The sequence below is a fragment of the Dipteris shenzhenensis genome, chromosome 4, assembly GCF_047967505.1.
Source record: "Dipteris shenzhenensis isolate YYH24624 ecotype China chromosome 4, Dip_SZ_1.0, whole genome shotgun sequence".
Classification (NCBI taxonomy): Eukaryota; Viridiplantae; Streptophyta; class Polypodiopsida; order Gleicheniales; family Dipteridaceae; genus Dipteris; species Dipteris shenzhenensis.
In genome coordinates, this window is record NC_141599.1 from 39,753,658 (window position 1) to 39,815,389 (window position 61,732).

At 44.6% G+C, this 61,732-nt stretch overlaps 1 protein-coding gene across 1 annotated transcript; it reads left to right on the top strand.

Moving 5' to 3' along the window:
- The first annotated feature begins 14,842 nt into the window (after positions 1 to 14,842).
- LOC147902846 (uncharacterized) lies at positions 14,843 to 59,864 on the top strand. Its single transcript, XM_087373359.1, has 3 exons — positions 14,843 to 16,116; positions 45,729 to 45,819; positions 59,150 to 59,864. Exons 1-3 carry the CDS (start codon positions 14,995 to 14,997, stop codon positions 59,401 to 59,403), a joined length of 1,467 nt encoding a protein of 488 aa, XP_087229485.1. The 5' UTR covers positions 14,843 to 14,994; the 3' UTR covers positions 59,404 to 59,864.
- Positions 59,865 to 61,732: the final 1,868 nt, after the last annotated feature.

Below are 61,732 nucleotides of genomic sequence, written 5' to 3' on the forward strand. Positions count from 1 at the left end.
TCCACCAATGTGTCAAACATTCAATGCAACTATTGTCACAAGTTTGGACACTATGAAAGAGATTGCCGCAAGAAGCAGTATGACCAAGGCGGTCAATCCAACAGTAATAGAGGGAATTCCCGAGGAAGAGGAAATCATCGTGGTGGAGCATGACCGGTTTCATTGCTATTGCGGAAACTCTGGTTGATCTGGTTTCTCAAGGTGAGAATCCTGGATGTGTTCTTGGACTCGTAGAGAGCTGCGAACATATCCCATGCTTCTTTTGATGTCTTGACTGTGTTGAGCTGTCCTAGCATGACATCTTGCACATTCTGCTTGATCAGGTGATAGGCATACTTGTCTTTCTTATCCCATTCTGCTTGAGCTCGGGCAATGGCAGGATCTGCTACTGGTGCGGAAACTGTTTGTGTAGATGTAGATCCCGATGTAGATCCCGTTGCTGGTGCTGTGACAACAGATGGAGTAGAGCTACTCGTGGCTGGATCGGCCAATGGTCTAGGTATGGAACCATCAACATACTCCCATTTGTCTTGAAGCACAAGAATGGTCTCCATTCGGTATTTCCATGTACCGTAATTTGAGTTGTCTAACTTAGCAGATGCCTCCAGATTGAGGTTGCTAGTCGACATGGTGCAAACAATGTACTCAAAAGTGTCCTGAAAAAACTCTGTATGAATCAACTGCAAATACACTGAAGATGCCAAGTGAAATCTCTGTACCGTCGGTGAAGATAGAACTGCAGTAAATAAGATCTGACCTGTGTTACAAGGCTTGTGGCAATGATGCCGGGAATAGCCAAGAGGCTTTACAAGGCTGAAAAATGATGTGCACTATGCCGTGAGATAGCCAAATAGGCTTTACAATGGTGGCATGTGTGTGTGAAATCAAGTGCTATCTGCCCACTGAATCAATCTGCAATGCCTCTGAACTCTGAAGTCTACTCACTGAACTGATGAACGTAAGATTTCAGGTAATGTAATGATGTGAAATCGGATGTGAGCGTATGGACTGACTCCGAGTAGGTACTAGTCGGGAATTTCGGGCATGGCTTAGATTGGCAACTTGGGGAATTCAAAGCGTCCCCTCTATGGCGATCTAGTCTACTCTGATCTAGATCTAAACCAACCGTCGATCGATGAAAGAGCAGCAAATAATTCCTTTTCCTTTGTTCTTTTTAAGTGCTGGGTCAGATGCGTCGATGTAGAGGCAAATGTGCATGAAGGAAGTGGTTTTGTCGGCGAGGCTCAAATGTGAGTGTAACTTGCGCCGAAATGTGTGCGTGATGTAACGAGCGCGTAGAGCACAAAAAATCGAGCGACTTTCCTTTTTGGAGCACCCTCAAATTCTTCCTGGATCAAGAGATATGACTTGATCTAGGTGGAGGGGCAAAAGGAGTGCAAATGGTGCTCAATGATGATGTGTCACTGTGAGTCACATGCAGTGATGATGTGGCATTGTGCTTAGCAAGAGGTGTGCCAGTGAAGCTCTGTGCTGAGGTGGCAGTGCTGAGGTGTCACTGATGACGTGGCACTGATGACGTGGCACAAGTGACGTGGCACAGATGACGTGGTAGGTGACGTGGCACAGATGACGTGTCACAGATGACGTGGCAAGTGACGTGGCTGATGACATGGCCAGATGACGTGGCTGATGACGTGTCACTGATGACGTGGCCAGATGACGTGGCTGATGATGTGTCACTGATGACATGGCCAGATGACGTGGCAGGTGACGTGTCACTGATGACGTGGCCAGATGACGTGGCTGATGACGTGTCACTGATGACGTGGCTAGATGACGTGGCAGGTGATGTGGCCTGATGATGTGTCACTGGATAAGATGATGACGTGGCAGATGCTGGAGCCTGCTGACGTGGCCAGATAAGATTGCCACGTGGCTAAATTTTAACCAAAGACCAAACCCAAGGTTAACGATTAACCTAACATGGGTCAAGTTCTATCTGCCACGTGTTGCATGGAGAGCCACCGGAATCTTTTGGAGATTCCGTCGAAGATGCCGATTCCGTCGCGGCGTCTGTTGGAAATCCAGGCGGCTGGCCGCTCTGTGTTTGGAGCTTTGGGCTCTCGTCAGTCGAGGTCGTCTAGAGAGAGACTGTCTTGCAGGAGTCGGTTAGTGGCACGTTGGCAAGAGAGGTCTGTGTCAGCCCATGAGCCTGTCGTTCGTGGAGCGGGAGCCATCAATGGGCGTTGAGCTTGGAGTCAGCGCTGAGGTCATTGAGGGAGCTTTGTTGGAAAGATATGGAGCAGTCGTGCGTGAGCCCGTCGTTCGTAGTTGATGGAGCGCAGGCCAGCGATGGAGCTTGGAGCTGTGGGAAGAAGTCAACGGACGTTGCTGGGGCTTGTAGAAGGGAGCCGCTCGGGGCTACAGAGGAGCCGTGGTGCCTTGTAGAAGGTTGATGCAGGAGGGCTGTCGGTTGTGGGAGCGGAAGGCTTGATACTATGCAGAGGCTATTTGGCCGTAAGTTGGAGCGCCACTTTGATGGAGAAGGCCGTTGGAAGATTCGGCTGAGGTGCCTCTGCTGTGAGATGAAGCATGGGCGTCGATGGAGCTCGGCTAATCCTTCCCGGGTCGTAGGAGCCAGTTGTGTAGCCACCTTTTTGTTAGAGCGGTCTTTGCAGGAGGTCGTCCTTTGTCATTGGGGAGTTGCTGCTCTCTAGAGTGACTTTGTTGATGAAGGCACTTGAAGTACGTTTCTTTCGATGGAAGGCTAGGGAGCTTGGAGTGACTGGCTGACCATGCTATTGAGGCGTATCCGCAATCGTGCAGTCTGTCTGTAGAGAGTCGTAGGTGCTGCTTCAGATTTGCTGCTCATGCAGCTCGTGGCGTCGCTCCCTATAGATCTCTCTCTCTTAAACCTTTCAAATCTCTCCTCACATGGATCCTCACAAAGAAACTACTCAAGGGACTCTCTTACGCTCAATGAATCTTTCATGAAATGGATCTCTCTTACTCTCTCAATGACGGAAATCTCTCAAGAACAAATGACGGAAATCTTCTTCCGATGGACGGAATTTTCTCTCAACGGAAGAGAATGGAACACTCAATCTCACAATCTCTCTCACACTCTCACAAGAAGGATGGCGCCTCAACGGAAGGCAGAACCATGCTCTGATACCATGACAAAATATGAAGAGGGGAGAGGAGAAGAGTGGAGATGAGGAGAGAGGGCACAGCTAGAGAGCACACCACAAATGACTAACTGTACACTAGAATTAGTTGAAAAAATAGAATATATACAAACCCTTTTAGGGTTAGGGTTAGGGAAGCTAACCCTTTCCTTTATAGCACTCTATAAGGTTAGTGCTATGCACATATGATCACGTGATGGTGCTATGCACACATGATCACATGATGTTGAGCATGAACTCTCAACAGGCCCTTGTGAAATGTTAAGTACCAAAGAGCTTGAATTAGACTTAACCGATAGAGAACGGGGCGGATGCATTACCCTCGCCCTAGGGAGGGTATACTATGTAGACTTTGTTAAAACATCGAATATCAAAGATTGCAGAAAGATTATGAATCTATAGCAGAAATACCCACAACTACGGAGGAATATCTGATTTCACCTTAGTTTTCGATCCTTCCACTAGGGTTGAACTATATTTGTTCCAACTAGTATATCAAAGTATAAGGAATATTGCAAGGACCTAATGAACAAAAGGCAAGTCGACTACCTCTCCTTGGCTACGATCAGGCTAGGAAGCTCGATGCGATAGATGGACAAGTTAATCCTCGGCCTTGGTGAAAATGCGGATGACCTGATAATGGTAAACTGTTATTGTGAATTATTAAATTTTGAATGAAATGTGTAACGTCAATTACAAAAAACCTTTTGCTATTAGAGTAAGAAATTATTACTTGTGCTACCATTGCAACTGACATTCTGGAACAACTGCTACTCGAACTATGTAAAGATCATGGACAAGTTTAAGGCGGTTGGCTTCTATCAGCTTGTTTTGAGAAATGTAGGAGCAAAGAAGAACAACCAACTGATTGCATCAAATATGATAGACCTAACTATCTTGGTTCCTGCTCTAGCTCCATCGATCTCATTAAAACTTGCAAGAGTGTTTCAACAACATATCCAACAAATTAAGTATGGGAACCAGGTAACTTTTAGTGCTTATGAAATATTACAATTAATTTTAAAACATAATACACTTTATTGATAGTTAATAGTCGCTTCATGTTAATAATAGATAAATGTTGTTTTTACTATTACGGGGCTAATCTCAACCTTGTACGAGCATGTGTGCTCTTTTTGCAAAGAGGGGAAGATTTCGAAGGAGAACATTGTAGCCCGTTGTCTAACATACAATTGAATCACCATTCTAGAGAAGATTTCTAAACTCAAGGGACTTATCACAACTTTAGATGGCATAAGTATAGAGGTTGTATTGAAGAATACATGCATGGATAAGGTCTTAGATTTACCTCACCCATTCATAGAACTGCTCGAAGACAACACACGTTCCTGATATCATAATTATTCGACCAGAGGATCAAAGGGATGCATGGTCTAGTGGCAAGCTTCATTCCTTTATGCTTTGTACTTTAAAGATACTAACAACAGTTTGCTCTTTCATGAGCATGTCTTCCTTAGATTAAGGAAACAAATATGTGTTTTGTATGAAACAAACCCTTAGCTTACTTGTTCATAAGTGATTATTTGCAACACATAATGTCTTTCGTTCATCCAAAGAATTTTGATTATCTATTGCTATTTGTTGTGAGTTCATTAATCGCATAACTTTGTTAATTTCAAACTTTGAAGTGAGACTAGTTCACATACTTGTAAGACGGTAATGAAGCTTCATTCTTACATTATTAATGCAAGTCTTAAATGGTAGTTGCAACTGTCATTAGCTACATATTGTAAGATCTTAAGTACTTCATCCAAACGAATCTCTTAGGCTCACAACTCCTTCATTCCTACGAATCCTAAAAGACGAAGATGACGCATGTTAATAAAAGAACTTTCATAGCACCCCCTAGCTCCTATTAATATCATATACGACATAGTATCGTTTGCACTATGTTAGGTTAGAGAAGAGCTAGATCCTCCAAGACCACATACACATACATACTTCTTTGTCTCACCACATTGAGCCAAAGCTACTAGGCTAACAACTTCATTTACACGAATCTTGAAATATGAAGATGGCGGATGTTCGTAACAGAACTTTCATAGCACCCTCCCCTAGCTTTTGAGGTGCACTTTATGTGCCTATATTTATAAATACATTTATCGTTGAAGTAGTTGAAGTGTGATAGCTTTACCACTGTTACCATCGTCATTAGCTACATACCCTAAGATATTCAATACTTGGTACATCCAACCAAACTTGCTACACTTACAATTACTTCATTCTTATAGTCGACGACTACTTGTATTAACAAAAGAACTTTCATAGCCCCCTCACTAGCTCTTAGGGTGCAATTTTGGTACATATATTTGTAAGCACATTTATTGTAAAAGTAGTGGAAGCGTGAGTCCATAACTACTGGACGGGGGTTCCAGCATTGCTCAAACACTTCTCCTATTAATATCATGTATGACACATTACTGTTTGCACTATGTAAGGCTATAGGAGACTTAGATCCTAGTTCCTTTGTCTTGCTCGAACACGCATCAACATCTATTAACCAGTGTGTTATGTAGTTGTACACTATTTGCCATAAGCAGCTAATGTTTCCACAACATGTTCGACCAACACATCGAAGACCGCGTACACATACATACTTCACCACCTCACTACATCCAACCAAACCTACTAGGCTTACAATGTCTCAAATCCTAAAATACAAAGTTCATAAAAGAACTTCCATAGCATGCTCCCCTAACTCTTGAGGTGCACTGTAGGTACCTACATTTGTAAATACATTTGCTATAGGAGTAGTTCAAGTGAGAATTCATAATTACTGGACGGAATTTCCGGCATCATTCACATACTTATCCTCCTATTAATATCATGTACTATACATCACTAAAATTGCAATAGACAATGGCTAAACATTAGTGGATGGGTTGAGAAAACAAGGGTTCCTTTGTTGTTGGTCAAAGTTGACCAGGTTAGTGGAACTGGTAGGGTTAGTGGAGGCTCGATTGAGAGGCTAGGTTGTGGATATGGGGTTATGTTGCACTATTGTCCATGTTTTTTCTCTGCCTCCCTTCCCCTTCTGTGCCTCCCTTACTCCTCTTGGCTCTCTTACCCCTCTCTGGATCCCTTACTCCTCTTTACCTTCCTACCCCCTCTTATTCCTCTTGGCCTTCTTGAAACCGAAACCCTGTCCCAGGCTCCCTTAATCCTTCTGTACGATTGTAAAGAATCCATGGATGTGGGTGGCAAGGAGGTTGGTTGTTGTGTGGTTCTTCTGGGCATATGCTTGCTGAGACTACATGATCGGTGTGATGAAGTCATCTTGGGTGTATTCTCTCGGTGGCATCCCCGTGATACCTAGTTTCACATCCCCGTGATACCTAGCCATGCAAGATACTATTGTTGTATGTTGGAGTTGAGGGGAAAAGCAAGAGGGCTTGCAATGTATGTTGTCATGCATTCTGTGGTTCTCTGTGCTGTGCTGTGCATCGTGTGGTAAAGTGTGGTATCTGCTTTTTTACATGGAGGGGGGGGTGGGAGTCCGTTCCAGAATTGTATGGAAGAATGCTCATGCTGGTGCTTTTTCCTTGTCTTCCATTAGAAGAATGCCCTTAGAGGAAGAAGGATGTTCATATGTCATACCTTGTTGCTTAGGGCTAGAACAAAAGGGGGCTTTCCATTATGGCCTGTGCTATGTATGGTAAGTTGGTTGCATGTCGAGACATGCAACATCTATAGAAGAGTCTCAAAGTGGTTACAAATTTCTTGCTGGTGCATTGTCCTTGTCTTTCATTAAAAGCATGCCCTTGGAGGAAACGTGATGGTCGCATACCATATCTTACTGCTCAAGGCTACAAGAAAAGGGGACTTTCTATTTTGGTTCATGCTTGGTAAGGCAAGTCAGTTGCATGTTGGCACAGGTAGCAACTCTATAAGAGTTTCAAAGTTATGGTGCGTAGTGGCTTTGAGTGATTGTGCAAAGATAGTACAGGGCCCAAGCTATGTGGAGGACTTGTGGATGATTTGCATTGTCTGGATGTGCTATAAAATGGTATGCGAGAGTAGGTTGTATAATGTCTGGCTTGATCTATGTTGATGTTTGGATCGTTCAATTTTGTGTGAGAACAAGCATTGTTGATATACAAATGTCAGAGATAGAAATTTTTCCCTTGGTCTTACCTTATTGTGGTTCGAGGCCATTGTAAATACGGATCATGCTTCTCGTGAGTTAAGTAATTCATTGTTATATTTGTGGAAACCCCCAACAGTTATTTGATATGTTCTGTGTTCTATTACATGTGGATTATTATGGTAAGTTCAATATAAACATTGTTGGTAGGTGTTTGGGAGATGGTCATTAGTTTTGGGTAAATGTATTAATTGTCTGTTCTCAATGGAAGCAAGCATCGTAAGGTTGCTGAAGGTACAGTTGTGGCATGCACATGATCATTTTAATCTTCTTGCTTTGCGACTACAACTGAGATGAATGTTCACTTAGCCTGAGAACGACCAAGATGGGAGATTTAAGCATCCTGCACATTCAAAAGGTCTTGGAGGAGAGCCACAACTTGTTCAGCTGGAACATAGAAGATGAACCCAAGTTTGTTCACTACTATGTTAGGCTAACTGTTATAGTATAGTTTGCCATTACAAACCAAAAACTTAACCTCCCTCAAGGGAAATGCTAGACACACTCATTCGTCTTTATGAACAATTACAACTAATCGTGTTTAATGAGATTTCATCAGTGGGAAGACGAACTTTAGATTTTGCAAACCTTGTTATGAGAACCTTTTAAAAAAAATCATGCAGACTACTTTGGAAATGTTGATGTCATTTGCTGTGGAGATTTATATCAGGCCAAACCACTGAAAGAAAGTTGTCAAACTAGAGAAAAACTCATTGCATACAGTAGCAAACACATATTGGCTCACAAAACCATGATGTTATGAGCTCCAAAAAATAATGCAACAAAACAACAACCAATTCATACAAGCCCTAAACTCTTTCAGAGAGTGTATGCATAGTGCCAAACAAATACAATACATCAAACAACATTGCTTTTGTGACCCACTCCAATGCCGTACTTTCCCCCATCTTTACTATACCAACCTTGAAACAAACAAACATAACGCCAAAGTTTTCCACACGTTGTCAGGTAAGGAATACAATATCAAAGCTATGGACACACTCACTAGCAATAGTCATATTTCATCTAAATTATTAGAAAATCCTAAAGCAACTGACAGACTACCAATAATGATATAAATTAAAAGAGAAATGTAAGTTAACTATGTGCAAGAAAAATTAACAAACAAGTTGGATTAGTAGACGGTGCAAATGGTGTTTTCATAGGCATGTCCACACATGAGAATAATGACATTATATGGATTCATTTTTAGAACCCACGAATAGGAAATGAAACCAAACAAAACAACTTTCATGCATACACAATAACCATTAATCGCAAATGTATACCAATATTCCGAGTTGTAAGGGAGGTACAAATTGGCCCTTCTAAAGCAAACATCCTCACTCAATAATAATTTCCAATTCAAGAAGTAGTTGCAGAATGATCCATAGAGCATAGGATCTAACAATGGAGAAATTGGATTTCTCACCAACAAGAATTCGAACACAGGGCCTTGCATACACAACACTTTTACATGTAAAAGACACTGAAAACATTTACTTACTTCAACTACTATAACAACAACATTTCCTTGTGGATAGAGACATTTGATGAAATGGAAAGACTGGCAACTCAATCAACATGGGACAACTTTGGCACATGAAAAACAATACAAAATGGGGGCCACCCTTTTTAAAACTAAAACATGAATGGGGGCCACCCTTTTTAAAACTAAAACATGAATGCTTTACAGTGCAAACTGTACATATACACAAACAAATCATAACGCTAAAAAGAGTTCCCAATAGATAATCTTAGGAAAAAACACAGACTTAAACATTCACTCATATGTAAAGCTTACTATCCTCAAGTCAACATTACTTTTAAAAAATCATTAACCAAGTATGCATGAACAATAAATACCTAAACAATTTTGCACTTACCAAATTCAGTGAGCTATTTCCAATAACTTGTACAAGAGAAATGATACATATAAATTCGAAGAAAACCAAAAGAGAAAAAACAAGTGAAGATGGAGCAAAATGGAGAAAAGTACATGAATGAAAGAAAGAAATGGACAGAGGTGCACAAACCATTAATTTTTATATAAAAAGCGTGCCCACTTTGGCAAAATCAATTCAAAATTTATGTTATGCTCTGAACCAGTTCTTAATTTGTTTAGTGTTCCTCATTGTAGTTAATTTTCATGGTAGCTACTTGGTCAAGTGCAACTCCTTTTGCCTACTACTGAACAACCAATCGTTCCTTTCGAATGTTGACCGCCATGCCTTTATCCATACACTTGACACCAACTCGTCCATTCCCCCATACACTCAACCACATAGGTGTGTGAGCATGGTTTTTTCCTAGTGAGTAGAAGCAACGATCTTGCTTCATGCCTCCTTAACATGTGGATCTCACATTGGCAAAGACAAAGCCTTTTTCTCAAACACAAAATTCAAAAGCATTAACTCACAAACAAAGAGCAAGCATATTTTCAACTCTCAAACGAACGAACTACAAAGCTATGAGCCTGATTTATAACTCGCTAAATGAGTATTTCCAATGGGTTAATACCCATTCCACTTCCACCCTAAAACATAACAATGTTGCCTTTGAAAAAACAACAAAATTTGTGTTTATTGAAACTACAAATACCTCAACTCATGTACAGGCAAATCAAAAAATATATGCAATTCCTAACATATACTAGCCACCGTCCATCCACATAGAACAAAACCCACATGGGAACTGTACATATATACAAACAAATCATAACGCTAAAAAATAATTCCCAATAGATAATCCCGAAAAAACACATGAACTTAAACATTCACTTTTATGCAAATCATACAATCCTCACATCAACACTACTTTAAAAAGTCATTAACCAAATACTCATGACCAATAAAGACCTAAAAAATTCTGCACTTTTATTAAATTCAATGAGCTATTTATAATAACTTGTACAAGAGAAACGATACATACAAATTTGAAGGAAAGGGAAAGAGAAAAAACATGTGAAAGTGAATAAAAATGGAGAAAACTACATGAATGAAAGAGGAAAAAGAACCAAGGTGCATGACCATTGATTTTTTAAAAAAGTGCCCACTTTGACAAAATTAGCACTGAATTTATGTCATACAAAAATAGAGAAGCCTCCATTTCGAGAGACAAATGCCTATCAATATATAGAGCAAGTACATTTTCAACTTCCACAAACAAAAAGAGACCTTTAACCCTCACCCCATTAAATTGAACAAACTAACAAACTCCAAAGCTATGAGCCTGATTAGTGACTCACTAACCAAGTCTTTCCAATGGGTTCGTAACCATTCTACTTCTACCCTAAAACATAATAACATTGCCGTTGTAAAAACAATGAAAATTATATATTATGGAATTGATAATACCTAAACTCATGTACAAGCAACTCAAAAAACATATGCAATTCCTAACATATATTAGCCATCATCCACCTAGACAAAACAAGGGTACATGTATGCACGAAAGCATTGGCTTTGGCTTGTGGGTTTTATGGGTCTCTAAACATTGTTAGTTGTCTAGCAAGAAACAATAAAAAAGAAACACCTAGACCTCGCAAGATTTATTAGGCTTTGCAATTCCAAGGTTCTATAGTTATTTGAATGCGCTTATAGTGTAAAAAGCAAATCGACTAGAGGATGGAAAAGTCAGTTTTTTGTTTAATGGCTAGTAAAATTGGGGCTTTAAAAAAAATTTAACAAATAAAATACGAAAGGCAAGTGGATGCTACTTTGCTCTGAATATTGGCAACTGTGCTGGGAGTTGGTATGCAATGTAGACATGGTCATGATCAATCCAATATGCATGTGTTATTCCAAAGAAGCTGCTGTTAAACAAACTTTGGAGGTAGCATGCTTTGGTACGGTATATTGCCAGTATAAACATTGCTTGCCTTGGATTCAGTTGGAAGTATGCCATGACCATTTCGAGGCTGGTGATTGTACATGCTCGGCGTGAAAACAAACAAAGACTCTTTAAATTTTTTAAAAGCTTTCAACAGGTCACCTTTACAATTTTAAATGGATCACTTTGCTGCCCTTCTAAAAGCCCTATATGGTTTAGAAAAAATAAAAGGAAATAACTAAAACAATGAAGGTTTTATGAATGGTACCTTCTAGGCCAATAGTTCCATGCAAAATTTTGATAGCCACTTTCTGCTTTTTTTAAACTTTTTTTTTAATAAATCTAGTAAATGAAAATCTTTTCACCAGCAAGCATAAAGCCCGTTCAGCAGGAAAACAACAACTTTCAGCCAAAAAAAAAACAAATTTTTTTCCTTTGGCGAAAAAGGAATAGCCACTTGAAAAACAACTTTGTTTTTAAAAGGCGAATCGGCTTTTCTAGCAAATGGCTTTTTTTTCTAGGTGAACCGGCTTTTCTGGAAAATGTCTTTTTTTTCAGGTGAACTGGCTTTTCTGGCAAACAATAATCTTTTCACTGGCAGGCATAAAGTCCATATGGCAAGCATAAAGTCTCTTTGGCAGACATAAAGCCTGTTTGGCTGGCATAAAGCCCTTTCAATAGGCAAACATCAATTTTGAGGCGAATTGGCTTTTCTAGTAAATGGTTTTTGGGATAGCATTTTTTTTTAAGGCAATGGCTTCATAGTAGAAGATGAAAAATGCATACACTTTCTTGCGTGTAGGAGTACTTTCAAAATCGATTGAAAGAAAATCAAGACCATCATGACTTAGAAGTATTTAAAAGTGCACTCCAGCATACATGTACAATAATGCTTAAATCCCATGTGCCATTTGAGAAAACCCTTTTGGGAATACACCAAAATAGATAGGACTAGCATGCACTCATGAAACATTTAATGAAAAAGAATGGACACATTCATTGACCAACTTTCATGAATCCCACATGCCATTTGAGCAAACCCTTACATGGATACTCAAAGTAAATGGGATGCATAGCAGTAGGCTACAATGAAAACATTCCACAATGTTCTCATAGAAGAAATTGAGGATTTAAAATTTTTTCATATTTAAACAATAAACAAGGCATGCAAACAAAACACACTGGCACACGCAAATTAAAAACAATCACCCCAAACAATCCAAAATTTGCAAACCACTTTGGAAAGAGTGTAAATAATTTTCACTTAGCTTGTCGGGTGCATCCCCTCTAGCATCAATAGGGCCGCATAACATTGTAAAAAGTTGTACTAGTAATAGATGAGGGGAGGGGATCGATCAATATGCCGTGATTACGGTTAATTCTACGTCGATGTTTTGCCATGTGTCCTTGTTCCAGATTGTTCTACACTACCTTGCACACGGTATAAGGAGGGCGAGCTAGTAATCAGAATGGGGAGGTGGATGCAGAGGTCATGGAGAGAGAGAAGGGACTCCAAGGCTGCTAGGTGAGGGAAGGAGGAGAGGGACAGGGAAGGGAGAGAGGGGAGAGAGAAAGAGAGGGGAGGTAGAGGTTGCAGCAGCAATCGAGGGCCTGAGGGTAAGGTGATGGGAAGGAGCGTGGAGGTCCCTTTGCCTCTCTCGCCTCCCTTTGTCAACCTCCCAATCTAAGCCTATAAGAATTTTCTCTAAAAAATTAGGACGATGCAATTGATCTGACATGAAGATTCTGCTTAGTTCGTTCTGTATAGATTTTTGAATTTTGGAGGGTATAGGGTCATTAGGTTCATTGCATCTATTTTACGTGGAATTGATCACTGCAGAAAAGACAAATAAAGTTGTCAATATAGTGTACCAAAAACACATAAATAAGTATTTATATTATGAGTTAGCAAATCAAATCAAGGAATTTGTTTTTTTAGATTAAAGCATTTGTTGTCAACAAAAATCCTCTTTGGATCTAGTAAATTTATACTTGAAAATAAAAAACAGATTGCACTTGAATTTATCTTCTTACTATTCGAAACCTCTCTCTCTATTTATAGCTCTAAGAGCACTTGATACAGTGTATAGAAATGGAGGTGCTGAAAAGGGACGTGAAAAGCTCTCTTTTTTTTAAAATGTGGTTCTACGTCACCTTCTTTCAATTTCGCTCGACATAGAAGCAGACAACAATCTCCTAAATACCTTTGGTAGTTCGAATGAGACGTAGCTTGAAATCCCTGTAAAGCTAAAATTTTATGCCATTAATATATTGGCTTTGCTCGAAACGGCGGGAGGGATAAAAGTCCAGGGACTGAAAAATGTTATCGTGAGTGAACAAAAGATGGGTGAATGATTCTACAAAATCCACTTGTACGCAAAACTCTACCTTGGGATGATGCCACAAAATTACAGCACTCGCGCTAGGTGGGTTGGATGTAACTTGGATCGGCATCGATCATCACTGTGATGTCATAATGCTAGACGCGTGCATTCGCCAGACATCATTGACGTAGCCATGGAGCTCTGCATGGACGCCTGAATAGTTGCCACAACAATCTTCCTTGCTAGGGCTTCTCTGTGTCCTCAGATGCGTTCGTTAACCTTGAGTGTGACCTTCCACATGCCAGTGCTAATAATAACCCCCTCCCATGTGCTAAAAGGAGGAGTTTGGAAATTTCAAAGAATTCCCAAAAAAAAACCGAATAATCACAATACTTCGGCCCTACTGAATCCTTAAGTACTGTCTCTAGGAGAGCGAGTGCTAACAAATTGTTCTTTGAACTTTCAACGACCACCCACATAGAACAAGAGTGCATGTTTGCACAAAAGCACTGGCCTCAGCTTATGAATGTAGTTGAAAAAAAGCAAGGTTACGTCTGCACTTCTACTAGCCCATAAGGAGCCAATAAAGTAAAAATCCAACGGTTTAGAACTTTGAAGCTAGACCTTTGAAGCACGGATGAATAAATGAATGCCATGTGTCAACTTTTAAAAGGGGAATTCACCCATCCAAAAGTAGAGCTTAGGAATTTTAAAAATTCTCTCAAATAGTTGAATAATTACAAAAATTCCCTCAACTTGATTCTTAAGCACTGTCTCTAGTAGCCAATGCCCATGAGACCAAAAATGCGCATTTAGTGCAAGAATGGAGCTTCAAATGAGTTTTTATGCGTGAACAACTGGGGAAACTCTTAAATGCATACTGCCTACCTGTAGAGAGCTGCACTCTTGCACACCTGACTACCCTCTAGGGAGCTGCAGTGTTTTTATTGGCTGGGCAGAGGCTCTGAGAGGCTCTGGAGTCTGGACTGTTGGAGGAGCATTAAAGACAATGCTGAGAGCCAAATGGCAATCCTCCATTGGTTGGACGTGAAATGGAGCACCGATGCCCAAATCTGCATCCTCCAAAATGGAGCTGTCAATTCTAGCATCAGTGGGGCTCCATCCCCGCTTCGATATGCGAGCAAGCGTCTATTGGTGGCACATTCCCACTAAGCCTAGGAGAGCTAAGGAGTGTCTCTAGGAGAGCCAAGTGGCAACACTATCATGTAATTTCAAAACAAAGCAGGGCATGAGCAGATTCTTCACCTTGTTTTGAAGAACCATTTTGAGATTTGAGATAATGCAAGCTCTCGAGTTCATCATGTACTCTCTCGTTCGTGTATCCTCTTGAAGCAATCAAGTACGCCCATGATCGTTTGCACTCTTGTTGTTGCTCAATCGGAATATTTCGTTGCAAGCATTTGAGTCCATCTTTCGAACTAGCAACGCTCGGCAGAAACTTTACCGTTTCTATGCTCAGCTTATCAGCCCCTCAATTCAGAAGTCCTCACCTGACGCACCACATATGAGGGATAGTTGCCTTCGAGCAAACGGAAGACCAATGAATCACGTTCCTTTCTCCGGAACAAGAACAACGAAGGCAGAGGTTCTCTTTGGAACGATAGAAGCGAGCGAGGAAGGAGCGCATATTTGGAGGAATGTTAAAAGCCTTTGGTTCGGTGGGAGGATCGCAAAGGCGAGGGGATTTCATTATAAGGGACTATCTGTCAAAAAAAAGGAATCTAGCAGAGGCTTGGAAGATGGGAACCGCTTTGACAATAACGTAGCGTTTTGTGCTTATAAAAGTGGACAATCTTCGACGTGCAGCTCATTTCATAAGGAAATGGTAGGTTTTGTGAGGATCAGAGATCACAGGACAGCATTTTTCCGAGTGATGAGCAACGCAAAATCAAGAGGAGATCCTACAGATGGAAGGACTTCGGCGGGAGAAGCAAGGCAAAACATTTTTGACGAAAGACTGACCATGAGAGAATATGGGGCGGATAATCCGAGAGCAAACACAGACGGTTATGATGAAGAAGGTTCTCGAACAGAGGGAAATTCAACCTCATTTTCTAGCTTGCAAATGGGTGAGAATGCACGAAATTTGCCTCAGCCGAGACAAGAATTAGATGCTCAACAATCAGATGAGTTTGAAAGATTAATGGATGAGGGTGGGGCTTTGTTGAAGGAAGGACAAGAGGGCTTGGATGGTAAAGTGGAAGTGGGAGTCGCAGAACGCATGCTTAACGAGGCTGCTGATTTGTTTGCCGCGGCCAATGCTATAGACCCCTTAGATTTAGCAGCAGTTGAAGGTTGGGGAAATACTCTACTTGTGCATGGACAATTAAAGCTAAAGTTAAGCAAGCAATTGCGGGCAATGCTTTCAGAGGCAAATGCACAATTGTCCTATAGTAAAAGTAAAAGGAGCACTAGGATGAACGCTCAAGATCAGCAAGGATGGGAACCAGCCAGAATAGACCGGATGATTCAATCAGTATGTGAAGAATGTGAGGAGCTGTTGGTCGAGGCTGGTCGAAAGTACCGGATGGCTCTTTCCCTAGATAAAAATGATGTTCGTGCCTTATACAACTGGGGTTTAGCCCTTTGTTATCGAGCTCAGCTGATAGCAGCCGAAGGCGATGAGGTCAATCTAATCGTGTTAACATATTTCCTTTCCTTTCATTTGGAATTCGCTAGAACTCATTACTTTTGGCAATAATTGTTTGTTTTCTTCGGGATGGAAAATTCAGTAAATCTAGATATCCGCTTAAAGGGCTGTTAGTCATTGATGTATATCATTTATTGGTATGGACAGGCTTTAGCATATATGCTTTTCTGATGCACAATAAGGTGTTGAATATCACAATGGCTTGTTTGCTCTGCCGTTATCCTGTAAGTTTTTCCAGCTTTGTCTCTTTGAGATGGTTGGATTCTGCTCATGCAGTGCAATGCGGTGTTAGTGCTGTTGTCAAGCTGAGCAATCACATCATTGTTTTTCATCCTCAAGGGTGAGAACAAAGAAGCTAGGAAGATTCACTCTGTATAGATAGTTGTTCCATATTTTAGTAAAGTCTTATGTGCCCTGACCAGGAGGAGATGGAACTCGAGTTTTCCATTAGTAAAGATGGTGAGGTTGTTGACCCTTGGAACCAACGTATGGGGGACTCAACTTCGGCCAAGGGAAAGCTCTCAGATTGAAGGATGAAGCGGATAGACGGAGATCCCGCACAAAGGATGAATGGATCTGCCAACCGAAGGACTTGGCAAAGGGGGGAGTAGCTTGAACCTGCCCGTCAACATCCTATGGAGAATGCCTAGTCCTAGGCGCCACTAGGCGATAAGTCAAGTGACGTTACATGATAACAGCAAGGCGGCGAAGGACCCTGACTAATAGAGATTAGGCGAAGCAGGCGAGGTGAAAGGACCTGACAAGTGAGTCAATCTGCATGATCAATGACACCGTTCGAAGGCTGTGCACGAAGGATTCGTTTGAGCAAAGTTTGTCAGCCCGGACAGATACAAAGTAAAGGCACCTACCCTTTTGACAAGGGAGGTGTGAACTATTGTAAATGTGGTGGAAGCTTGTATATAAGGTTTCAGAGTCCTAGAAGCTAGGATCGTTCCTGCAACATAGGCAACTCGTGTGTGTGGAGTGCATGAAGGATTGTTTGGGCAAAGTTTGTCAGCGCGGACATATATGAAGTAAAGGCACCTACCCTTTTGATAAGGGAGGTGTGAACTGTTGTTAGTGTGGTGGATAGCACCCACCGTGAATGTCAGTCTTGTATATAGGGTTTTAGAGTCCTAGAAGTTAGGATCGTTCCTGCAACATAGGCAACTTGTGTGTGGAATGCAGTCCAGAGTGTTTGTAATTGAAGACCACTTCAACTTTCAATGATTGCAATCTTTCCTTCTATACTATTCGCTTCGCTTTGAGTTCATTCCCCCTTGCCTCCACGCTGTGCATACGCTTACACCAATTCGCAAGGGGGACACCCCTTTGGCCATCTGGAAAAGGCAATTGTCCAATTGACGAACCAGTGCCACCATCACCACAATTCGGTGTTAACTTTTGGCAATCCTGCTGGGAGTGCAAAAGTTTGCACTCTGAGAAGTTAGTGGAGTGTAAGTCAATTGATGTGCGGTTCATGATGGAGCTGACGGACGCAAGAACAAGAGACAGACTGAACTATCAACAGCAAAGAGAGGAGTGGATTGCTGGACTTGAAGCTGAGACAAGGATGCTTGAGATGATTATTGAAGACAACGAATCCATGATCAAGGAAAGTGAGCAGGCCGATGAGTCCGCCAACGTCTTCGCCGAACGAAGGGAGAAAAAAGAAGTAATGAAGAGAGTTAGTGAACCCCACCTCTAGCGAATTTGGGGAGTTTTAGCAAGGATAAAGGAGCTGATTCTCACCACCATCACAAGGAAGAAGACCGAATGAAGAAGAGCAAGCAGAGATGGATAGATATCTAGGCAACAGAGACTTCGTAGATGACAAAAACAAAGACACCTTGCTAGTAAGGCCACTAGTGAGCGCACACTGAGGAGCTGATGGAGCAAAAGGATCGAATATACGGATGAAGTTCAATGGGACTTGGTCTCATGTTCATAATTGCCTAGGAGCTGCAATCCAGCAAGTCACTTGTGAGGAAGAGTACTTGATGTATTTTACCATTACTTTTGCCAACAAAGCCATTGGATGGTACAAGTAGTACCCCTATGCATACTTTGCCATGTGGGACGAGTTGAAAGCTGTGTTCTTGAAAAGGTTCCAATACGAATTTTGCAAGGAAGACGTATTGTTGAAGCTGAACCGCCTCAATCAAATGAAGGGTGAATTAATGTACGACTTTGTAGTATGAATGAGGGTGTTGACCAAGCAGCTCAACAACGCACAAGACAAAATTGCGTTGTGGTATTGTTTGATGAGAGGTCTCACTCTATGAGCGGAGTTGTGCAACATGGAGATTACATATCTAATGAGGACATATAATTGGTTGGTGAGTGGTCTCACACTAGGAGCAGAACTACATAACATGGAAATTACGTACTTAAAGAAGATGTACGACGAATTGCTCAACAGAGTGATTGTGCTAGAAAAGGGGAACAACATAGCCTCGAAAGAAAGAGTTCAAGAGGCAGATAGCGATGAACGCAAAGAAGAAGTGGTGTTAAAAAAGGAAACCAAAATCGAACAGGAGGAGCTCAAGAAACTTATGAAGAGATGGGCATTGGAGGCAACCCCGAAAAGGGAAAGACCTGGACCTACAAGTGCAAGACCAATGGTCACACAACGAATAAGTGTTGATTGGGAAGGTATTGCGAGACAAACGAACAGTGGATGTCCACCAAGGGGAGCAAGACTAATGAAGGCCTACTAGGGGAAAGAGTTTAGAGCAATAGCATGGTATGCTCCTTCTGTGGGAAAGAAGAGCACTGAAAGAGCGATACTTGGATGTGGAAAAAACCAACTTGATACGCTAAAAAAGGCATGCGACCAATGATCGTGCCATGTGACCAATGATTGTGCACCCCGAGCAAGCATGGTGATAATAGATGTAGATTAAGTGGCGGTCACAAGGACCAGCCCAAACTTAGCCGAAGAAGCCAAGAGAGCAGCCATTTCGCTAGAAGAAAGAAAAGATGGCAACGAAGATCAGCTATGAGCTGAAACAAAAAGAACTAGACATCAAAGTGGGAGAATCATCGGGTTGACAAGCAAAGGAGGATCAACTGATGAAGCACAATGAAGGAACGAATGAGGGCAATGAACCCGAGAATGAAGATGAAGCCTTCAGATGGCGGATCAGAGATTGGTGATGCCTGTGGGCATGTTGAAAGACGACTGCATCAAAATGAGTGGAGCACACTCCGCGATCACGTTCATTGTGGTGACGATGGAGAGCAAAGGAGGGTACCAGATGCTGTTGGGTCTACCACCCAAGAGGGCAAAGACGTGTGAATATCGATGGGTAAGAGCACGATCAAGAAGACTGCAAGGCTATGCCTCAGCTATGGAGGAGAAGATGCTTGCACTTAACATCGTGCCGGTTGCAATGATCGATGCACTGCCGGTAGCCACTGAAATGATGTCGAAAGTCGAAGAGCTACACATGGCTTTTTGCAAGTGCTTCATCGACGACGATAAACTACAAAGGGAAGTGGCGAAAAAGCCACCAAGTCGAATCAGGCAACTGAGTTGCAGTGGACAAATCACTCAATGCCAGCCAATCAATGAAGTCAACGTGGGATCACGTGTGAAGAATGGAAGGTGATCCCGATCAGGTGAAGAATGCCCCGACAAGTTCCTCAATGAAGCCGAAGTACTTTGCCGAGTGTACAAGCCTAGGAATGCACAGACTTGAAGGGGGTTCCCACCAAACTTAATCCAACACCAAATCCCTCTCATTCTGGATGCTGAGCTCATTTGGCAGTAGTGATACCGGATGAACACCAACTATCCAAATTGGTGAAGGGGGAGATTGGTCAGCTGCTCAAGGTAACGTTCATCTACCAAGTCGACTGAAGCGATTGGTTGTTTCCCATCGTATCATGTTGAAGAAACATGGCGAGTTGCGAGTCTACATTGATTCCTAGATGCTGAACGAGCAAACCATCAAAGACCCAATTCCGCTACCATTCACAAACACCATGTGGGACTGGATAGTTGGCCATGTGATGGATTTGTTCATGCATGGATAGAGTGGGTACAATCAAATCTCACTAGCCGAAGAGGACCAGGAGAGGATGACCTTCATCACCAAATGGGGATCATACTCATGCAAAGTGATGTCATTCGGGTTGAAGACACCGATGATGTTTCAATGCTTCATGGTAGAGACTTTCCAAGAGTAGACCCGAATTTTTCTAGTGTGTGTTCTGTGTGTTCTTGGGCATATTGCTGGGGTACATGATCTCTGGTGAAGGCATCGTAACCGAAAAATCTAGGATAGAGACCATAAAGAAAGATGAACGAGCCAAGCAACATCAAGCAAGTGCGTTTGTTCATGGGATTCCTCAGTTTCTTTTGACGATTTATCAAGAAGTTTGCAAGAGTCGCCTAACCACTTCATCGTTGACAAGTAGAAATGAAGTATAATGAAGCAAGAAACAAAGCGAAGCATCCTAGATCCTGCAAGCGATGGTGATCAAGGAACTGATCCTCCAAAAGTCCGACTGGATTTATGTGCATGTTTATGCATTGGGGATGTCGATTGGGTCCATTGTGTCAAAGACTCTATGCTCGTATTACCGCAAGTGCTTTGTTGGAGAGATGAAGCAAAACCTACAAGATCGGTCATGGGTAGAGCTATCTATAGAGAAACGATAGGGTTTGCAGTGGAGCGATCAGAAAATAGACAATACTCAGACACAACTGAAGAACGGAACTCAGAAAACATAGTGCCTGTCGGTAATATGAAAAACTGAATACAAGAACCTCAAGCTGTCGTGTCTCAAGGACCGTGGCTGAGGTGAATCAGAAAGATGATTCCATGTAGAGAAACAATAGAAAAGATAGCAGCAGAGGGAGCGTAACGTAGTCCTCCGTGTAGCTTGATGATGACGAAGATGATGAAGGGCTGGAGCTGCCCTAGGAAATGGCTGAAAACCAGCATGCTCTGAGGAAGGAACCTTCAGGCTATTTGGAATAGCAACATGATGAAGAAAAGGAGCAGATCTGGAGTAGGAGGGGACAGATCTAGAGCAAAGGAGCAGAAGAGACAGATTTGGAGTAGGATGGGACAGATCTGGAGCAGAAGGAACAGAGCTGAAGTAGAGGAGCAGATCTGGAGCAGAGGAGCAGAAGTTGGGACAGATCTGGAGGAGAGGATGGAGCAGCCAGGAGGCAGGAAGGAGAGGCAGAGAGAAGGCAGCAGCCAGGAGGCAGGAAGGAGAGGCAGAGAGAAGGCAGCAGCCAGGAGGCAGAGAGGAGCAGAACTGAAGAGGAGAGGTAGAAGTGGAGCAGGCGGGGCTGCAGCAAAGCATGGAGGAGAAGAGGAGCAGCTGCAGGTCCTGTCCTGTCACAAGGAGTGTGGGGGCAGATGCCTTTTATAGGCCAGACCTAGCTGGTCGGCCAGTTGGTCGGTGGGCCTGCCAGCTGGTCGGCCAACTGGTCGGCCAGTTCTGGTCGGCCAGACCAGCTGGTCTTTCTGGCCACTTGTTTGGCTGAGATGGCTGGCCTTTTGGCTGGCCTGTGAGCTGTTAGTTTGCCCCATAAATTGGGGATTGTTTAGTTGCTGAATACCCCCTCTCAATTGCCAATTTAAAGGGGCAGACATTGTGTGCTTGGAGCTTCGTGTAAGGATGTCGATGGTGGTGCTGGCTACCCCTGTGAAATGCCCAAGAGGAGATCACAAGAGGAGTGCCCTTGCAAGGGAATTGTTCACTTCCTCAAGTGTCGGAGTTACACGTATGATACCAGATAGAAATAAGAACACTGTGAAGCTTGAGAGAATAAGCCACCCCCTCTTAACGCCGAAAGGTGGAGGAAAGAGCAAGAACAAATTTGTCGTAGCAGCACTGATAATCCAGAGAGGTAGGATTTCACCAAAGGAAGAGGTCGTAGCTGAACAGTGATCCAGTGTGTGCCCGATCTTGAACCTCGGGAGAGAGGAGTCTATCCCCGCCTCCATGTAGATCCTGGAAGTTGATGCCGATGGAGATCTGGTAGAGGTGAAGGATCATGACCTCCTTGTTCGAAGGAATGGGGAGTGTCAAGCCTGAAACCGAAAAGGGAGGGAGGGATGGGTGTAGAAGATGGAGGTAAGAAAGGGAGGGAGGGATGGGAGTAGAAGATGGAGTTCTGAAAGGGAGGGAGGGATGGGAGTAGAAGATGGAGTTCTCTCCCTTAGTGTGCAGCGGAATGAAGAGGAGGGAGCGTAACGTAGTCCTCCATGTAGCTTGATGATGACGAAGATGATGAAGGGCTGGAGCTGCCCTAGGAAATGGCTGAAAACCAGCATGCTCTGAGGAAGGAACCTTCAGGCTATCTGGAATAGCAACATGATGAAGAAAAGGAGTAGATCTGGAGCAGGAGGGGACAGGATCTGGAGCAAAGGAGCAGAAGAGACAGATCTGGAGTAGGATGGGACAGATCTGGAGCAGAAGGAACAGAGCTGAAGTAGAGGAGCAGATCTGGAGCAGAGGAGCAGAAGTTGGGACAGATCTGGAGGAGAGGATGGAGCAGCCAGGAGGCAGGAAGGAGAGGCAGAGAGAAGGCAGCAGCCAGGAGGCAGAAAGGAGAGGCAGAGAGAAGGCAGCAGCCAGGAGGCAGAAAGGAGAGGCAGAGAGAAGGCAGCAGCCAGGAGGCAGAGAGGAGTGGAACTGAAGAGGAGAGGTAGAAGTGGAGCAGGCGGGGCTGCAGCAAAGCATGGAGGAGAAGAGGAGCAGCTGCAGGTCCTATCCTGTCACAAGGAGTGTGGGGGCAGATGCCTTTTATAGGCCAGACCTAGCTGGTCGGCCAGCTGGTTGGTGGGCCTGCCAGCTGGTCGGCCAGCTGGTCGGTGGGCCTGCCAGCTGGTCGGCCAACTGGTCGGCCAGACCAGCTGGTCTTTCTGGCCACTTGTTTGGCTGAGATGGCTGGCCTTTTGGCTGGCCTGTGAGCTGTTAGATTGCCCCATAAATTGGGGATTGTTTAGTTGCTGAATACTTTCCAATTAAAAAATGCTTCCACAATGGGATGGTCACTCTAGAGGACCTGGAAGGAAACGTATTGTTGAAACGAATCAATGAAATGAAGATTTTTTGGCCACATGTCAAATTTGCTCAGCTAGGATTTGTAGAGGAAGTCTTGAACGAATGCAAGCAATTGACCAAAGGAGCGATTACATGTCACATCAGAATTGACAGGTTACGCATGCAGGATCATGATAGAGGAAGCACCAAGATTTGGCACAGACACCTAGAAAAGTGGTATGAAAGAAGACCAAATGGTCGTCACGTCCGTACATTTGGATGTGTAGCATATGCACTTGTATTGCAAGAATTGAGAGGAAGGCTTGATGACAAAGCTGAGAAGTGCATATTTGTGGGCTACAATGTTGAAAGCACGGGTAACAAACTCTATCAATCTGGCTACCAAGAAGGTATTCACTAGTAGAGATGTTATTTTTGCTAAGAAATCTGATTTGCCCCTTGCTGATTTTGTCAAAAATCAAGGTTCATTAGTTTCATTTGAAGGGCTGCTGCCCATTTCTTTTGACAAAGCTGAGAAGTGCATATTTGTGGGCTACAATGTTGAAAGCACGTGTAACAAACTCTATCAATCTGGCTACCAAGAAGGTATTCACTAGTAGAGATGTTATTTTTGCTAAGAAATCTGATTTGCCCCTTGCTGATTTTGTCAAAAATCAAGGTTCATTAGATTCATTTGAAGGGCTGCTGCCCATTTCTTTTGATACCAAAGGGCTATGCTCAGAAAAAGGGTGTAGATTATGATGAGACCTTTGCTCGGACTGCCATGCTGCACTTTATGGATAGTATATCCAACAGTTGGACATTAAGATTGCATTTTTGAATGAGGACCTCTTGCATAGGAGAAGTGCTCACCTCTCATCCCTATATGGTCTTCTGCCTTGCCATGCTGTAACCTTCGCATAGCCCGCTCTACCATCCCAGCGGTAAAAAGAAGTGAATAGGGTGAGGCTGTGGTGGATGAGGCAAAGGTGGCTGATCTGAAATCTTATATAGTGACTCTACATATTCTATGCCATATGTGAGAATTGGATAGAGGCGTGGGGGGTGGCACTTTCAGATTCTCCTCCAAACCTCTGTTGAGTCATTGCTAAAAAATAGTTGGTACATGTCCCAATAGTTTGCCATCTCATATGTGTGTCTCTTGCATTGAGTAAGAGATTGATGTAGCCTCTTTGCCATACAGTTCGAGATCTCACATTTGTCTATCTTTCACTTGAGACAGGCTTGAGTGGATCAGCACTCATCATAATACCAACTGGTTTGGGGAATCTTTCCAGCTTTGGACTTGTGGTAGATTGAAAGGTATGTGGGAAGTTGGAGAGGATGGATGTGGGTAGGAATTCCTTGAGCTGAGTAGTGAGAGTATCTAGAGGTGTCTGCTGATCCATCTGTAGCAGGTGTAGATATACAACATTACTATGTATATAGCCACTCTCATGCGTAAAGTGTATAATGGGATCTATGTAGTATTAGTAGTAGACGTAGGGGTGGGGGTGGGTGGATGTCCTACCATAGATAGTAATAGGAGGTATGGTTTGCCCATGAAGGTAGGGACGGTGAAGGAGGGTATGATCTCCATAGTCTCAATAGATCAGAGGACGTAATCCATAGTGCTACCTCTGCCTCCATGGGGGAAGCAAGTAAGCACTCCTGAATCCGGCCATCTCTCCAACCCATTATAAATAATGAGTTGGGGGCACGCTCCAAACTCCAATATTTGTCTACCGTATTCTTTAGTCCCATGATCAGCAAAGAACTTGTGTATCCCGAAGTCCTCTTCATCTCTTCTTTGACCTCTTGTTTGGCTTTAGAAGCCACCTCTTGCTTCACAACATCCGCCCATCCCTTCTTGAGCTCCTCCATGATTTCGTTGATGTTAGCCGGTGGGATCTCCCCTTCTTCCCTCACGTTGATGCCCTTCATCTTGTCCTTGAGTTGTTTGCATGGTGTCCTTTTGTTCCTCCAATTTGGAAATCCGTGCTATGTAGCTGTTCTCTTGCCAAACAATTCTGTCCCGGATAAGCTTCAACCCATCTTTGGAAAGGTCTCCAAGGACACTTCTCTCCTTCGGTTGGGCAATGTGCTTCTCCAGTTTTTCAATGATGGCATTGAGCTTGCCATGTAATCCCTCCCATCTTGAGACCATGTGGGTGTTGTCTTGGATGCCATGCTGTTAGTTTGTACAAGTTTTTGTCCCATTTTGTGTACGAGGAGGAGGAGGTGATGGGAGCAGGCAAAGGGGCGATGGCAAATACGGATGAACTTTAGGTATGGATGGATGGCCGTATGGACAATAACAACATACAGACGGGAAGTACGGATGGCATACGGACGGCAAGTATGCAGTAGGGGAGGAAGCAACAGGGGGGCCTCGGAGGGAGTAGTGGGGAGGGAGGAACAAAGATATATATATATATATATAGAGAGAGAGAGAGAGAGAGAGAGAGAGAGAGAGAGAGAGAGAGAGATGTATTAACATCTTCAGGAGGGCTCGTGGGCCTATGAGACAAAGTACAATCACCAAGAGTAAACCATACAAGCCACTGTGGGCTACTAGCTGGGGGCTCGCTAAGGCCCTTTTTGCATAGTAGTAAGTACTAAGCTAAAAACAAAGTAGTACTCAAACTGAAAATCAAAACACATAACCTGGTGCCACGGTGGCTCTCCTATGAGCTGCAAAAATATCTCATAGCTGTGTCTGTCGAGTCGTCTCTCTCGGTGGTGGGGACCGTGGTCTCCATGATCTCTGTATTCGGTAGGCAATGTCGATAGGACCCTCTGGTCGGGTGATCTCCCCCGAATATGGCTATGATGGGTTGGACCTCCATCGTGCCCTAGTTTGCCGTCTCTGCACCTCTGGCTGTGTCTCTCCACGTTGCTGTCTCATCCCATTGGCCCACTCAATCCTCATGTCATCTATCTTCTCCTCCTCAACTTCAGTATGTCCAGCGGTAGACTTAAAAGTGTAAAAATTTGTAACATGTCGTTGGGCTCGATCTAGTTTAGTCACAGGTGCCAATGCCTCCTCTTGCTTTCTAATGCGGCATAGCAAGGTCTCTCTATGTCATCGCATCTCCATCAAATAGAGACAAACGCAAGCTTGGTTCTGGAAAAATGAATCAGCTGAGAGGGAGGTCCGAACCCATGTCCCTCTTGAAATAAGCAATGGTATCGTCCTCGGATCTCATAGTATACGGGGTAAGTACACAAAAACTGCTCCTTTCTCTCCACCTCCTCCAAGGTGCATAGTCCACAGATCCGTTGCTCTTTGGGTGTACCTGTGGCTCTCCCTGTCTCAATCCTCAACTGATGGGACGAGACCCGCATTTGTCCTATGGCAATCCTCAAAGCATGCGAGACTCGTCTATCCTCCAAGTACTAGGGTTTGATAATCACCCCATCCACTGATATTCAGAGGAAATGATCACGGTAGAGTTGGAGCTTGGTGGGAAACTCTTGCCCCCCCCCCCCCCTCTCCCTCTCCCTCTCCCGTGACGTGTGGAGCTGAAGTAGGTCCAATGATATGGTTGATCTCATCCCGTGGAATTAGGTGTTCAAGGGCATCTAAGTTGTACTTAAATGGGGGGAGGCGGTCCATCTGGATGCCCTTGCTGCGAAACCATTTGGATATGCATGCGTACCAAGCCATGCTAATTCCCCTCTCAGTTAGGCATATAGACAACTCTAGTGCCAATCTCGGTAGTCTCCCTCTAGGCAAGGTCTAAACCCTGTGGAGATAGTTGACCGTTTGGAAGATGGCATTAACTTGGAGCGATGTCATGTTGGAAATAAGTGCACACTAGGTGTACTATTTCTCTAATCTACATTTTTGTCTAGTCTTAGTCTTGAGTCTTGAGTGTGTGCCATGTGGACCTCCACATTTATCCCATAAGCACTCTTGCTCATGGTCTTGTACTTGGCCCTATATATTCAGGGGTCACATCTATGGAAATATCTCACATCTTTCAGTGTTTGCTTCATCTCTCATGCAGTCTTCCCTGATGTTCTAACTTAGGATGATACCATGCTAGATTTCTAACATGGTATCAGAGCCATGAAGATCCCTCTCCTCTCCTCTCCTCTCACTCTGCTGGAACCCTACCTTCGTCTACGCATCTTCTTTCAGCCTCTGGCGGCACCTCTACCTCTGCCCACCATCTCTGTCTGCATCGCCCTCTTCTACGCTCCTGCTGGCCGTCTCTTCTCCGATGTCTGCCCCGCCATTGTTGCTGCACGCACCTCTTCTGCTACTGCCCGCCATTAGTTTGGCTCTGCCTCGACATTTGCTCCTACTGCTGGCCGCCGCCTACCTCTTCAGCTGCATGCACTTCTGCCCTGCCATTCTGCCCGGCATCTGCTCCATTTTCTGCGCCATCCAGGCTGCCTCATCTATGACAGCCCCGCCATATCTGGCCGCTTCTGCCTGCCCTGTCTCTTCCCCTCTTGCTGCTGCGGAGGATCTCTACGGTGCTGTTCGAGTCTACCTCTTCAAATGCTGTGCGCCACCTCTTCAACAGGCCGCAACTTCTTCTGCATTCTGCCCGTCTACCTCTTCAGTTGCTGCACCTTCAGTTGTTGCACTTCTCCAGCAGCTGCCCACGAAGATCTACCCCAAAATTCTGCATCTCTGCTCTCTTTGTCTCCCTCTGGGTATCGTGGCTTTTGTACTTCATCTCTTTCTATCTGTAGCAATCTCGATTTGCAGCTGTCTCTCTCTCGGGTTACCCCTGAAAAGGTGGAAGACCTGAGGCAAAAACAAAATGGATTATCTTCTTATGCTGCAATATTTCAGTTCTATTCTTAATTGTTCTCTCTCTTGTACGGGATTAGACACACTGCCAAGTATGGTAAGACCTTCCCATCTCTCATATCTGTCTATGCTTTCATGCTATCTACCACCAATGATCACCGATGATGTAGATCATGGGGTAATGTCATGTCTATTTGTCTACATGGACTCATCTTTGTACCTACCCAAGAGGCACCCCTGCATTACTCACTCTAACAGGAGGATTGCCCTTAAGGGCAAGAGTCTTAGCTTCTGGTTCTCCCGCGGCTCGGTAATATCTAGCTAGATCCCTGGAATGGGATCTCAATTCGGCGCCTTTTGATTCGAAAAGAGTTGCTCCTCGGAGAGCACGGTACAATGAAAGTTGTAGGCCGTGTTCGGGGGGGAGTCATTGTCTATCGCCGGCCTCCCCCAATCAGGTAGGCCTGAGAGACAATAGCTTACCCCGTGGCAGATGTCAGCGGTTCGAGTTAGGATTGCCCTTGAGGAGGGATTATTAGTCAAGGTCCATCTCTCTGTCTATCTACAATCAGTCAGTCTCTCAGTCTTGTGTCTATCAGTGTGATCTACAGTCATATGTCTTTGACACTCTGTCTATCAGTCTATATGCCTATCTTTTGTGGATTAGCTACCCACATTCTCTTGGCATTTTCTGTCTATGTCCCCATTTATCTTCTATTTGTCAGACTCTCTCATGTCTATCTGAGAGTCTCTCTCTCTGTGGGACCACTCTACTGGCTGATTGTCTCTCTCTTTGTCTGTCTATGATCCACTTTTGTACCTACCCTTGTGGACCCATATGAGGATATCACTTGAGGAGGGGTATCTTAGGATCTTGTCTGTCATGTCTTCTGTCTTGTCTCTCAGTCTATCGGTCTTTATGTCAGTCTTCTAGTCTTGTCTTTTGTCTTCCTCCTAGTGTCCACTTAAGGAGGGTGTTGGAAATAAGTGCACACTAGGTGTACTATTTCTCTAATCTACATTTTTGTCTAGTCTTAGTCTTGAGTCTTGAGTGTGTGCCATGTGGCACCTCCACATTTATCCCATAAGCACTCTTGCTCATGGTCTTGTACTTGGCCCTATATATTCAGGGGTCACATCTATGGAAAGATCTCACATCTTTCAGTGTTTGCTTCATCTCTCATGCAGTCTTCCCTGATGTTCTAACTTAGGATGATACCATGCTAGATTTCTAACATGTCATGTATGATTTGGTGGGGGACAGAGGTTTTGCTCCGAATCATCTTGGAGCCCATCATCACCTGCAACCTCTCGAAACGCTGCCACTCAGTCTCACTGATAGATCACCCCCCCCAGAAGGGGTGCTGCGTACATGGCCGTTGGTCTCACCAGTGTGTCAAATAGCCATCCCTTCGTCGGGGGGTCTTGAAAATGTGCTTGGAAGCATAGTCTCTCTAGTTGAGCTAGAGCTTCTTGCCCTCGCGTAAGGCGTACTTTGGCTGCATGGGTCATTCGTGAAGATTGGTCTTGCAAAGACTGCCCCTAGGGAAGTGTACGACTGTACAGGTAAGTGAAGCTCTGTCGGTGAAGAACTACACTTGAGGTGTTGAAGATCATAACCTTCGTCTTCCCAAGGTTAACTATCTCTCTCTGCAAAACACTTCTAAGGCCCTGGGTGCCGTTGTCGGCCTGCTGTTGAGGAGGATAGGAGGACTATGTCATCTGCATACAATAGTATCTATATCATCAGATCAGCCAACAACGACCCCTCACCCCCCAGATGGTCAATGAGGGTCGTGAACTCATCAATGTGTAGCCTGAATAATGTTGGTGAGAGAGGCCATCCTTGCTTCACCCCTATCGTGCTCTCAATCCGATCTGATAGGCCTCTAGGAGCACAGACTCTCTGACGGACTCATATAAGCTCATCACTCCCTAGATCATATCTGTTGGGATCTGCATTTCCCGAAGTCGTCTAATCATGCGAAACCGTGGGATTGTATCAAAGGCCTTCTGAAAGTTCACAAAACATGCATAGACTTTCTAGGATCTCGACTTCGCCTCCTCGATGACTGCCCACAAGGTGAAGATGTGATCAAGGGTGGAATGTTGCCTCTGAAAGCCAGACTGTCCCAATGCTCTCTACCCATGTGTCTCCGTGTAGGGGCGGATCTCTCTCTCTCTCTCTCTCACCAACCCATATATCTTGGCTAGTGTATGATCAATCATGAGGTTACAGTAATTCCCAGTGTCCATGGGGTCTCCTGCTTTATGTATTGGAGCAATAGTGGTGGTACTCCAAGCGAGGGGAAAACGGTTGCGCACAACATTATTGAACATCTGTGCTAGGATCGGGGCCAAGACCTCCTGTCCATGTGCGAAATGCTCAATGCGTAACCCTTTGTGGCCTTGGGCTCTCAGATTGTGAAGTCGACGTAAAGCAGCTCGCACATTCTGTGCTGTGAACACAACCAACATGTGGTGCGTCTGGGGAGGGAAGACATGTCCTGTGGTATCTGAGACGGGACATCATAGAGGGATGTCGCATAAGTGTGCCAAACATCAGGATTCGTGATGGGGATAGGTGGCTTCCCCTTTGACGAGTCCCCAAGCAAAGGTGGAGTCAGCTCCTCGAAAAGATCAAATCACCTCATCCATCCTATGTGATAGAAAAGCCTGCCTCTTACGCTGTGTCAAGCGTCGATAGATCTACTGTGCTTGTGGTTTCGTGAGGTGTCCCAAAAGCCTACTCTTGTGTGAGGTGAAATCCCATCTCTCATGCATTTATCATCAAACCATGGATTTTGGGGCATCTTCCGAGATGGAGGGGGGGGCTGTAGAGCGAGTTGTGGGAAAGGACCTGGTGGCGGCATCTTGGACCACTGAGACCGAAGTGTTGGAGGCATGTGAAAGATCTTTGTCATCTTCCAAGTGGGTTGGTAGCTCGCGTGACAAGTGGTCCATATGTACATCTAGAGCATGGTCAAACTGTATGTGGGTATGGGTGGGTGCCGGCTGGTCCCGCCCTACTGCTGGTGTGGTGGTCAATATACTAAATGCCAAGTAGGAATGGTCCGCACCAAGTGGGGAAGAAGGGATCGTGAGGTCATGTACCTATGACACAAAGGCTAGGGAGGCTATCAGATAGTCCACTGTGCTCATTCCCCCTCCATGTGGAAAGCAAGTGAGCCCTCCAGATGGCCATTTGAGAAGGCCATTATATATTATCAGGTCATGCACTGCTCCCATATCTAGTAGGTGTTGGCCATATCCTGTAACCTGTGCATCCTCTGAGTGTCTCACTAAACCGAGCTCTGTTGGGTCCATCTCAGGCACTCTAATGGGGTCATCTCCGAGTTGACTTGTCTGCCCCCTGTTCTTGTATTGAAGTCACCTAAAAGGAGGATCTCCCCTTGACTAAAGAACTCCGTAATGTCATCATATATCGTCTCATATGGGCTGTGCCCCTCTGTGGTGACCTCATGGGCATATAATGATGTATCTGGAGGAAAGTAGCATATGGTAATGAAAATGGTACTTGCATCTTGTTGCTGCAACCAAATCCACATGTGTCGTGCATGTTCCTCTTGACACATCACAGATATGAGGGGCCGTAAATGTGATTTGAAGAGGACAGCTACACCTCCAAAGCCTCGGACTCTAGCGTCTCTCCTTAATTTCTTCCTGTAAGCTGATTCCCATGTGTACCATGTTACTACAGGCAGCCCTCTCTCTGGGCTCTCGTGTGTCTCCGTATAGAAAATGATGTTTCTATCAGTGTATGTCTCTGAAAAACCTCCCGGATCTGACCAAAGAGTGCTATTACAGTTCCATACAGCTATCTTTACTCTGCCCTGTGGCACAATCATATCAGACCGACACCATCATATGTCTCCTGCATCCCTATCTTCCCTTTCCTCCCTTGCTGGTCTATCCCTTATAATGACTTTGCCATCTCTGTAAACAGCCCATTTCCCATCCTGCCTTGCTGCCATAACTCGAACCATACCTTCTTTGCGATGTTCTTGCTGTAGCAGCGTGAGATCATCATCTAGGTATGTCTCTGTCCCCTTCAGTGCTGCTCTCATACTCATAAAAGTATATCTATCTGCTGCTGTCCTGAATCTCGCTATAATAGGTCTAGACGGTGCATCATCCTTGCCTATTCTCCATGCCCCTTAGGGGGAGAGAGAGAGAGAGAGAGAGAGAGAGATTATTGGAGGCTTCAGAAGACCGATGGGTCTATGAGACTGTGAGAAGCTTGATACAACAAGCTGAAAGGGTGGAGCTACTAAAAATGAGCATCATCGCCCATAATAAATGCCAATTACTACACAGTCATAATATCATCAGTGCTACATAGTCATAACATCATCATCATCATCATATCAAATCAGATCCGATGTCAAGTATGGACCGATACAACAAATACTGGAGGCCGAAGAGTGGAGGTCATGATGGACCGGTTGTGGGTGGGGCTATGCTGGTTTGAGGTCAGCATGTCGGTCATGACCCAATCATGAATAGAGGGGATGTCCCCAAGCATGATCAATTCATCTACGAGTGTTGTGTCGCTGGCTCTGGATCTGTACCTTGCCGATTATCTGTGATGTGGTGATTTGTGTGATCTGGCTGAAGAACTCTGTAGTCATACTCATGATTATAGAGTCCATCGATGTGTCTCCCTGTCTCTACGATCTGAGTAAGCACTCTCTATGCCTAACTGCCTCATGGATGAAGGTGGCCAGATATCTCTACTGTGGGTGTGGGGTGTTAGATATACTCAATGCCCCACCCTCCTGGTAACCACCAGTGGTCCAAGGTGCTCAAGTTGTAAGGCCCCCCATATGAGGAGAAGCCATGTGTGAGCCCGGGACACTAGATGGATCCTAACTTGCATGTCAGATGAGGTCTATCAATGATACCGTTGATGGTAGAAAGGTGATTGTGTAAGAGCCCCTTATTCTTGCTAGGGCTTGGGAAAATATTCCCTGAATATTCCATGGATGACTGGTCGGTTCCACCGACTAGGTTGATCTGACAACTGCCCTCATAGCTATAAAGAGGTGACCTCCCCAGTCCATTGTACCAGATCAGATCTTCCAACAGAGATATTCCAGCTAGTAGCTCTTCACCTAGTATCTATCTAGATCGCCATATAAGCTCCACTATGGGAGCGCACGGGTGGACGGAGCCATCATCTGTACACATCAGTATTGAAGGAAAATTTTTTTCATCTCGAGTTTGTTGTGTACTCTCTATTCTTTTTTCAGTTTTTGTTCCGCTGCGCCGTGTAATTTAACATGGTATCAGAGCCCAGGTGCTCTAAGGATCAAAGAATAGAAGAGAGGCGAGGGCTTCAACAACATACGAAGTGATGGCAACAAGAAGCGTCATCGGCTCGAGTTCAACAGCTGCAACTGCACCAGCTTCGGCATTTGAAGATGAAGTGCTCCTCTCACTCGATCTCCTGTAGTTCACACAAGGCACATCTCCCTAGGTACTCCCTTAGCTCCCCCACTCTTGATGTGGAGTCAATATGATGAAACTCGAAACAAGCCAATAGCGATCCTCAATGAATGGGGGAGACATCTAGTTATACTCTGGAGGATCAATAAAGCCCTCATCGGAGATGTGCAAGCAATGATCCCTGTAGAAGGTACAACCAGACGGGAAAACAGTTATGGCTTCAAAACCAGACGGAATTTTACTCTCCAAAGCTCTTCCTCACTCCCTCTCTCTGAAGATACACTAGGGCCCAGGACAAATTGTCGGGCTGGACCCCCCCGAAGGTCTTTATTAATTGCAGAAATTCTGTTACCAGAAGTTCAGCTTAGAGCTGTCTCGTAAGTCTCTCTTTTTCAAAACGTGAAAAATCCACTTTTACAAGAGCTTCAAGCTCCATTCAAATTGGCAACATGCCACTTGTCTAAAATCTAGACTAAATCCTATTACAAGTCTCTAAGGGCCATTCTGGAGTCTTCAAAGCTCTCGGTCACACGAACCGCCTCCTAAATGCTTGTGAGGCTTCCATTTCGCTTAGGAAAAATAGTCCTTCCTAGTACATGCAACAATTAATTAAAGCGCACCACCATGGTACCCATTAATTGTTAGCGCTTTGCATGCAAATAACGCACTGTGGACTAATCCTAGTCACGGTGGGCGTCCCCACTGAACACATGTGCACATCAAAACAAATATATATACAAATAAACATATATATATTTTCTCTGGTTGACTAGGGTCAACACTCTTGATTATAATTAAAGAGCTTTGACTAAGGGTCAAGGCGCCTTAATTATAGCCAAGTCTCTCCAACCGAAGTTGGCACATCTTGGTTAACCGGGGTTAACCCTCTTGGCACATGCCAAGTCTTGTTGACCGAAGTCAACACTCTCTGATCGCAGTCAGGTTTACTTGACTGGAGTCAAGTATCTTTGACCGTAGTCAATCCTTTGACCATTAAAATAACTCTTTGACCATAATTAATACATATAAAACTCTTTAATTATGATCAAATAAATGGTCAACTGTACTTTGACTTAGGATATTTACATTATGGTGACATCCCCTCGGCTTCTATTCAGTTGACCTCAACTGAAAAGCTTCCTTGTAAACACCCAAAAGCTGTGGATGATCGGATAACATGTCTTCGTCCATCCACTTGGCATCTAATGCGGTATAATTCTTGAATTTTACAAGATACCTGTAAAATTCCTTACCCTGAGGGCCTTTACGTACAGTATGGTACACAATTTGCTCTAGCTGAAGGACTTCCTCCAGCTCATCCACTTCTGGTGGATCCTCTGATACTGGTTCTGTAGGCTCTGGTCCTTGAAATTTTTTTAGAAGACTCACATGGAATGCATTGTGAATCCTCCAATGCTCTGGCAATGCTAATCTGTATGCAACCTCATTTATTCTTTCTGTAACCCTAAAAGGGCCATAATATCTGGGAGATAACTTTGCATACACTTTCTGTTTGCCTTTAAACTTGCGGAGCCTAGCTTTTTCAAACCTCAAAAGTACCCAGTACCCTTCCTTGAGATCTAGTTGTCTCCTATGTTTATCTGCAGCTCTTTTATGTTTCTCTTGAGACCTTTCAATTGCTGTCCGGACTTGGCTATAAGCTGTCTGGAGGTCTCTCACAAACTGATCAGCTGCAAATATTTCATCTTTGGTCCTCAATATAGGTGGCAAAATCACTTTCCCATATATGATTTCAAAAGGGGCTTTCCCTGTAGAGCTATGTATTGTATTATTGTAAGCAAACTCTACTAACGGTAGGTAGTTTTCCCAGTCTGAACTTTGGTCACCCACGTAGCATTTCAGCATATCCAAAATGGTAGAATTTGCTACTTCACTTTGACCATCTGTCTGGGGATGGAAAGAAGAAGAAAAATTCAGATTCGTCCCCATGTTATCAAATAAAGCTCTCCAGAATAGACTGGTCATTCTGGGATCTCGATCACTAACAATGGACTTAGGCATACCATGATGTTTAAAGATCTGTGCCATGAACAGCTTAGCCATATGATCTGCCTTTATGGTTTTGCGAACCGAAAGGAAATGAGCTTGTTTGCTGAATCTGTCAATGATAGTCCAAATTCCATCATTCCGTGACTTTGATCTCGGCAAATCAAAAATAAAGTCCATTGTAATACTTTCCCATGGTGCCTGAGGCACGGGAAGAGGCATAAGTAGGCCAGGTGCCTTCCGTCTATCATACTTCACTTTCTGACACGTTAGGCATTTCGTAACAAACTGATGTATATCTTTCCGCATTCCTGGCCAAAAGAAATATCTCTCCAGGGCTAGAGTTGTTGCTGTAATTCCTCTATGTCCAGCATAGGGAGGTGCATGGCATTCCCCCAAAATCTTTTTCCTCATCTCCTGGGTGATGCATAGGCAATCATCTTTCATTAAATACCCATCTTTCAGGGAATAGTGACTGGTGGATTGCCCTTCTTGCATCTGCTGTAAAATTTCACCAAAATCAGGATCATGAGCATATTGTTCCCTCATGCCTTCCAGGTCCTGATGATAAGCAATAGTTACATTATTGACCTGGGGTCTTCGGGACAAGGCATCTGCCACTCTGTTCCGAATTCCTGGGGTATGGACAATCTGAAAATGATACATTGACAGCATGTTTGCCCATTTCATATGCTTCTCTGAAAGCTTGGTCTGAGTCAAAAAGTATTTCAGACTTTGGTGATCTGTTTTGACAGTAAAATCTGCACCCAAAAGATAATGTTTCCATGTATGGATGGCATGAATTACAGCCAATAACTCTTTCTCATAGATTCCTAAATATCTTTCCACATCCCAAAGTCGTCTGCTTTCATAGGCTACTACATGACCATTCTGATGCAATGCAGCCCCAACACATTCTCCACAAGCATCGCAATCCACATCAAAAGACTGATACAGATCCGGAACTACCAGAATAGGCTCTGTAGTCAACTTTTCCTTGAGTGTATTGAATGCTTTCTTCTGTGATAATCCCCATGTGAAGGCTGCATTTTTCTTAGTGAGGTCATGTAATGGAGCTGCGATATCAGCAAAATGTCTGATAAACCTTCTGTAGTAAGAACACAAGCCTAAAAAGCTTCGAACTTCATGCACAGTTTTCAGCTCTGGCCATTCCTGAATGGCACGGATCTTCGCTGGATCCATTTGTATCCCATTCTTGGATATTATATGCCCCAGATAGTGGATTTCTTCCAGGAAGAATTCACTTTTCTTGCTGTTTGCATAGAGCTGATGATTTCTCAGCTCTTGAAACACTATAGCAAGATGTTCTCTGTGGTCTTCCTCTGTCTTAGAAAAAACTAAGATATCATCAAAGAAAGTACCCGTAAAATGCCTGTACTTCCGGAAGATACGATCCATCATTCTATTGAATGTGGCTGGAGCATTTGTCAACCCAAAAGGCATCACTAAGTATTCATACAACCCGAATGTAGTGCGGAATGCTGTCTCGTGCACATCCTGAGGCTGTATCCTCACTTGGTGGTAGCCACTCTTTAAGTCTATCCTGCTGAAAACTGAACCTCCATTTAATTGATCCAGGACATCATCGATACGCGGAATAGGGAATCTATTCTTGATGGTCATTTTGTTCAGTGCGCGATAATCGACGCACATACGGAATGAACCATCTTTCTTCTGTACTAACAGTACAGGGGAACAGAAAGGAGACGAGCTGGGCTGAATCAACCCTTTGGACAGCAAGTCCTGTACCTGAGCCATGATCTCCTCTCTCTAAGTCGCACTGACTCTATAAGGGGGTCTATTTGGTGGTTCACTACCAGGCATTAACTCTATCTGATGATCTTCAGGTCTCTCTGGGGGTAACTCCCCTGGCAAAACATCAGAAAAGCAATCTTTAAAGTTTACAAGAAACTGAAACTTATCTTTGTCTGCATCATTCATTTCAGCATGCATATCATTCTCTTTTTCTTTTACAAAAACCATGTACGCAGAAATTGCAGACTTTATTGCTTTACCGCATGAAACATCAGATACAATGGGGATAGTGTCCCCTTTATTCCTAGCAATTAAACGCTGATTTTTCCCCCTATGCACAAATTCCAGCACTCTTTCAGGAAGAGTCAACTTCACTGCCTTGCGGTGAAACCAAGGCATCCCCAAAACTACATCATAATGTTTCAGTGGAGAAATGAAGAAGTCTTCCTGATCCACATAACTCTGAACATGAAGACGGAGCTTCCCTATCAAGGGAGTAACTGGCACAGGATTCCCACAAAACATTTGATCGGCATCCAAAGCCCTGCCTAGCTCTTCCGTCTTTATTCCCAGCCTCAGGGCTAGATCCTCTGATATGAAATTATCAGTAGCCCCTGGATCAAATAAAATTAGCGCTTGCTGGTCTCTAACTTTGCCCCATGATAGCAGTAATTCTCGTTCTTCTGGGTTCAAAGCATGACCCAGTATATCAGGAATTCCTCCTGCCATTGGCTTTTGCGGTCCTCGTGGCTTCTGTGCCTCTTTTCCCTTCGATGTTGAAGGCTTTTCTGGGCACTGGGCAGCCACATGCCCCTCTTTACCGCACCTGAAGCATTTCCCATCTCTACGGAATTCCGCTATCTGTTCAGGGGTGAATAGAGATTTGCCCTTATAAGTCTTTGAAAACTGAGTACCCCTCGGCTTCTGAGGCTGAAACCCTTTCTTTTCAGCCTTGGGGGACTCTTTCTTTTCTGATTTTATAAAATCAGTTTTCTTTTTATCAGCATGTCCTGCATGCAAGGATGGCACTGTAGATGGATCTTGTAGCGGCACAAGACTCGCTACTGAGGCTGAATGCATAAGATCTTGAATATTCTTTGACCCCAAAGCATTCACTACTGCCTGAATTCTTGGAGTGAGACCTGCTCTGTACTTCCTCATCTGGGTGCCTTTGGAGATCTTTTTGAACGGTGCAACCTGCAAATAAGCATCCCAGAACTTTTGGTTGTACCCATCCACTGTATCTCCTGCATCCATGTGCAAGCTGTCCCAATCTTGAAGAACATGGTCTCTAAACTGTTTAGGCATGAACTGTTGGTAGAAGGATTTCTTGAAGCCCTTCCACTTCCTTGGGGCTGACCCATCTGTGGTCAGTGCACTCCACCATGCACTAGCCGTTGCTGTCAAGTGTAAACTGACCATTCTTAATTTGGAGGATTCTGAAAATTTTTCTGTACCAAATGCAGCATCAAACTGTCTGATAAACTGCAATGCTTTGTCTGTATGACCATACTGTCCATTGTAGGTCATAAACTTGACAGATTTTCCTCCCTCTTTAAATTCCCTGGTCGCTTTGGAAGACTTTCTCTTCTCAGACTTCTCGTGTTTCCTTCTTTTCCTGGATGGTTTATCTGATAAGGAAGAAGAAGACACAGAAGTCGAACTCGAGGTAGACGGTGATGGACTAGGAGATCGGTGATGATGCCTCGATCTCTTTTTACTATGGGACCGTCTCCTATGAGATCTATGAAATCTCTCTCTCTCAGACTGTACACGAGAGTGTGCCTCCGGCATTGGCACGTCATATACTGGATTAGGCATAGCTTCTGCTTGAAACAAATGCTGAGCCCTGGGATCCCTTTTTAGATTTTCCAGCTCTTGTATACGAGTGCGTACCATTTGTTCAAATTCTTGTTGAGTGTGCGGCACATTTCTCTGTCCTGGATGTACATCCCTATCTTGTGAATCCCACTGGATAGGTGATTGATCCATATTCTGAGATCTGCAGATTTCTCACACAGTGCGGGTAACTGATGCACACTACCTTTGCTTTTCCAACAGAAAAGGTACCTCAACAAGAGGTGTTTTGCATTTACAATCTATGCCAGTACTGGCTGTCAGTTCAAGGCATATACCCACACAATTGCCAAAGCATCAACAATTTATATTCCCCTTTTCTGGCTGCTGCAGATGGCTTCAAAAGGCATCTGTTTCCCCTTCTCTGTGCACAAAGGCATGCATCTCTTTTATTTCTGCAAAACTCTGATTTTCTCTGTTTTCTGCTGATTTTCTGACAGTAAAATGATTACCAGATAGGTGGGCATTGATGGCAAAACTGTCTCTGCAACTCTCTTTTTTTTTTTTTTTGGAACAGTGACCAGATGGGTAACTACTGGTTACATTAACCAGATCAGTCCTGTTCTGGTCTGGTTAGATGTCTGTAACTTGGCCACTAACTGAACCAAACTGGTTAACTGCACCAGTCCAGTCTGGTTAGGCTGTCCTCTGACCAGATCCCTAACCAGGGTCAGCTAACTGCAGTTAATTTGAACAAGGTCACACTAACCACAGGTCTGCCAGCCTGGCTGCCACGTGTCAGTGTGCCACGTCAGCTCTGAGCTGGATGCCACGTGTACTGCCACGTCATCACCATGCATATGCTGCCACGTCAGCATCCACACGTGTCTGCCACGTCAGCTTTGTGCATGCCACGTGTCTGCCTAGGTGGCACCCTGGCCACGTCAGCAACAGCCAAAGGTTTCAAACCTTGGCTATGCAGGAGTCGTCGCGCGTCGAATAAAGCTATCGGTTTGGACGTCGATACAAGTAGTGAGCAAACGACGAAGTGGCTATCGATAGCGCAAATGAACTCCACTACCATAGGTCCGATGATGGCAGACGAAGGTGTGGACCCGAGAGGTGCTAGTTGGTAGGTCGGTGGAGCGCTGCCTGTTAGCTGCGACAGAAGGGAATTGACGTGGAACGAGCTTGACGAAATCTTACGGGAGATCATGACGGGATTCAAATGATCATCACGGACGAAGAGATGCCTTCACGGGGATGCCTGCGCCGCCCATCTGTTTTCATAGAGATACAAACGTTAAACCGGAAGGCGTGAGCTTCTTTCTGACGGGATTTGTAGGTTTTCTTTCGTCGATCCCCTGCACGGGCGTAGGTGCTGCAAAGGTGATCAGCAGCTCTTCTTGCGCTATGCCATCACTTATTCTGCGTCACAGACCTGCACTCTTCAACCTTACTTGGATCGTCACATTTTAAGGAAACTGTCAAACCACGCTCTGATACCAATACAACCAGACGGGAAAACAGTTATGGCTTCATAAAACCAGACGGAATTTTACTCTCCAAAGCTCTTCCTCACTCCCTCTCTCTGAAGATACACTAGGGCCCAGGACAAATTGTCGGGCTGGACCCCCCCGAAGGTCTTTATTAATTGCAGAAATTCTGTTACAGAAGTTCAGCTTAGAGCTGTCTCGTGAGTCTCTCTTTTTCAAAACGTGAAAAATCCACTTTTACAAGAGCTTCAAGCTCCATTCAAATTGGCAACATGCCACTTGTCTAAAATCTAGACTAAATCCTATTACAAGCCTCTAAGGGCCATTCTGGAGTCTTCAAAGCTCTTGGTCACACGAACCGCCTCCTAGATGCTTGTGAGGCTCCCATTTCGCTTAGGAAAAATAGTCCTTCCTAGTACCTGCAACAATTAATTAAAGCGCACCACCATGGTACCCATTAATTGTTAGCGCTTTGCATGCAAATAACGCACTGTGGACTAATCCTAGTCACGGTGGGCGTCCCCACTGAACACATGTGCACATCAAAACAAATATATATACAAATAAACATATATATATTTTCTCTGGTTGACTAGGGTCAACACTCTTGATTATAATTAAAGAGCTTTGACTAAGGGTCAAGGCGCCTTAATTATAGCCAAGTCTCTCCAACCGAAGTTGGCACATCTTGGTTAACCGGGGTTAACCCTCTTGGCGCATGCCAAGTCTTGTTGACCGAAGTCAACACTCTCTGACCGCAATCAGGTTTACTTGACTGGAGTCAAGTATCTTTGACCGTAGTCAATCCTTTGACCATTAAAATAACTCTTTGACCATAATTAATACATATAAAACTCTTTAATTATGATCAAATAAATGGTCAACTGTACTTTGACTTAGGATATTTACATTATGGTGATAGAAGGTGAGCTTCATTGGGAGCTCACTCTACCACCCAGGTTCTGAATGTGTTTAATTGTTGAAGATCCTCTTGTGTGACCTGGTTGACCTCGTGATATTTGAGTGGGAGAAACGATGCATCAATGCTGAACTGGAAGGGGGATAATTTGTCATGTGGAATCCCAATCTCTCAAACCATTCGCATGTGTGCGCATACCAGCATCTCTGATCACTCTCAACTGCTAGGGCCATGGAGGAGGATAGTGCTAGCCATGGTAGTCTACGATGTCCTGAGGTGCAGTTGCCGTACCCTTTGACACAGTATAGATGACCTGAAAGGCTGCATCAAGCCGAAGCGGAGATGATCCAAACTCAGCTTGAATGATCTGGCAGGGATATGATGGCTTAATTCGTATAATCCGCAATAGCATGTGAACGTGGAGACGCTCTACCTTGGCCCAGTCTGCATCTAAGAGTCTGGCCCCCAACAAGGGCTGCCATACATGCCTGCTGGACGGATCAAGGAGTCGAAAATGAGGGCCTTGGTCCAAGGGTCTTGAAAGTGTTAGTGGGAAGCAGTGTCCCTCCAGCTGGGCACAGAGAGAGAGAGAGAGAGAGAGAGAGAGAGAGAGAGAGAGAGAGAGATGATATAATATGATTGTATTAAAATCCGCAGAAGGCCCTTTAGTATCTATTGGACGGGTGAATTAATAGTGTTCTTTTACATCTAGTGAAATAAACATCTTACAAAATTGCTATGTATTTTGTACTTGTTGTGCTAGCCCGGGGCCCCGAGTACCTTGCTGCTGTGTTCCAAAACTTCTTTCAAATAGCTTCCTAGCTTTTTGGCTGGCTGTTCCAGCAGACTTTTCAGATTGCCTCTGCTGTCCCCATCCCAAGATCACATGCTACTCATTTTCTATCTCCCCTATGGGGCGGATTTTGCAGGTTCTTTCCGAGAGAGAGAGAGAGAGATTACCGACTTTAGGAGGCCTCGCGGGCCTACGAGACAAAGTAAAAACCAAAAGGAATAAACACCGAACATCAGTTATAGACTGGCGCCCCTAGGGTCTTCATAGATATTATAGGTTAGCTATGATCTACTGTAAGAGATAATGAGCCTGCGTTACATCAGTTAAGAATGAGAGTCTTTGGGTTTGGATTTGAAGTGCACAAATAAATTGATGGAAAAAGCGACTAGCAACACCAAAATACTTGTGTGAGGGCTGTTTACCATCATTATTACTATGCCCATCTACAAAGGGGTCATGTGCAAGTTTTTCAAGTCCAAAAAACTTGAGAAGAAACCTTGACATAGCTTGTCATGTTGTGAGTATTTCCCTGGCCAGTTGTTGCGATGACTTTTTTTTTGTCCCCCAAAATTTTTCCTTTATGTATTCTCCCAATGGCTGGTTGTTCTAAGAGAGTTTTTAGGTTGTCGATGATGTTTTTCCTTGATGTGTGCATAGGCTTGACACAAGTGTAAAGTAATTTTGAGGTAGGAGGATGTTACGTTCCCTCCAGACATAATGTGAGCTAGCACTAGAATGGGGTGAGGTCCTAGCACATGACCAGACCTAAAGTAAGCATGAGTCTAGTCAATCCTACACCTCGACTGGTGAGTGTCTATGGTATGGGATTGGTGGGTATTTATGGTATGGGACATAAACGCTTGAGAGACAGCGTGGGCTTGGTGCTGGCCTAGCCTGAGGCTCGGTGGGAGATCCAATGTACTAGATTTGTGGTTAGGCCAGCTCTCCCTATGTGATCCATTCTAACATTTCGGTATTTGCAAGAATGGAGTGTTCGGAGTATGCGACCGTGGACACACCCAAATATAGGCCTCGCTAACATGTGCTTGGGTGCATGTTTCAACTAGACTCTCCAAGGACTTCATGTATGATTGGGCTAGCCTATCTTTTCTTGTCGAAAGTGCCCATTGTTCCGACTCTTGAAGTTGCAGTGCCTCTATTTCTTCATCAGCCATGTTGTCGTTTTAGTGGATTACTTGGAGGACACCTTTAGCCCCAAAGTTGGCTTATGTGGAAATCAGTTGTCTTGCCCAACATGCTAAAAAAATTGTGGTAAATTATAGACGACAAGTCATCCTTCTACTAATCCATTTCTTTGCATCTCACGTAAAGCATCCATCTATAGATGTCCATATAGCTGTGCCACTTGCGGCAATGGGTGTTTGCTTGAGTAGTCAGTGCTGTCACCCTAAAGACACCTTTTTTTTATGTTGCTTGTGTCGCCGGTTCCTTATCTATAATGTATACACTTTGATACTTTTTTTCCTTTCATAGTAATTCCATGGATAGAGAGATGTTCTTAAAAAGCTTTGAAACAGGGAAATCTTTAGACAAATCTTGGTCTCAATATCACATATTCTCTTCAACTGACACTTCGTGTTGTTCCCCATGGTGACAAATTGAAATACTCCTTACAGGTTAGCCAAAGCTGAACTATGGGATCTATGTAACCCTCAATCCACAAGCTACCTATAAACACCTTGACACGGTGTAGGCTAGCGCGTCATTGTCCAACCATAGATCCTCGCAAGGATCATCCCCAAGCTAGAGGTCAAGCAAAACCCGGACTAGTGATCTCTTAGGTATCCTAGCTAGGTATTCTTAGGGGTTCTCACTCCCAAAAGTGCCCCAAATGAGCTAAGGCTTACACTTGTATAGGCATAGGGTGTCCTAGGTGTCTCAATTATAAGAGTACCCTAACTATACCAAAGGTATGTCATCTCGGGTTAGGCCTACATGACCCTAAGTTAACTTGACCTGCAATGGAATGGAGTGAGGGAGTGGAAAAGGGAGGAAGGGAATGGTAAAGGAAAAGGGGGTTGGAGGGAATGGATGGGGAAATGGTGGGACTGTGGGAGGAAGGGAATGGAAGAAATGTGGGAGGGAGGGAACGGAAAAGACGACGAGAGGAGGGAGACGAATGGAGCGAAAGGTAGGAGGGAGTATTTGGAAAGAGAAAAGAGAGTGAAAGGAAAGAGAGAAGAGAGGGACTGGACTGCTCCTTTGCTAGGGCTCTCCTTCATCTGCATGCCAAGCTCCCAGCCCCCCCCGTCTCCGTTGTTTGTGCACCCGTCTGTGGTTGAGAAGGTTTGCCACGAGAGTCAACCACTTTTTAAATTAAAAGAACTTCCCTCATTTCTCACCCTCCTTCCTTTTCTTCCTTGCCTTCCCCTCCACTCCTCGCCCTTTCAATTCATTCAAACTTCTCCCCCCCCCCCCCCAAAGCCCCCCTTTTTCCCTCCTCTTGCGTTCCCTGGGGCTCTCCCTGCCGCTTCCATTCATGGGCACTGTCGAGCAGGAGGCCTGGTGGAACAACTTTCCGCTGGCTAAGCATAGACCATCCACCGAAAGGGCCGGGGGAACTTCCGAGGGGGGGCGTTCGGTGGTGCCCTCCACATGACCTTCGTATGGCAAGTGGATTCGAGGGAAGGGTGGCATACTAGCAGCTGGAAGAGCAGAATCTCAGATCTGCGAGGTGACTGCTCATGGGCTAAGCAGAGCAACTACAAAAGGTGAGAAAAAAGAGGGGAGGGTATAGAGAAACGATATGGTTTGCAGTGGAGCGATAAAAAATAGACGATACTCAGACACAACTGAAGAACAATCAGAAAGATGATTCCATGTAGAGAGACTGTAGAAAAGATAGGAGCAGAGGGGGCGTAACGCAGTCCTCCGTGTAGCTCGATGATGATGAAGATAAGGAGCAGATCTGGGGCAGAAGGGGCAGATCTGGAGCAGAAGAGACTGCAGCAAAGAATGGAGGAGATGAGGAGCAGCTGCAGGTCCTGTCCTGTACTTAAGAGTGTGGGGGGCTAGTGCCTTTATAGGCCTGACCTAGCTGGTCGGCCAGCTGGTCGGTGGGCCTGCCAGCTGGTCGGTGGACCTGCCAGCTGGTCGGTGGGCCTGCCAGATGCAATAGTAACTAAGAATTTGCATGGCTGGGTTTTTGTGATATATAGTGTATGAATTGTTTCTTGTGACTGCTGTGTAATGAGTAAAACCTTTTTTTGTGGTAACAAACAAATGCAAGGTTTATAGTAGATCTGAAGTGTTTTACTGAGTTTCTTGTTAAATTGAGTGCAGAATGCACTTAAAGATGCAGACAAGGTTTGCTTGGCAGCTATTGCTAAGTTCTGCAATGGCGTTCAGCCAGATGCAATAGTAACTAAGAATTTGCATGGCTGGGTTTTTGTGATATATAGTGTATGAATTGTTTCTTGTGACTGCTGTTCAATGAGTAAAACCTTTTTTTGTGGTAACAAACAAATGCAAGGTTTATAGTAGATCTGAAGTGTTTTACTGAGTTTCTTGTTAAATTGAGTGCAGAATGCACTTAAAGATGCAGACAAGGTTTACTTGGCAGCTATTGCTAAGTTTGAAGCCATGATGACGATAAACAAAAAATATGCTCCTGGTGGTAAGTGTCAGCTATCCTGAAGTTAAGATGCGTTCATCTTTGGAATTTTGTGGCTAGAAGAATCTGTGAACTTCTGAAAAACATCTTAGTCTATTGGTGAAATTTCTCGTTCTGGTTTGAAATGTAGAGTTTAATACAAAGAGCGTCTCCTTGCTCCCAAAACAGTGAAATCCATCTCTTTGTAGAGAGCCTTCTTCTATCTACACACAAGTTTACTCCGCATAGACTTCCTCCTCCAAGTTACCACTCAGGAAGGCAATGAAAGATGGGCCACTTGAATTGGGCAGATGCTATCTATGTCCCATGCATGCTATTGGAGCAAAGGTGTCGTTGTAGTCAAGACCATCTACCTGTGCAGATCCTTTGGACACCAATCTTTCTTTGTACTTGTAGAGAGTGTTGTCCGACTTGTAATTTTCTTTGTATATTGTCTTTGGCAGGTGTGGGTAATTGATCCTTTGGAGTTACCATCATGGCCGATTGGACTAGCTAATAACTGAGGTCTGCCACCCTTAGTTCAAGCCTATACCTTCACCTGTCAAGGTGCCTTGAACAAATCTTCTTCACGCACAAAATTGCTGCCCTGTGCAGCCTATATTTGACTGCAGTCAGCCTCAGTCTGAGGCCTACATCACCTATCTATTGTTAGAAAACAAAATAGGGGTGGAGGTTTCTTACTACAGCCAACACTCCCCAAGCAAATATCATTCTTTCCTTAATGTGTACACAAGTGCACAGAGAGAGAGAGAGAGAGATTAATCTTAGGCCTTTGTGTGGACCTAGTTTCTCATGTCTGCAAGAGGTACCATGGAGGCCTACATCATGTGGTGACCAGAGGTGATTTACAAAGACTATAAGGACAAAACATATAACCATAACATTGTTTTTGGAGTACTACTCCATGTAGAGAACCTCAAAATTGACTATATGACCAAGTGATTATAAAAGTTCAAAGATATTGAACCTCAAAAGATAAAATCTTTATTTTCTTCTACCACAAAGTTTGTGACTTCATTTGCTGATGGAGTTCTCTCTTCAACCAGATTTGCCATGCTTTTCTTCTTCTCGTTGCATAGCAGTAGAACTAGCATGATCAAGACAAAATGCTTTGGATCCTTTGGCAAAATGTCTTCAAGAGTATCTTTCATATGAGCATCAATATGCATAACATATGCATCATAGCAAGTACAAATAAGAGCCAACATATTGCAACTCATTCTTATGCATAGGATTATCACTTCATTGGACTTGAGTAGCATTAAGCCACCCTTCATATGCTTGCGTAGACAAAGCATAAACCTAATCTCTACTCCGAGTCTAGGCTATGGTGCTGTGTGGTTACCCTTCTGCAATAGCAATTGGAACTGCTGAGTATGCTGCTGCAGGGACCTTGGAGGGGCTAGAGGCTGCACTAGGCTGGAGAGGAAGGCTGAATTGCTGAGGGAGCTGGATGAGAAATGAGGGGGTTAAGGGGACCCTTAAATAGGGGCTGGAGTGCCCTGATTTGGGCCGACCCACGAGCCCTAGATAGCCGACCAGCCAGTTGGCTGGTTGGCTGGCTGGTTCGGCCCTAAAACCCAGCACAATGGGCTGCCTAGGGAGGGGCAGAGGTAGCCTAATAAAGGCGCCTTCCCCCAGCCCTTTTCCCTTGCTTTGGAGCTGCCTCAAGGGGCCTTTCTAGGGCTCCTACCTTGGCTGCTCCTGCTCTCTTCACTTAGGCCAGCCCTTGGGGGCCCTTCTGGGCTCCTACCCTAGGCTAAGACCTAGACCTAGTGTCACGAGGGCGTGATTTCTGGCGCATGCATGTTGGCCTGCATGTGGGCAGTACCTTGGGAAAACAAGGAGCGAGGGCATGGGTTGCTTGAGGTGCTAGAACCCCTAGCAAATTGTGCCTTGGGGGTCAAAATTGTGGTTTGGACCAGAAAGGGGTCAAAATACCCTTAGTTTTGAAGTCGATCATTCGTGGGGTTTTAAAAAGGTCCCACTAGAGGGGGCCTAGGGGCAAATTAAAGACCTTTGGGGCAAGCCTAGACGTGGGCTGCCATGTGGCATGCCCATGCATTTTTCCTTTTGGAAAGGAAGGCCTTAGAAGGCCAAAAGGGAAAATGGCGACAGGATTTTACTCAGACTGTGTGGGCGCCAAAAAACGGAGTAGGCTGGTGGCCGTACGACGGTACGGAATGTTTTTGAGAACCGGGTGCAGCCGTGCGTACGGACTGGCAGTGGAAGGTAAAGCTGTTGCAGTACGGACCGTACGGACAATGCGTACATGAGCATTAAGTGCAGCTGTACGGGCTGGTGCCGTACGAATTGTATGGGCTCTACGGAAGGTATGGGCTACTTGATGGCCATGGGCTACAAGGTGTTGGCTTTAAGGTTGTATGGTGTAATGAAGGGTAAAAAGGGCCAAGTCAGAGGTCCTTTAGGTGGAAAATGTGGAGGGACTATATAAGTCTCTATCCACTCCCTACTATGTACTTTTTGATGTGACATCTAATCCTATCTACTCTCCCTTCCTCCTTGCCTACGCTCACTCACTCTCTCTCTCTCTCTCTCTTCCCTACTCCCTCTCATTATCTCCCTCTCTTTCCTATCTCATTCTCTCTCTCCTACCCCTTCTCCTCCCTTCTTCCCCGATCTCTCTCCCCTTCTAAATCCACCCCTACCCCCTTTTCTACATTGGTATCAGAGCCCCGACTCTGGCACCTTTGTTTCCAGTAGCTGCGCCTTGGCGTCTATTACTAGCAAGCAAAGACTCGTCCGTTGAAAACCAGCTTTCAGGAGGAGCTCGATCGCTCCACTCAAGCCCTGAATCAGTTGCTCAACCCCATCAGCCCCTCAGCCGTCAGCTAGGCTGCATAGCGGGCACACGTCCGCCCGTTAGCACCGTCAGCCTCTCCGTTCCGTTCATGCCTTGTTCCGGAAAGGCCGTTCCATCTATTTGCATATCTATAGGAAGTTTTCCCTTTGTCCCGTCCAGCCCGTTTCGTCACGCCTAGCCTCGTTCTGTGCGTCTACATCCCGACCTGCATTCCGTCCGTCCAGCACTTTCCGTGAGCATCCCATCCAACACATTTCCCCAACTGCCGTCCGCATGTCTCCCTCCCATTCTATCTGCCCGTCCGCTCCCATGCGCCACTCGTCTACTCGTCTCGCCGCCCGTTCCGTGCCAGTCTGTGCCTGTCTGTGCCTGTGCGCTGCCATCCACGCCCACCTGCAAACCTTAGCCTCTAAGGTTGGGATTAGTTGGTTGGTTAGGTTAGTTTAGGTCTGGTTAGGTCTAACTAGTTAGTGGGTTGAGTTACTTTGGTTAGGTTTAGTTAGTTAGGTTGGGTTTAGGTTCAGTTAGTTGGGCTAGGTTAGGTTAATACTAACTAGGGTTAAATGGCCAAGTTAGGTTACCTTAGGTCAATGTCCTAACTGTCTTACCAGCCTTTAGGCTAGGAGTCCTAAGTGTCCTAGGCGACTTAGGGTCCTTTTTTTTTTTTTAAAGGACTAAAAAATTTCTAGCCTCTTTAAGGAGGTTTCCACAGCCCTATTGTGGCTTATTCCCCGTTTCAAAGCTTCTTCGATGACCTTTCTTCCAAGCCTCTCCATCGATCTTTTTCGTGTTTCCACACACACTCTCATGTGCTCATTACAGCAGGGATTTGCTACCCATTTTCTCTTTGTCTACATTCGAGCTTCTCTCTCCAGGGCCAGTCACCATGCCACCGAAGCACGCCCCTCGTGATATATTGCATGCTAGCAATGAGGCTGCTTAGTATGAGCAAGTGCCTGCCACAATGGTTGCATCCACTGGTGGTACGGAGGTTCCTTCCACTCAGCCTCTCTCTCCTGTATCCCAGGAAGTGCAAGTAGTGCAGATGCAATTTTTGGATGCCCTTTCCTCTATGCTCCAAGGTGCTTTCTGCCAGATAGAACAGGAGTTTAGCCAGCAGCTTACCACAGCCATGGCTATGCAGGATACTGCTCTTGCCCAGATGGGACAACAGATTGGTCAGCAGATCACATCTACCATTGCTATGCAAGATAAGGGTAAGCAGCTCACACCCCAGCAAGACGACCACTTAGACAGTCAGTATGTTTTGTTTGGTCCACGCAAAGGTTTTATGGCAGATGCCCGCCGTGCCTATGAGCATTAATCTTCTAAACCATTGCATGTACCCCAGCATGGGGGTTATCTGGACTTAGATGATGCATTTTCTGTGCCACAGAGCACCTTCATGCAAGATGTCAGGCCATCTTTTGGCTCACAGCTTTTTGCATCTATGTAGGTTGAGCCGTCTCTTTTGGGCCGACCCGTTGGTGTGCATCCAGTTAGTGCTCCTTTCACCACACCAGCGAGTATGCCTGGAGCTGGCTTTGGTTTTTATGGCAGCCCACTCCCCTGGGAGAGAGGTCAGTCCTCTTCTCAGCCCTTTGGTATGCCATCATTTCGGAGAGATGCATTTGGCAGAGAGACCCAACCCGGGGTTCATGCACCTATCGCTCCGCCAGCGAGAACATATAGCCAGACGTAGCCAATGCATCAGATGGCAGTAGCTACTATGCAACAGGGAGTCTGTGGTGGGCAGCAAGCCACTCTTGATGACATGTTGGCAGATTCTTTGCGTGCATACAAAGCCCTACCTAAGGCCATCAAACTTGAGATGTCCTTCTCTGATTATGTGAACCTCAAGCGTGATGATGCCCGCACTTCTAGAGGTTACACACACAAGAATTATGCAGCCAAGGATATCAAGGACAAACTCACAATGCATAAGTTTAAAGGGGACACTCGTACTCCCAATGAGTTGGAGGAGTGGCTCACGAAGCTGGAAGACTATTTTCGCTTCTACCCCAAGTGTGAGGAGGAGCGCATCATTTTTGTAGGTATGCATATGCAGGACTATGCCCACACATGGTGGCGATACATGAGGGATTCCCCTGCAGAGACCAACCACTTGGAGGGGTTTCAAAGAATTGATGGTCACTACATTTGTATCCCCACTTGTCTTGGATCAATACTTGGCTGAATTTTATGCCTTGTCGCAGACCGGTGCGGTCCAAGAGTACTTGCAACGCTTTTGGAGGCTTTCCCTGTTTGTGCAAGACGTATCTGAAAAGGGAAAGCTGCTGTGAAGGCACATAACCTTCAAACAATTGAGCATGCAGCCCAATTGGCAGAGGTATTTGAGCCCAAATATGCTGGCAAATATAAGATGACAGCAGGCAGCACATATGGGAATGTAAATGAGGTTGAGAAGCAGCCTAAAATGACTGATTGGAATGAAAGAAAATCAGCAGCAGCACCATTTCCGAGGTTTCCCACAGTTACATGCAGCAAGATGCCATATGCTAAGCCATACAGGTCATTTGATGCTAAGCCAGGAGCTAAGCCAAGTGTTGGGATTGAAAAATCAGAAGTTAAACAACACACCAAGGCTATTATGGACAGCAGAAAGTGGGCAAACTTATGCTTTAAGTGTGGTGAGAAGTGGACTCTTGAGCATCGGGAAGTTTGTAAAATGCGTAACAGTGGTACAGCATGATTATTGAGATATCAGAGGATGAGGATTTGATGGATGCTTCTGAGACTTTGGATGCCACTCATGATGATTCAGAGGGTGCACAAATCGTGGAAGAAGCTCCAGATGTTGGAGCCACGAAGGGGGCTGATTTCCCCTTTGATCCCGGTGGTGCTAATGAACGTAATATGGATGGTATACAATCCGATGACACTCAGCCCACATGTAACCCGCGAGGCCATTGGCCTAAAGTCTTTCATGTGGAGCATCAGGTTGCTATGCCCTTTCTTGCGCGAGAGGATGCAAATGGTAATGCTCCTGTGGACGAGGAGATCTATTGGGATGCACAGCAAACAATTTATGCTATCTCTTCTCATGCATTGATGGGTGCCAAAAGTGCTGAAACTATCAGATTGAAAGGACAAATTAATGGCAGGATTGTTCACATGCTTGTGGACAACGGTAGCACTCATAGTTTCATCAATTCTAAGATCTTACAGAAGGCGGGATTGATTGCTACTGAGATTGATCATGGGCTGAGAGTAGAGGTGGCAAATGGACAGCATTTGGTCAGTAAATTTTGTTGCCAAGATGCAAGGATCAAGCTCTCTGAGGATTATGAATTTGCTGGGGATCTCTTGGCATTGGATATGGGCCCAATAGATGCTGTCCTGGGCTGCAATTGGCTGAAATCTTTGGGTAAAATCAGTGTAGATTCGATCCAGAAAAACAATACATGGGATTTGGTGGATTTGCCCATTGGAAAGAAAGCTGTTGGGACAAAGTGAGTGTACAAGATAAAGAGAAAACTGATAGGACTATTGACAGTGCAAGGCGAGGCTGTTTGCTAAAGGATATTCTCAGTAAAAGGGGACAGACTATGAAGAAACCTTTGCCCCGACTTCTACCATCAAATGTGTTGTCTCATTGGCTGCTCATTTTGGGTGGAAAGTACATGAATTGCACATCAAAACAGCCTCTATCATTGGGGACTTGTACGAAGAAGTGTGTGTGAGCCAGCCTGTTGGTTTTCAAGTGCTTGATCAGGAAGACAAGATATGCAAGCTGGATAGGGCACTTTATGGGTGGCTTGGTATGATAAGATTATATATATTGACGAGCCAGGGTCTATGGAAACAGTCCAATTGAAAGTGCCCTATATGTCAAGAAGAACAAAAAGGATTTGCTGATTGTCATCCTTTATGTGGATGATATGTTGCTCATAGGCACAAGTGAAGAGAGAATTGCAGATTTCAAGCATGACCTTGAAGCTTCGTTTGATGATGTCCGATCTGGAGCCATTACACTACTATCTAGGCATTTAGTTTATGCAATGAGATGAGGGATTTGTTTTGAAACAATCCAATCATATACAAACGACTGTTACAAAACTTCACTTTTAAGGATTGCAAGCCCATTTCTACTTCATTGGAGCCTAGGCTGTCCATGCCTGATGCAAGTGAAGTTTGAACCATTTGATGCTATTTCATACAGCTAGGTTGTTGGATGCCTCATATATCTGTGCGATACTTGTCTAGATATTCAGTCCAATGTATCCTAATTGAGCAGGTATATGCACTGCACAGCCCAAAGACATAGCATTGAAATTCTGTAAAGTGTGTTTTCAGATATCTGCAGGGGTACTCAGTTGCTCTATGCCCTGGGGGTTGACTCTTGAGTTGCATGCTTTCAGTGATTCAGATTGGGCTGGTGATTATGACTCCAGACACTCCACCAGGGGCAAGTGTTTCTTTATTGGTGGTTCATGCATTTCTTGGTTGAGCAAGAAATAATCCAGTCCATTTCTTGGTTGAGCAAGAAACAATCTGGTGTGGCTACATCATCCTGTGAAGCTGAGTACAGTGCAGCCTTCACAACTACAATAGAATGTGTATGGCCCAAAAATTGATGGGAGATCTTCATGGCAGTTTGCATTGTGCAGCCATCTACTCCTATTCTCATTGATGGTCAGAGTGTTACTGTAGCATGGAATCCTGTGTTTCATGCCCACACGAAACACATTGAGATACATTATTACTATGTCAAAGAGAGATCAATTTGATCTGCAGTCCTACACATCGTAATGTTGCAGAGCTTTTCACCAAAGCTTTACCCAGAGAAAATTTTGAAGCTTTTCACAAAGCGTTAGGCTTATTCCATTTGGGGATTGATCTATCACCTTGTACATGTTCAAACTATCACTGCAGGAGGTTTTGTAAGATGTTAGTAGCGACTGCGACTGACACCTTACCCAAGGGGCACTTTTATCCCCAGCTAGGGGTTTTTCCCCTTGGGCTAGTTCGGGATTTTTTATTTGGCTTGACCCTAACAAACTTATACTTTAGTATTGTTTTTGCAGTCGCAACAACTTTTTGTTTTGATTCACTCTTGTGTACGAGGCTGTGCAGAGGAGCAATGCAGCTTGTCATGATCAAGCCCTAGACATTGGGACTCTGTAGAAGAGTGGAGAGATCTTTGGAGGGATCTAGCTTCTATTGAGAGACTTAGGGAGCACCAACTAGACTCCATTGAGGTGATAGGGCTCACATAAGGTTGTATGTGATTGAGGCCAAAGGAGCACAATAGTCTTTTTACTCCATCTGGGCTAGGTGGACAGAACAAGGGGATGAGATGACATCCCAATTCTTGTAGAAGATGGTCCCAAGCGGGGGAAAAATGAATGTATGCACTTCTAAGAGATGAGAACGAATGTATGCACTTTGATCAGGTATATGTTCCAGGCAGAGGTCCAACATTTTGGACTGCAATAGCAAATGATAAATTGCCACATGGGATTTTGAGGAACTGTGTCCGTAACTCCGACAAGGTTGGATCACCTTCCGGCAACCATCTATAGCTTCCCAGAGGCAACATTCTTGATGGGTTGCAATCTCTGGTGCACATGTGCCCAATCTATCTGATGCGCGTTTGATGACACCAGGGAATTGGATGCATTCTGATGCCAAGTATTGGCTTGGTCAGTTGATTGCTAGTGTAGCAGAGTGCAAGGGTGAGCCCGAATTAAATAAAGACCGGAAGGGGCGTCAAAGCATCTGGGGCCAATCGGTGTCCTTGGTGTTTGGTTTTTGAGCAAGGACACTCTAGCCTTTCTTTTCAGTGTTCTCAAAGTTGTTTCTAAGTGGAATTTAACTAATGGAAGTGGCTGGAAATGTTGGAATGTGGCTGTGAATGAAGTGTATGCTAAGCTAGTTATAGTTGACTACCCTTTAGATTTCTAAAGGCCGGTTTCAGCAGCCCGTCAAAGGTTCAAAAGAACCTTGATTTTTGTTAAAACCAGCAAAGGACAGATCTGCATTTTCAGCAAATATAACATCCCGAGTAGTGATAACCTTCTTTGTCACATGATTATAAAGTCTATACCCCTTGCTTTCACTGTTATAGCCAATAAAGATGCAGTTCTCTGCCTTGTCATGAGGTTTGCCACGCAATTCTAAAGGCACATGTGCATATGCTACACAATCAAATGTACGGAAATAGCCCACATCGGGCTTACAACCAAACCATGCTTGATAAGGTGTCATGACCTTAAGAGCCTTCGTGGGATACTTATGCAGAATATGAGTCGGGCACAAAATGACTTCCATCCAAGATTTTTGTGGCAACCCTTTTGCTTTTAGCATGCATCTCCCATCTCCGAAAGTGACCGATTTTTCCTTTCACCTTTCCCATTTTGTTGAGGACCATAAACTAATGTGTAATGCCCTTCTCGGTAAAAAATTGTTGGAATGGCTTGGATAGGTATTCCCCTCTTTGATCTCAACAGAGGGTCAACTAGCATTCAGATTGATCTTCAATCGAGGCCACAAAGTGCTTGACCACATTGCAAACTTCGGACTTCTGCTTAAGACCAAAGACCCAAGTAAAACACGTGGAATCATCTATGAATGTAATATAATATAGATGACCTCTTAAGAGACGGAGTGCGCATGGGTCCACAAGCATCAATATGGACGAGCTGTAATTTATGTCCTCTATCTAGTTTGGGAGGAGATTTGGTCCATTAGTGGTCTCTCTGAGGATGATGGGAGCCTTGGAGGCACGGTTGATATTGAGATTCTTGAGGGCTTAGTGGCCACATAGAAAAAGATCGACTCTCTTTTGCATTCTTGCGATAGTTTTGGAATTTGGTATCCACTCCAGTTCACTATGCATTTGAGGAGATCGCCAACCTACGTATGATGTGCCCTTCCCTCTCATGGCTAAATTAAGGGCAGGGGAAGGGGCACCAAAGTCAATATTCGAAAATGGTAACTAGTCACCCTCCAAGGCAAAATCTACAAGATCTTAGCCAGCCCTTGAGTCTACGTTTGTGTCCCAATTTGTTGTGTGTATCCTTCACTTTACACAAACTTGGTAAGAATAGCATCTCGAACAACATCTTCACTTTTTGGGAGGCCGTTGAGTTGCGTGATATGAGTCTAAGCCTCCCAATTCTTCTCCCAGTTTTGAGGCGGATTAGGATTTCCTAGAGGGGAGGAGACTAGGCTTGTCAGCATGTTGGATCGAGGGATCTTAACTCTTTATGTTATGCCATAGGTGGCGGTGTGTGTTCCTTGCAAGCTTTTGTATAGGAGCTCAACAAAGCTCTTTCTTCTAGGTAGAGCTTTGATGATGAACCAAGTCTTGTTGCCTATGGCCTTGTCCATTGCGTCATGATGTGCTTCCAGAGACGATGTATGGGACAGCTTCGGCATTTGGTTAGTAACTCGATGGGCGGGGTCAGATGGCACATAGATACTAGGGCTTGGGGGCTTGGGTAGCTTGGCTAATGGTGATTCTTACTCACTTTAAGGGAGGAGTAGGTATCATCGATCTAGAGATGCAGAGCAGAGCATTTTTGGGCAAGCTCATAATATGTGTTGTGTTTTCAGAGGATGAGTTTGGGCATTTTCCTGGATTCATCTAGATATAAGCTCACAATATGGAGCCTCGTACCGTTCTCTAAGACATAGAAGGTCCTTCAATAGCTTGGTCTCTAGGGACATGGCAGCTCTCTCTTTACTAGGAAGGCTTCCTCGATGAGAATTTGGAGGCACCTTCACATAGGTCTTACTCAGTCCATCCCACGATGCAGTGCAGAGATTGATGCAACCATCCCAAGGGCCCATGCGGCCAAGGATCAACATGGATTGGTAAAGATGTTCTCCTAGACTAGAGTACCTTTTTGAGTCAAATACTATTACTGCACCTAGTGACAAGTCTCCTCTGTTCTACAGCATATGGGTGAGTGAAGTACTCAAGCTTGAGTTTCCCAGCTTGCGTCAGGTTGTCACAGAGGACCACTCTCTTAGTCTAATGGTTGGGCAAGCGAAGTGTTGACATCCCGCAGCTAGTCATCAAAAGTAGGAATCACTCACAGTGATGTCTTTGGTTGTGAGAGTGTTGTCCTCTTTGGGAGGTGTAGTGTACTCCAAACAGTGGATTTGGCTCCAGCAGACACGACAATCCAAACCAGTGCCCTTCTCCTACTACCCGCATTTGCAAGCAACTCTAGATTTTGACCTCTTTGTGGTACCCATGGCGAGAGAGGCACTTGCTTTAGCAGCAGGTCCTGCTTGCCCTCCTCTCTAGTCTCTGCGCATGGTTGTGGACTACTACAAGGGTGGAGTATACGTGGTCTCAGCCATCACACTATTGGCTACCTAGTCACTGGACCCTCTGCGTTCCGTTGGGGACACTGATGCCAATAATGACCTTTCTGGCCACGTCAGTTACATGGACGGGATGCCTTGAGAGCTTCTCTTTCCTCAGCTGTCAATTGCTTTCTTCCTCTTTGATCAGCTGTCAAAGCCTCAGGTTGACTGTCATAGGTACGATCGACGAAGTGCTCCTCCTGGTCAAGCATCATGGGGACCAATTCCTCCCAGGTCAACTCATTCACCCTACCACTAGTGATCAAGGATGGCCCCGTACTGAGAGGATAACTGGGACATGAGAGTTATGGCCATGTCTTGCTGAAATTTGCTTCCTTGCCTGGAGGATCTCCTACTGAAGTTTTTGTAACTTGATTATGTGTTCCCGCATCGATGAAGACTTCTTGGGATCCAACAACCTCATCTGAACCTCGAATGAAACCCTCTTCATGGGAGAGGTTCGGTTATACATGGATGCCAAATGCTTCCATCTACTTTTGGCCACTGTCGTGCTTCACGTGATTAATCATGTGAGGAGTACAATTAAGAAAGATAAATGATCTTACCCTGGCATTAAAACGGTCCCACAGTTGGGATAGAGTCTTGGTTTCCTTCTGAGCCAGGATGCCAAGGTCCTCTGCCAGGGGATCTGGTCGGGCAACACCTATCAAAACGAAATCTGCCATGTCATATGACTGTAACACAGATTTTATCATAACCTGCCAAACGCCGTAATTGAGCCCATCCAACTGCCGGTCAACTGGGAACGTGGGCAACAATGGAATTCTAGTCTTGTTCTCTGCCATCTCCGACAAAGTCGCCATGTCGGAGTGAAGAGGACGATGAACTGAAAGAGAAGGTGGATGGGATGGAAGGAATTGAGGGTTGAAGAAAGGAGAAGGTTGAAGACAAGGATGACGGGGCTGACAGCCCAATGTACCATCACACCTCGATTTCCGTCCCTCGGGAACACCTCCTCTCTGATCTGCAAACACCCTTCAAAGTCACCCTTCCGAACGGTCCCTCGCAGTGTGTTGGCTCAACACTCCCGGAGAACTGCAAGTGATCTCTGGAGAAAACCTTGCTACTACAACTGGGGGAAAACCTCGGAAACAAGGGCTGCTCGAGAGCTCGGAACACACAGCTCAACAAACAAGTGAAGGGAGCACTAGGGAGCGGATGGACTGCTGCACTACCCTGCTCCTCATGTGCACAACAGGGCTGGCTCTGCTCCTCTGCCAGGCCCTCCAAGAAATGCTGGTCTGCGGTGAAGTACTGCTCCACCAGGTGATGAAAAGAGGGCTAAGGGGGGGGGGGGCTATATATAGCCCCCCAGCCCCTCCTAGTTGGCTCGCATAGGGCAGGGCTGACCAGCCTGCCTAGTGGCCGACCCAACAGGCCTACATGGCCGACTCTACAGCCCTACAAAAGGGCTCCTCAGGGCCCTATATCAGGGCTGAGTCCCTGGCCAGGTGGGCCGACCCACCAGTCAGGGCTGCACACAGCCCTATACATAGGGCTCAAGCCCACTGCCCAAGGAGGGCTGAAGCCACCCAGGTGGCCGACCTGCACCCTCTGCTCCATAGCCCATAAATGGGCTCTAAGAGGCGCCTAAAGGGCAGCATACCTGCCCACACACCCCCGTACCCCGCCTGGGAACCTCCATGGCACTGAGCAACCACTCTAGCCTACTCTCATGGGGGGCAGGCACACCCACAACACAGGCCCTCACTCTCTACACTATCGTCACTCACTGGGTGGGCACACCCACAAGCAAGGCCCTCTCTCTAGGTGACATCAGGAGATGTTGACCTCCAACAACTTGACCTGGTTGGGGATGTTTCAGCCTGCAAGTACCTTTACACTCATAAATTGAGGAATTTTTTGGGCTACAAAACATAGAATCTTTCTTTCTTGTTAGCCCCCTTGTGGATAGCTGATCTTGCATATATTTTGAAGGCAATATAGAAATTTATTTCTTGGGGGGAGGGATAATGTTGTAGACAAGTATATAATGCAAAAATCTTCCTTTACTCAGTACCTGCATGTGCTTATTTGTGCTCAAGAGTCTCATTTGTGTCTGTAAACATCATCTTAATACAATACTTAAAACAATATAGAGAAATATGTAATGGATGGTGACAGTTTTCACGTGCATTTTTCCAGCCCTCTTAAACTGGGGTCTAGCTCTTCGAGATCGATCTTGGTTGCGTCCAATATATAGCAATGAAAGGATTAAGCTGTTGCAACAAGCAAGGCTGATATTTCAAGATGTGCTTCAATATGATCCAAACTATAGTCAAGCCAAAATGGCAGTGGCTGCCTGCATTGAGGAACTGCAGGAGCTTCAAGAGTATGATGGAAACGAGTCCAAGAGAGCTCAGAACCGGAGGGCTGAGAACTGGTGGGATTGGAATTGAGGTAGGCTGTTATATCTCTTTTCAGTGGTTTTCCTATACCTTGCTAAAAGCAAATTTTTTAGTGTCATCCAAATGAAAACTTGAGCAACCGTGGATCAGAAATCTGGCTGTAACCATTTTCAGGCTTAGATTCTGTGAATGAATTTTGTGATGTCCTGTCCCTACCGAGAAATGGCAACAGAGGGATCTTCCAAATGGCAGACTCTCAAGTTATGCCCAAGATAAGTGGGATCAGCTAATCAAAGGACCAACGAGAGCTCATGCTATATCAGCTAAGGCAGATTCTGGCTTACAAACGGGTTCAACATTCACTTGAGTTTGGTATTCTGGTAATTTGCCAATGTGTGTTGTATTTTAACTTAATGATTGGAGCTGTGAAGTTAAAGCTCACAGGTTGATGTCATTTCAAGATCTGGTCATGATGTATATTCTGTCCAATTCTTTCACTGCTATGTGAGACAAAATATCGCATGTGCTTTACACAATCAGATATCCATCTGGTTGCATGATGTGATTCTAATTTAAGGTTACATTACTGTGATGAGTGTTTAGCAAATGATGCATAATATACAATACAGATCTTCTTAGCGGTGATGACAAAGAACTTGATCGGATAGAGTCTGAAAATTCAATTCTTTGGAAGCCTCCAGGTACAGGGTCTCTTGGACCTTGTTTTTCTCATCAGGTGATTCGATCAACTATATTTTGCCATTTTAACAAGCAAAGATGTAACAACTAAAAATCGATGTCCAGTATAAAAGATCATTGTCTTGCTACTTGATAGAGTTAGAGAGACCATTCTATGCTATATTCTAACCCCTATACCTCGATAACAGCTTCCACTGGCACATCCATGATTGCACCAGCCCATGCCTACAAGAGCCAGTGGCACATCCATGATTGCATCATCTTTGGAAAATTCTTGTGGCTCTTTGGTTTTCATCCGCGCGGATGAAAACCAAAGAGCCACAAGAATTTTCCAAAAGGAGGAGTCAAGAATCTCGTTCTCAACTGTTGTTGAAGAAAATCTAGGAACTCACGGGAGGACGGGCAAAATCAGAACAAATGAAGCATAGTCTCTTGAGAAGCCAAACCACTGCGACATACAGTAGGAGCAATGTGTCTACGTGCCAATAGTTGACCAAATGGAAAAACTTTTAGAAGAACTTTTCATAAAAGACTTGATGTCAAAGTTGCCTTAGTCTCTTTCTTCACCACTTAGCTTGCTAATGCATTCGCCAAATAGAATAAGCCTTATCTGAAACCCAAGGATGAGGCAAAAGGATTTTATATAATGTAGGCACTGTAATCTGGATAGTCTCAAAGAACAAAAGGAGGACTCGTGGGAAGTCAAAATCCAATCCTCTAGCTTATCCTAAAGTTCCAAAGGAGGAATTGGGACAAAAGGTGAAAGCATATATGTAATTTTTTACCATAGAGGATGATAATGAGATCCCAAGTCATACCGTGTGGCTGTGAGAGAAAAAGGTAAAATAGTTCCATCATCTTGATTGACATTCGCAATAGAAGTAATTCCTTTGAAAACAATAAAATAGGAACGTCTAGGTTCTTGTAAAGCCAACAGAGGTTGAAAAGCTTTTGATCAGTAAATGCTTCAACCCTCAAGGAATTTTCTCTTAGAGAATCGCGTCCATGCCATTCCAAGTGAGAAAGGACGTGCTTTCAATCAAGAATCTAGTCGGGGACCAAAGGGCAACCATGCAATGTACCATCAAAGCCACCAAGTAAGAAGTCCCATTGAGTGGGTTGCCAGTGATCAAAGGCAAAAGTATTGATTTGTTGTAACAGAGAGCAAATCATAATAGCCCAAGGTTGATCACCTTTCATAAATTGTAGCAGTGTTTTTCCTTTGTGAGCAAGGATGTGCACTTGGATATCAATGATATTAAGGCCTCCATGCATTTTTTGGTGAACATAGTCGATGCACTGAAAGCAGTCTTAGACTTTTCTAGCTATGCTTGGATCACCAAAAGAGTTCCATGATTACCGACATGAAAGAAGCAAGATCTACTTCAGTGAACATGATCAGAGGCAAATAGAATTGAATATAGGCCACTAGAATGGACTGCATTATTCGATGTCGAACATGCAATGGCCAGGTTGCTAGTTTCCAATATTTAATCTTTGTTCTGAGCTTGACAAGTACCCAATCTTTAGAATGCAAGGGAAGCAACTTAGACTTTTGAAAATTCACATGAAGACTAGCTGTCAAACCATAGAGCAAAAGAGCTTACATCAAAGCAGAAAGATCATTTTGAGTATTCTTTGGGGTAAAAAAGGAATCATCAGCATAGGCTTGAGCAATCAT

What these genes read in the sequence shown, in the direction of transcription:
- LOC147902846 (XM_087373359.1), top strand. Translation starts at nt 14,995, where the DNA reads ATGAGGGATAGTTGCCTTCGAGCAAACGGAAGACCAATGAATCACGTT. An exon ending in TAGCAGCCGAAGGCGATGAG is followed by an intron (nt 16,117 to 45,728) that starts GTCAATCTAATC and finishes AATTGAGTGCAG; the next exon opens with AATGCACTTAAAGATGCAGA. An exon ending in CAAAAAATATGCTCCTGGTG is followed by an intron (nt 45,820 to 59,149) that starts GTAAGTGTCAGC and finishes GCATTTTTCCAG; the next exon opens with CCCTCTTAAACTGGGGTCTA.